This window comes from Zea mays, chromosome 8 (genome assembly GCF_902167145.1).
Source record: "Zea mays cultivar B73 chromosome 8, Zm-B73-REFERENCE-NAM-5.0, whole genome shotgun sequence".
Taxonomy (NCBI): domain Eukaryota; kingdom Viridiplantae; phylum Streptophyta; class Magnoliopsida; order Poales; family Poaceae; genus Zea; species Zea mays.
This window is the reverse complement of record NC_050103.1, coordinates 129,667,242-129,738,915: the sequence shown is the minus strand read 5'-3', so window position 1 is coordinate 129,738,915 and position 71,674 is coordinate 129,667,242. Positions and strand designations below refer to the sequence as shown.

The window sequence follows — 71,674 nt, the reverse complement described above, 5'->3', positions numbered from 1 at the left end:
CATTATGTCTCCTTCATGTTTGATGAAGGATGGTTATTCATTTGCGAGTGAAAACAATGGTTGTGTGATCTCTAAGAATGACATGTTTGTGGCTTTTGCATCCATTATGAATGGGTTATTCATTTTAAATCTTGATGATGCACCTATCTGTAATATTAGTGCTAAAAGGCCTCGGCCTAATGATTTAAGTCCTACCTACATGTGGCACTGTCGTTTGGGTCATATAAGTGAGAATCGCATGAAGAAGCTTCATTCTGATGGGCTTTTAACTTCGTTTGATTTTGAATCATACGAGACATGTGAAGCTTGCTTACTTGGTAAGATGACCAAGGCGCCCTTCACGGGTTTATCGGAGAGGACATTAGATTTATTGGAACTCATACATACTGATGTGTGCGGACCAATGAGTACGACAGCTAGGGGAGGATTCCAATACTTCATAACCTTCACTGATGATTTTAGTAGATATGGGTATGTCTACTTAATGAAACACAAGTCTGAATCCTTAGAAAAGTTCAAAGAGTTTCAGAATGAAGTAGAAAATCAGCGTGGCAAGAAAATTAAAGCACTGCGATCGGATCGTGGAGGTGAATATTTGAGTCATGAGTTTAGCAATCATCTAAGGAGTTGTGGAATTGTTCCACATCTTACGCCGCCTGGAACGCCTCAGAGGAATGGCGTGTCTGAGCGACGTAATCGGACTTTATTGGATATGGTTCGATCAATGATGAGCCAGTCGGACCTACCTTTGTCGTTTTGGGGATACGCTCTAGAAACAGCAACTTTCACACTAAATAGGGTACCATCTAAGTCCGTAGTTAAGACACCATATGAGATGTGGACTAGGAAGACTCCTAGTTTGTCTTTTCTGAAGATTTGGGGTTGTGAGGTTTACGTCAAGCGACTTCAGTCGGATAAACTCACTCCAAAATCGGACAAGTGCATGTTCGTGGGATATCCAAAGGAAACTTTAGGATATTACTTTTACCACCGGTCAGAGGGCAAAGTGTTTGTCGCCCGGAACGGTGTGTTCTTAGAGAAAGAGTTTCTCAAAAGAGAGAAAAGTAAACAAAAGGTGTATCTTGAAGAAGTTCAGGATGAGCCAGTGGGACAAGATTCAACAAGTGATGCTAATGTAGCAGAACAAGTTGAGACGTCTATGGCAAGAGAATCACCACACCACAACCACGAAGGTCAGCAAGGCTTCGCGAGGCACGAGGAGAAGTGCTATTGTTGGGCAATGGGGAAGTGTTGTTGTTAGACAACGACGAACCTGCAACATATGCAGAAGCGATGATGGACCCAGATTCCGAGAAATGGCAAGTCGCCATGAGATCCGAGATAGATTCCATGGGAGAAAATCAAGTTTGGAACTTGGTTGACCCGCCTGATGGTATTAGACCCATAGAATGCAAATGGATCTATAAGAAGAAGAAAGACATGGATGGAAATGTTCACATCTATAAGGCTCGACTTGTTGCAAAGGGTTTTCGACAAGTTCAAGGAGTTGACTATGACGAGACATTCTCGCCAGTAGCGATGCTTAAATCTATTCGGATCATTCTAGCTATTGCTACATATTTCGATTATGAGATTTGGCAGATGGATGTCAAAACAGCTTTCCTTAATGGAAACCTAGATGAGGACGTGTATATGATACAGCCCGAGGGTTTTGTCGATCCGATCAATGCTGGAAAGATATGCAAACTTCAGAAATCCATTTATGGGTTGAAGCAAGCATCTCGGAGTTAGAACATTCGTTTTGATGAAGTGGTCAAAGGGCTTGGTTTTCATCAGAATGAAGAAGAAGCTTGTGTTTACAAGAAGGACAGTGGGAGCGCTGTTGTATTTCTGATCTTGTATGTGGATGACATATTATTGATTGGGAATGACATTCCTATGCTGGAGTCCATCAAGGCTTCACTGAAAAAGAGTTTTTCTATGAAGGACTTAGGGGAAGCAGCATATATTTTGGGCATAAGGATCTATAGAGATAGGTCGAAGAGGCTTATAGGATTAAGTCAAGATACGTACATTGACAAGGTTTTGAAACGGTTCAACATGGAACAGTCCAAGAAAGGGTTCTTACCTATGTCACATGGTAAACACCTTAGCCAGATGCAATGTCATGCGACGGCTAATGAGCGGGAGCGCATGAGTAAGGTACTATATGCCTCAGCAATTGGATCAATCATGTATGCCATCATAAGTACACGCCCAGATGTTTCATACGCTATAAGTGCTACGAGTAGGTACCAGGCTGATCCAGGTGAGGATCACTGGACAACGGTAAAAGGAATTCTTAAGTACTTAAGAAGGACTAAAGATATGTTCCTGGTATATGGGGGTAAGGAGGAGCTCGTTGTAACTGGTTACACTGATGCTAGCTTCCAAACTGACCCAGACGAGTTAAAATCGCAATCAGGTTTTGTGTTCACAATAAATGGTGGTGCTGTTAGTTAGAAGAGTTCCAAACAGGAGACTGTGACTGATTCTACAACAGAAGCCGAGTACATTGCAGCTTCTGAATCTGCGAAGGAAGGTGTTTGGATAAGAAAGTTCCTCATCGAGCTTGGTGTGTTTCCTAATGCATCTAGTCCATTGAACCTCTACTGTGACAACAATGGGGCTATTGTGCAAGCTAAGGAGCCAAGGAACCACCAGAAAAACAAACACGTACTGCGGAAGTTTCACCTCATACGGGAATTCATTAGGCGGGGTGAGATAAAGATATGCAAAATACATACGGATTTGAATGTTGCTGATCCTTTGACAAAACCTCTTCCACAACCTAAGCATGAGGCACACATGAGATCTATGGGTATTAGATATCTTCTAGATTAACTCTAGTGCAAGTGGGAGACTGTTAGAAATATGCCCTAGAGATAATCATAGAGATGAGCATATTTCTTTGTATCCATGATATATATATTGCTTAATTGAATATCCATGGAAGGCACCTTGTATTGATTAGCAATTATGTGAATTGTTTGTGAGATTCTTTACTTATATGGTTATTCTAAATGATGTCCCTAGTCAGAGTCGATGACTAGCATATGTATTAGTTGATGACTACATTTCACAAGTCATGAACATGGAGATGTTAAACGAATAATGTGGGCGCATGTATGACATGAGGCTGGACCGACCCAACGTGAGATATTGTAATATAGTTCTCTTTTTGCAACATGAATACTGTATCCTTAGACCTGAGATTGTCGCATGTTCTCAAGATGTGAATTGACTTACTTAGGGACTATCAAACGCTATTCCGTAACTGGGTAGTTATAAAGGTAGTTTTGGGTTTGTCAGGAAGCATGATGTGAGGCATGGTCAGTCAAGATGGAATTTGTCCCTCTCTTTGTGAGAGAGATATCTCTGGGCCCCTCGAGTGATTGGATCAAGAAATGCATGGTCGTGCTAGGGTTAAGAGTTAACCATTGAAAGGATTCCAATTCACAGTATCGAGAAAGAGAGGTCAGCTTAGAGCCAGACCAAATATCGTGAGACAAAGGGAACAGCATGTACGTAATGTTGCAATGGTTCGTCTGATATGATCTTTACGTGCGCATAGGAGTTGACATGTCTTGCTAGAGGCTGCTGTCAATTATTGGGCCAAGTAAGAGTACTCGGGCTATGTCTATTTGTACGTGAACCTATAGGGTCACACACTTAAGGGGAAGGAAGCCTAACTCGGATTAGATCCAAAATTAGACTGGGCTTTAGGGTTACTGATGGGCCTCGGTGTCAGAAGCCCACCATAACGCCTATATAATGAGGAGCAGGGGCGCGGTTAGGCTAACCCTAATTCACCACCAGCAAACGAGTAGTCGCTCGCCTCTTGCCCTCGCCAAGCCGCCGTCGCGAACCTAGCAGTTCGGTACGTGACGCTTCCTCCCTGTACGTGTGGATACCTCGGAGGTGCTGCATCTGGAGCACTTGTACGAACCGTGCGAGGACGTGAAGGACGCCGACGACTGCACGGCACTGCTCGACGCGTTCGTCTACATCGAGACGTCTTCCGCTGCTCTACGCGTCTAGTGGTAATTCCATGACCTATAACTGCAGTAGTTCTTGGTTTTATGGGGTTGAAAATTTTGTTTTGCGCTAGCGTAGCCTCCCCATAATCCTACAGGATCAACTTGCTCAGGAGAGCAAGTTCCAACATTTGGCGCCCACCGTTCGTGCTACGGAAAAACCATCCGCGATGGCACCCAAGAGAGCTAGCTCGAAGGCTGACGAGGCTGCGAAGGCAGCACTGCTGGCCGAGAAAAAGGGCAAGGCCCTCGTCGACACCACCCACCAAGAGGCCACCGAAGACGACGCACTCAGCAAGAGACAACGCAACGAATAACCCACTCCCGAAGGCAGTCTCTGCACCTACAGCTCTGGAGGACAACCGCAACTTCCCCCAGGCTTCGCTCCACCGGAGGGCGCGGACGTCATCGAGGACGGCGAAGTCATCGGCGTTTTAGCGGAAGAGCAGCTACAGTTGCACGCCTTGCGCATCAAGAACCGCAACCTCCAGAAACAAAAAGAAATCCTTGAGGCCAAGCGCCAACGTGTGTCTGCACAAGCTAAGGTGCGACAGATGATACGCGACGAAGAGCAGAAGGCCCAGGAGCTCGAACAAGAGATTGCGCTCATGCAGCGCGAAGGCCACCTCGGCCTGCAACACGGCCCTCCCCTACAGCAGCGCGCACAAGTCGAAGACCTGTACTTCCCTCAGCACGGCCACGCCATCCCACACGCCGCGGCATTCCAAGGTGTTAACTACCTTGACGAGCGAAGTCCCCTGGCGCCACACCTGCAAGTGTCACCATGGCCCGCCAACTTCAGGGCAGGGACCTATCCCAAGTACAACGGCAGCACTGACCCAGCACAGTACATCATGAGTTATCAGGTCGCCGTTGCATCATCCGGAGGGGACGACGCCACCATGGCCAAGTCATTCATCATCGCCCTTGAAGGCCCAGCCCTCACCTGGTACACCAGGTTGCCCCCACTGTCCATCGACTCCTGGAGAAGTCTCCGGGACAAATTCTTGCTCAACTTCCAAGGGTACCGCCCAGACACCGACGCCTTGACTGAGCTTTCACTCTGCAAGCAGATGGAAAAAGAGACTCTGCGGGAGTACTACCGCAAGTTTCTGACCCTCAAGTCACAACTGCCTTCGGTCGATGACCAGATCGCCATCCACTACGCCATCAGCGGCCTTTGGGCCGGCGTCCTTTATAGCCACTGCATCAGGGATCCGCCCAAGAACCTCCAGGAGCTGTATCAGCTATTTGAAAAATACGCCAGATCCGAGGAGCTCCACCAGCGCAAAGTCGAGTCTCAGAGGAAACCCAAAGACACTCCACAGTCCAGCCGCACGTGGACGAGGCCCTCGCAGGCAGACTCCGGTCGGGACGGCCGCAATCAACAACAGGTGCACAACATCGCCAACCAGAACCCTGCTGGCGAGGCCCCTCGCCGCCAGGAGTATCCCCCCCAGGGCCGCGGAAACGGAACTCACGGTCGGGGCAGGGGACGCGCGCAGCAGCCGCGCAGATTTTACTGCATATTCCACGGCGAAGACTGCACCCACCCTACAAGAGACTGCCCAGAAACGAAGGCAACCAGAGACAGGATGGCACGAGCGCAACCAGCCGACAACCCTAGAGTTGTCACGCACACATACCAGCAACCCCTTCAGCCATACAACCACGGCCCTGCTCCGCACCCACCGCACCACGCATACCAACATCACCAGGAGGTACAAATCGTACCTCCCCCACCCCCACCCCCACCCCCGCACCAGCAACAGCAAAACATCCACCACCACAACCACCTCCATGCCCCAAAGCAAGAAGACTTCGTCGATCAACCGTATCGCGGAGTCATTCACATGATCACTGGGGGGTCTAGCGCATACTTCAACAGAAAGCGGCAGAAGAGGGACCATTACCGCAGCGTCAACCACGTCGCCGTCACCGGTCCAGTCGTGCAGACAAAGTGGTCCCATGTACCATTGACCTTCGACGCCCGCGACATCGACCTGCGCAGCGCACCACACATCGACGCCATGGTTATCAACTGCAGCGTGGCAGGATGGGATCTGCACAAAGTCTTAGTCGACAATGGCAGCCAGGCAGATATCATTTTCCTCCATGCCTTCGATCGCATGGGCATAAGCCACAGTCTGCTCAAGCCTTCAGACAACCCGCTGTACGGCTTCGGCGGCAAGGGCACCTTTCCTATCGGCAAAATAGAGTTACCTCTCTCCTTCGGTGTAGCACACAATGCCCGAAGTGAGCAAGTCACATTCGACATCGTCGACATGGTGTACCCGTACAATGCCATAATGGGCCGAGGCTCCATCAACAAGTTCGAGGCAGCCATTCACGAACTTTATCTGTGCATGAAGATCCCAGGTCCACAAGGCGCCATCACAGTCTACGGCAACCAGCAGGCTGCGCGTAACATAGAAAGAGACTTCGTTCCCGGGCAAAGAAACATACACTACCTCACGGCCCAGCGCGAGGTCCCCGAATCTGCCAGCCCAACCGCCAAAGAACATGACAAAGCACAGCTGCAAAGCAACGACGAGACCAAGACTGTCCCCCTCGACAAGGCGACACCCAAGCAGACTGTCACCATCAGCGAAGACCTCACTTCGCATGACGAGGAGAGACTCCTCTGCTGTCTGTCCAAGAATAAAGACGTCTTCGCCTGGTCCGCCCTCGACCTGGTTGGAGCCAGTCGCTCCATCATCGAGCACAGCTTGGGAATTGACCCTTCAGTAAGGCCGAAGAAACAGCGGCTGCGCAAGATGTCTGATGAGAAGACAGAGGCCGCCAAGGCTGAGGTACATCGCCTGCTTGAGGCCAAATTTATCGAGCCAATTGCCTACCCTACATGGCTCGCCAACGTAGTGATGGTGCACAAGAAGAGCGGCAAATGGCGAATGTGTATCGATTTCACCAGTCTTAACAAGGCCTGCCCCAAGGACAACTTCTCGCTGCCTCGGATCGACAAAATCGTCGATAGTGCGGCCGAGTGCGAAGTCATGTCACTCCTCGATTGCTTCTTCGGCTACCATCAAATATACATGAAGGAGGAGGACAAGGCGAGCACCAGCTTCATAACACCCTTCGGCACGTATTGCTTCATCAGAATGCCGGAGGGACTTAAGAACGCCGGGTCCACTTTCTCTCGGGTCACCAAAACGGTGCTCGAGGGCCAAGTCAGCAGAAATATATTCACGTATGTGGACGACATCGTCGTGGCCAGCAGAAGCAAGGAAGACCATCTGGCCAACCTCGCCGAAACGTTTGCGAACATGCGGGACGCACGACTTCGCCTGAACCCCGAAAAGTGCGTCTTCGGTGTTCGCCAGGGGAAAATCTTGGGCTACCTGGTGTCACACCGCGGGATTGAAGCCAATCCAACCAAAATCTAGGCTATCATCAATATGACGCCCCCGCAGTCAGCCAGAGACGTGCAACGACTGACAGGCAGGTTGGCTGCCCTCAACAGATTCATCTCCAAATCTGCAGAGCGAAGCCTCCCTTTCCTCAAAACACTCCGCGGCGCAAAAGACTTCGCATGGGGACCAGAGCAGGCAGCGGCCTTCGCTTCATTAAAGCAGTACCTGTCAGAATTGGCGATTCTTACAAGCCCCGACCCCTCGCTACCCCTGTTGCTCTACATCGCGGCTTCGCCGCATGCGGTCAGCGCAGCGCTGGTTCAAGAGCAAAGCAGAGAGGGCACAATCAGGCAATGTCCAGTTTATTATGTCTTCGAAGTACTTATGACATCCAAATGTAATATGACGGAACTGGAAAAAATAGCCTATGCAGTTGTTATGGCCTCGCACAAATTGTGCCATTATTTTGAAGCATTCAAGGTCCGGGTCACCTCAGATAGGGGACTCGGCGAATTATCAGAAACTCGGAGGCATCAGTCCAGATTGCCAAATGGGCAGCCGAACTCTCCGGCTACCACATCACATTTGAACCCAGGACAACCATCAAGTCACAAGTCCTAGCAGACTTCGTCGTCGACTGGACTGGGCCAATAACACAGCCGGACCCGTCTGTAGAGAAGGTGTGGACAATCCATTGCGACGGCACATGGTGCCATGCGGAGGCAGGCGCCGCTGCAGTCATTACTTCACCCACAGGGGTCAAGCACAGATACGCAGCACGCCTCAGCTTTGCTTTGGAGTCTGACAGATGCACTAACAATATAGCAGAATATGAAGCTGTCATCCTCGGCCTTCGCAAGCTAAGGGCCCTTGGCGTCACCACCTGCATCATCAGAACAGACTCCAAGGTAGTCGTCGGCCAAGTCGAGAAAGACTACGCAGCGAAGGACCCCGCACTTATGCAGTACCTCGCAGCTATCCGTAGTCTCGAGAGGCAATTCAAAGGTTTCACCTTGTAGCATGTGGACCGAGCCAAGAATGACGAGGCCGACGCATTGGCCAAGGCAGCCGCCAGAGGCGAGGCCCTGCCCTCCGACGTATTCTACCATGTCATCGGCACGCCAGCCGTCCGCAGCCCAGAGGGGCTCCAAATAACCAATGACAGCGAGGGCCACCGCATAGTCAACCTTATCATGACCGAAGACTGGCGGGCACCAATAACCCTGTTCCTGCAGGGGTACTATCATCCAACCGACATCAATGAGGCCAAGCGCCTCAAACATCGAAGCCGGGACTTCGCACTAATTGAAGGCCAGCTTTACAAGAAGGGGGTCAGTCAACCCATGCTTAAATGTGTCACCGAGACCGAAGGCGTCCAAATTCTGCGTGAAGTCCACAGCGGGACTTGCGGCTCTCACGCAGGGCCTAGGGCCCTAGCCACAAAGGTAATCCGTCAAGGTTTCTACTGGCCCGCCATGATCTGCGCCGCAAATCGGGTCACAAGGTCCTGTGAAGCCTGCCAGAAATTTTCTCCACGCTCGGGAAGCCCTTCGCAATTCACGAAGCTAATCGCCCACACATGGCCTCTTCAGCGTTGGGGCCTGGACATTGTCGGGCCCCTGCCCACGGCCCAGGGGAACCTCAAGTTCACCTTCGTCGCTGTCGAGTATTTTACCAAATGGATCGAGGCGAGGGCTGTATCCGCAATAACATCGAAGACTGCCCAGAAATTCTTCTGGCAAAACATTGTTTGCCGCTTCGGAGTCCCGTCCGAACTCACAGTTGACAATGGCAAGCAATTTGATAGCCAAGACTTCAAGGATTTCTGCTTCTCCATTGGCACCAAGCTTGCCTTCGCCTCAGTATACCACCCGCAATCCAACGGAGTTGTGGAACGCGCAAATGGCAAAATTTTCACAGCCATCAAGAAGATGCTCCTCGACGACAAAAAGGGCAAGTGGGCCGACCTGTTACCTGAAGCGGTCTGGGCACTAAACACGACTGAGTGCAGGGCGACTGGGTTCACCCCTTTCCGCCTTCTATATGGATCGAAGGCCATGACCCCGCAAGAAATAAAACATGGGTCACCACGGACAGTCCCGTCAGCCGTCCCCGACGTGGACGAGCCCACTTCGAAGGACCTCATCGACGGAGACCGTGTCTTCACCCTACAGGCTCTAAACAAATACCAAGATCAAACAAAAGCATGGCGCGACCACACGGTCATCCCGAGGGAATTCAGCGAAGGAGACCTCGTACTCGTCCGGACAGCTCGGACAGAGTCTCGGGGCAAGCTGGAGCCCAAGTGGGAGGGCCCTTTCATCGTCAAGACGAAGGCGTCCCCCAGCGCGTACAGGCTCACAACGCCATCCGGTGAGGACTTGGAGCATTCTTGGAACATTGATAATCTCCGCAAATTTTTTGTTTGGCTCCTCAGGGCCAGCTCGCCCTTGTAATTCGCAAAACAATTTTATTCTGGCCCGCACTATTTTCCTCCTGGGGGGTGAGGTTTTTAACGAGGCGGAGCCATGTAATACACACGCGAAAAATCCCCCGCAAAATTCTACGTCGAAAAAAGACCGCATCGACGGTCTTCGACATTCGACCAATACAAAGTCATCGCGAGGGGCAGCGCTGGCTACCCTCGCGTGCGACACTCTGCGCAAAAGTCGCCTAAGGGTGCAGCCGGACTAGCACAACAAGTGCGCAAAATCGAAGTCTTCCTCGAAAGACTATCCGTGCAAAAGTCGCCTAAGGGTGCAGCCGGACTAGCACAACAAGTGCGCAAAACCGAAGTCTTCCTCAAAAGACTATCCGTGCAAAAGTCGCCTAAGGGTGCAGCCGGACTAGCACAACAAGTGCGCAAAATCGAAGTCTTCTTCAAAAGACTATCCGTGCAAAAGTCGCCTAAGGGTGCAGCCGGACTAGCACAACAAGCGCGCAAAATCGAAGTCTTCTTCAAAAGACTATCCGCGCAAAAGTCGCCTAAGGGTGCAGCCGGACTAGCTCAACAAGCGCAAAATCGCAGGCGCATTACATCCGTGCAAAAGTCTACACCAAGAAACTGTCCGCGCAAAGACCGACTACAGGTGCAGCCGGACCGACATAATAAATGTGCTAGACCAAGTGTGCAACGCCCCTATGGACATAGCCGGATGCGCGAAGGCGCACAACCTCATCATACAAACTATAGTTACACACGTACAATGAGGGCATCACACCGTACATTGGTTCAACCTTCGGAATGATTCCCATCTCCCTATAGTTAAATAGCATTATCCTAAGCTCCTCACCCTCAAAAAGACTTCGCAGCTCCCCCTCACCTACACTCGCCCCAACCGGTGAGGATAACAATTCCCGCTTGCCAGCCCTGCCCACACGAAGCCGACCGCCATCCACTTCACTCACTCTACGCTTCGCCACCGCCCTTCGTCGCCTACGCCCAGCACTCGGACCAGGCAAAACTTCAGCATCCGTAACACGTGGAGAAGCCTCCGCCGCAGCCACATCCAAGGCCGCAAAGTAATCCAAGTCCTCATCCGAAGACTCTTCCGTCCACACAACCGAACTCCCAGAGTCATCAAACTCAGAAAACTTAGACACAGACTCATCCGATTCATTTCCAGCGACCAAGGTCGAAGCCGCCACAAAATTAGCAGTAGCGGTTGCGTGCGCAGGCACAAAATCCTGAACCTGCGCAGCAACCAAGGTTCAGTAACACAGACAAAATTCTCTAACTACCCCACACCCACTAGGCCACCTGCGAAGACCCAGCCGCCGCCATGGGATCCTCCGCTGCCAGCTCCGTCGCCGCCTTCGGGGGATCCTCCACCATCGGCACAATGGCTGGCGACGAGCCTCCACCGGACACAGTAGACGCAGGGGCAGCGAGGGAGCCTTCACCGGTTTTCGGGGGCGGTGTCGGGTCGACCTCAGCCTCGGCCACCACCGGGTTGGCCTCCGCTTCGGGCTGCGCGCTGTTCAGGGGTCCGAAGTCCTCCACGTCCTCGGCACGTGCCATCTACAACACAGCACACCGATTCAGCAAGCCCACGTATACCCACATTCAACGACACGAAACAAAAGGCAAACTTTACCTGATCCCTCGCCCGGTCAGACCGCTCCCTAAACACCTCCCGATCGTAGGGGCCCCACATCCGGTCGAAGAGGGCCCCCGCGGAGTCCTTCACCACAGGATCTTCGACCTTAAAAATCTCGCGCCCAAAGTCTTCATCAGATTAGTCGAAGCCCTCATAGTGACTGCACCCCTCGCGGGACAGCGCGTTCATAGCCCCTTCGCAAGTGACGAGGGAGGCAAAGGACATGAATCCCTCCATGATGGTCGAGAGCGCCAACAATTCCTCTTGTAGCCACTCGAGGAAGCGAAGGCCCGCCTCTCGGTCGGGCACCTCGAAGTCAGCAGTCCGCGCACCCAGCTCGCGGTACGAGTCCATGAGTTGTTTGCGCGTCCGCTCAACTTCCGAGTGCGTGGAGGCCTCGGCCCTCTCCATGCGGGCCTGCAGAGCGTTGAACCGCACCTCCCATTCCTCGGCGCGCTGGCTGGCGAGACTCCCCTCCACCCGTGCCAGTTTGGCCTCCGCCTGCGCCGCCTGCGCCTTGGCGATGGCCTGGTTGGCCTCCCTCCTCTCCTCCACCAGCTGGCGCCAGAGGTCCGTCCTCTCGCCCTCCAGGGCGGCCACCTTCTCCGCCATCTTGCGGCACTTGCTATCCGCAGCCGACTTCTCCCGGACGGTGTCAGCGTGCTGCGCCCGAAGTCTCTCGACTTCGGCAGACACATCTGCAGTAAGGGCACCCGACGCCATGCGGTCGGCGAAGTCAGCCGCCTAACAGACACACATGAGACCACAATCCCCATGAAAGCGGCAAACACCAAAGTCGGCGGGACACAGTGCCCGCTTCGTCCTTGACGGCAGTGACCGCCAAAATCTCGCCGCCAGCGCTGAAAGCGCTACCCTTCACCCCAAGCACCGCGGTAGACGTCGTGGTTGCCACCGCCGGCAGAACAACAACAAGTTGCCCCTCGTCCGATCCTGCAACATATCACCAATCAAAAAAATGCTTACCAACGAGATAGTCGTCCACGCTAATATTTGTGCCGAAGTCGGCAACGCGTTTCCCCGGCGAAGGCAGTTCCCGGACCTTCGCAGCTCCGTCCGGGGCTGACTTGGTTCCGCCGGCGCCGACCGCCTTCGCGCTCTCCGGCACCTTGCTGGACCCAGGGGTGGTCGGCTTTGCAGCCAGCGTCAGCTGGCTACCGACGGGGACGGTAGCCTTCGCAGTCCCCCGCGCCCTCTTCGGCCTAGCTTCGGGGAGCCTGATGACCGCCCGGTGCTTCTGCGCAGCATCCTGGCGATCCTTGTTCATCACTGCCGACACAACAGCAGCAATATTCTGTCCGTAAGGAAACACTCTCAAGTCACAAGCCATGCGAGACATAAAAAAGTCTTCGCCAGCCGCACGGGAGATAGGAACGTGCTTGGGCCATCGACCCCCGGTAACCTCCAGCATCCGCGCCGAAGACTCCCGGAGCTCGGGCGAAGACATCCTTCCCCCGGGGGCCGCGCATGTCCCCATCAACTCCATAGCGAAGCTATCGGAGACCCCCAATTCTCCCACCGCAGTACCTAGCATCCTCTTTTTAGTGGATGGGGCGGCCTCCGGCGCGGGGTCGTCCTCGGTCACAGCCGCTGGTTTTTTCCCGCGGCGGTCGACGACGTCCTCCCCGGGATAACCACCATACGGCAAACAATTCAACTCGAAGAACCTATTCAGGCGGTCGTTGGATCCACGTATATCCCAACTCCGCTGGGCCTCCGTCTTCGGCACATAGCGCCCAACAATTCTCACCACCCCATCCTCCGCCTCACGCACAACCGCGGCAGGATCCCGCCCTCGCACATCCAAATCAAAAGGCGGACTTCGCACCTTCCGTCCACCTAGAGAGGGCATCTCGCGAGGGCATACTTCGCCCAGCTCCCATCCATGCGCCAAGGGCCACACCCCATATCCTATGAATTCCTCAACCAGATCGCGCCCACTACTCGTGCGGGCAGCAATCCGAAGGGCCCTCTCATTTTCATCATCCTTCACCACTTCAAATGGCGGGTACGCCACATAATAATGAGAACACATAATGGCGGCAGGGAGCCCTTGGTGATCTTTGACTTCAGCCTCCGAAACATAAAACCAGTAGTCCCACCAGTTGCCCCACTTATTTCGGGCACAGGGGACCAGCTCCACAACTTCCATCGAAGTCTTTCCGGACTTCGGCGTGAAAGTGCACGATCTGAATTGCGCAATCTTATGTCCAATTTTTCTCTTCTGCCAGTGCAGACAGTATTGCTTGGCGAAGACCTCCACCGAAGGCTGACCACCATACGACGTTGTTGCCCAGACATACTTCGCCAATGCCACCACGGCGTTCGGTGTCAACTGATGAACCTGGACTTCGAACTTCTGCAGAACCTCCGACACAAAACGATGCGCAGGGAGGCGAAGGCCGACGATGAAAAATGCCTCAAAAACAACCAATTCGCCCTCGGGCTCGGGGACCTCCTCCGCCCCCGGGACCCGACCAACCCCGCCGCCAAAATACCCCAACCATTGCATATCTTGCATGCGGACCAACGACATCCGCGAAACACTGAATTCCACTGTATCGCCCGGTCGTAATTCCGCCGCCGCCACAGTGCCCGAGAGATCTTCAGAAGACGCCTCGGTCGTCGGCGTGGTCGCAGCAGACGAGGAGGAAGACGGCATGGCTACGTACCGTCGACGGTGGCGCGCGGTCTGCTTCACGTGGGCCAGTTCTCCGACGAACAGGAGCAAGGAGGGCAGACGAGCAAGCGAGCAGTTTGAAAGGCAGGCTAGGGTTTTCGCGGCGTGCAGAAATGTCCGCGCCGCCCCCGCCCCCGCCCCCTTTATATACACAGGGCGCGACGCTTCGGGAAGCCCGCAATCCAATAGTGCGGCGTCAATCAACGATCATGTCAAAAACCCCCCGCGGAACCACTTCGAGAGAGGGCAGCGTCTCCACCATCTAGCGACGCCTTCGGCACCAGATGACTTAGTCGAACTGGTCCCTCGGAGGGCAAATGTCGGGGCGAAGGCGAAGACGCCACCCTTCGCTCGATGCCTTCGCTAGCCTCGCTGCACCAACGAAGACAAGACGACTGGCAGACTTACCCTTCGTCCCACGCATCGCCGGACGAAGGCATGTGACGAGGTCGTCCCATCCCGCGGCCCCGTCCAACATGGAGGCCCACGTGTGATCCGGCCCATTGTAACAGGCCCTGCGTGGCCGCTGTGCATCACAGGCCTAATTTGTAAAGGTCTCCCTGTAATTACAGTCTGTAACCCTGCTTTATGGGAATATTCTGGGGATAACCTAGGCGCCTGAGGGCACATGCGTCCTTAACTCAGGATGCTGGGCACTCAGATACCTATAAATACCCCCGCATGGTGCCCTTGAGAGGCTAGATTAACGGAGCTATTGCCATCTCAAATTGAAACCTTGTTTACGTTGCTCTCACTCCCCCGTTGGATCAACTTGCTCGGGAGAGCAAGTTCCAACAATTAGCAATTAAAAAGTCTCTAAGGCATTCATACCATGCTCTTGGGGCTTGCTTAAGTCCATAGAGCGCCTTAGAGAGCTTACACACGTGGTCGGGGTACCGTTCATCCTCAAAGCCAGGGGGTTGCTCCACGTACACCTCCTCCTTGATTGGCCCGTTGAGGAAAGCGCTCTTCACATCCATTTGGAACAACCTGCGACTTGGGCATAACCTTTTGCCACAAGTCTAGCCTTGTTCCTTTGTCACCACTCCGTGCTCGTCTTGTTTGTTGCGGAATACCCACTTGGTTCCCACAACATTTTGCTTGGGACGTGGCACCAGTGTCCAAACTTCATTTCTCTTGAAATTGTTGAGCTCCTCCTGCATGGCCAACACCCAGTCCGGATCTAGCAAGGCCTCTTCTACCCTGAAAGGCTCAATAGAAGAGACAAAAGAGTAATGCTCACAAAAATTAACTAATCTAGAGCGAGTAGTTACTCCCTTGCTGATATCACCCAATATCTGGTCGACGGGATGATTCCTTTGAATCGTCGCTCGAACTTGAGTTGGAGGAGCTTGAGGTGCTTCTTCCTCCATAACATGATCATCTTGTGCTCCCCCTTGATCACACGCCTCTTCTTGATGAACTTGTTCATCATCTTGAGTTGGGGGTTGCACCATTGTTGAGGAAGAAGGTTGATCTTGCTCTGTTTGTTCCTGTGGTCGCACATCTCCAATTGCCATGGTGCGTATGGCGGCCGTTGGAACATCTTCTTCATCTATATCATCAAGATCAACAACTTGCTCTCTTGGAGAGCCATTAGTCTCATCAAATACAATCGCTAGAGACTTCAACCAAACCCGATGATTTGTTGAAGACCCTATATGCCTTTGTATTTGTGTCATAACCTAACAAAAACCCTTCTACAGCTTTGGGAGCAAACTTAGAATTTCTACCTTTCTTCACTAGAATATAACACTTGCTCCCAAAAACACGAAAGTATGACACATTGGGTTTGTTACCGGTTAGTAGCTCATATGAAGTCTTCTTGAGGAGGCGATGAAGGTAGACCCGGTTTATGGCGTGGCAAGCCGTGTTCACGGCTTCCGACCAAAACCGCTCGGGCGTCTTGAACTCTCCAAGCATCGTCCTCGCCATGTCTATGAGCGTCATGTTCTTCCTCTCTACCACACCGTTTTGCTATGGTGTGTATGGAGCGGAGAACTCATGCTTGATTCCTTCCTCCTCAAGATACTCCTCCACTTGAAGGTTCTTGAACTCGGACCCGTTGTTGCTCCTTATCTTCTTTACCTTGAGCTCAAACTCATTTTGAGCTCTCCTTAGGAAGCGCTTGAGGGTCTCTTGGGTTTTAGATTTATCCTGCAAAAAGAATACCCAAGTGAAGCGGGAAAAATCATCAACTATAACAAGACCATACTTACTTCCTCCTATGCTTAGGTAGGCGACGGGTCCGAAGAGGTCCATATGAAGTAACTCCAAAGGTCTTGACATGGTCATTGCATTTTTGATATGATGAGAGCTTCCCACCTGTTTACCTGCTTGACAAGCTGCACAAGGTCTATCTTTTTCGAAATTTACATTTGTTAGGCCTAACACATGTTCTCCCTTTAGAAGTTTGTGAAGGTTCTTCATCCCAACATGTGTTAAATGACGATGCCACAGCCAGCCCATGCTAGTCTTAGCTATTAAGCATGCATCTAGACCAGCCTCCTCCTTTGCAAAATCAACTAAATAAAGTTTGTTGTCTAGTACACCCTTAAATGCTAATGAACCATCACTTCTTCTAAAGACAGACACATCTACATTTGTGAATAAGCAATTATAACCCATATTACAAAGTTGACTAACAGATAACAGGTTATATCCGAGCGATTCTACTAAAAACACATTAGAAATGGAATGCTCGGATGAAATTGCTATTTTTCCTAGTCCTTTAACCTTGCCTTGGTTCCCATCACCGAATATGATTGAATCTTGGGAATCCTTGTTCTTGACGTAGGAGGTGAACATCTTCTTCTCCCCTGTCATGTGGTTTGTGCATCCGCTGTCGATAATCTAGCTTGAGCCCCCGGATGCATAAACCTACAAGGCAATTTAGGCTTGGGTTTTAGGTACCCAACTCTTGTTGGGTCCTACAAGGTTAGTAACAAAGGTCTTAGGAACCCAAATGCAAGTTTTATCTCCCTTGCATTTTGCCCCTAATTTCCTAGCAATCACCTTCTTATCCTTTCTACAAATTGCAAAGGAGGCATTGTAAGTATGATAAATTGTAGAAGGTTCATTAACTATTTTCCTAGGAACCTGAGCAACATTTCTCCTAGGCATATGATGAATGACATTTTTCCTAGACATATCTCTACCATGCACATAGGAAGAACTTGAAGCAAACATTGCATTTGAATCATAAGCATTACAACTCCTATCATGATGAACATTTCTAGAAAATTTCCTATCATAAATAAATGCATGATTCTTTTGAACACTATTAGCCATAGGGGCCTTCCCTTTCTCCTTGGTGGAGATGGGAGCCTTATGACTTGTTAGGTTCTTGGCTTCCCTCTTAAAGCCAAGCCCATCCTTAATTGAGGGGTGTCTACCAATCGTGTAGGCATCCCTTGCAAATTTTAATTTATCGAATTCATTTTTGCTAGTCTTAAGTTGAGCATTAAGACTAGTCACTTCATCATTTAATTTAGAAATGGCAACTAGGTGTTCACTACAAGTATCAACATTAAAATCCTTACACCTATTGCAAATCACAACATGTTCTTCACAAGAGGTTGATTTATTAGCTATTTCTAACTTAGCATTTAGGTTATCATTGATACTCTTTAAGCTAGAGATGGATTCATGGCATGTAGACAATTCACGAGAAAGCATTTCATTTCTTTTAACTTCTAAAGCAAGAGAATTTTGCGCACTTACAAATTTATCATGCTCTTCATATAAAAGATCTTCTTGCTTTTCTAAAAGTCTATTTTTCTCATTCAAAGCATCAATCAACTCATTGATCTTATCAATTTTAGTTCTATCTAATCCTTTGAATAAACATGCATAGTCTATTTCATCATCACTAGATTCATCATCACTTGAAGAAGCATATGTAGTATTGTTTCGAGTACTTACCTTCTTCTCCTTTGCCATTAGGCATGTGTGATGCTCGTTGGGGAAGAGGGACGATTTGTTGAAGGCTGAGGCGGCGAGTCCTTCGTCGTCGGAGTCGGATGATGAACAATCCGAGTTCCACTCCTTGCCAAGGTGTGCCTCGCCCTTAGCCTTCTTGTAGGTCTTCTTCTTTTCCCTCTTATTTTTTTGATCCTGGTCACTATCATTATCGAGACAATTAGCAATAAAGTGACCGACCTTACCACACTTGAAGCAGGAGCGCTTTCCCTTCGTCTTGTTCTTGTTGGGATGCTCCTTGCGACCTTTGAGCGCCGTCTTGAAACGCTTGATGATGAGGGCCATTTCTTCCTCGTTAAGCCCGACCGCCTCAACTTGCGCCACCTTGCTAGGTAGCGCCTCCCTGCTCCTCGTTGCTTTGAGAGCAACGGTTTGAGGCTCGTGGATTGGGCCATTCAACGCATCATCAACGTATCTTGCCTCCTTGATCATCATCCGCCCGCTTACAAACTTTCCAAGTATTTCCTCGGGCGTCATCTTGGTGTACCTAGGATTCTCACGAATAGAGTTAACAAGATGGGGATCAAGGACGGTGAAAGACCTTAGCATAAGTCGGACGACGTTGTGGTCCGTCCATCGCGTGCTTCCATAGCTCCTTATTTTGTTGACGAGGGTCTTTAGCCTGTTGTACGTTTGAGTTGGCTCCTCCCCCCTGATCATTGCGAATCTTCCTAGTTCGCCTTCCACCAACTCCATCTTGGTGAGCATGGTGACGTCGTCCCCCTCATGTGAGATCTTGAGGGTGTCCCAGATCTGCTTGGCATTGTCCAAGCCGCTCACCTTATTGTATTCTTCCCTGCACAAGGATGCTAGAAGAACATTAGTAGCTTGTGCATTCTTATGGATTTGTTCATTGATAAACATAGAATTATCCGAACTATCAAATTGCATTCTGTTTTCTACTATCTCCCATATACTTGGATGAAGAGAGAACAAATGACTACGCATTTTGTGACTCCAAAATCCGTAGTCCTCTCCATCAAAGTGAGGAGGTTTACCAAGTGGAATAGAAAGCAAACGAGCATTGGAATTATGCGGAATACGAGAGTAATCAAATGAAAAGTTCGAGTTAACCGTTTTCTTTTTCTCCTCGTATTCGTCGTCCTTTTGAGAAGAGGAAGATTCGTCGCTGTCGTAGTAGACAACCTTCCTGATGCACCTTTTCTTCTTTCCATCTTTCTTCTTTTGACTCGAGCCGGAGTCATTGACTTTGTCGTCCCTTGGCTCGTTGAAGATGGAGTCCTTCTCATTGTCGTTGACCACCATCCCCTTTCCCTTAGGATCCATCTCTTCGGGCGATTAGTCCCTTTCTTGAAGAGAACGACTCTGATACCAATTGAGAGCACCTAGAGGGGGGGTGAATAGGTGATCCTGTAAAAACTTAAAACTTAATGCCACAATCTTGATTAAGTGTTAGAGCAATAAAGCCAAGTGTCTAGAAAGGAGTTCTTGCAAAACACAATAACCACAAAGATATCAACACAGAGAGGCACAATGGTTTATCCCGTGGTTCGGCCAAGTTCACCACTTGCCTACTCCATGTTGTGGCGTCCCAACGGAAGAGGGTTGCAATCAACCCCTCTCAAGTGATCCAAAGATCCACTTGAATACCACTGTATTTCTTTTCCTTTCACTATATCCCGTTTGTGAGGAATCTCCACAACTTGGAGTCTCTCGCCCTTACAAAAGATGATAACAAATGAACATGGAAGTAAGGATGGGATGAGCAACACACACAAGTTCACAGCAATACGCACACACACACGGGCAAGACTTGAGCTCAAATGAATATCATAAAGTTCTCACTAGAACGGAGCTCAAATCACTAAGAATGTCAAACGAGTGCGCAAAGACGAAGTGTGAATGATCAAGAATGCTCAAAGTATGCTTGGTAGTCTCCTCCATGCGCCTAGGGGTTCCTTTTATAGCCCCAAGGCAGCTAGGAGCCGTTGAGAGCATTCCAGGAAGGCAATTCTTGCCTTCTGTCGACTGGTGCACCGGACAGTCCGGTGCACCACCGGACACTGTCCGGTGCGGATTTCTTTCCTGTTTTGGTGCAGCCGACCGTTGAAGGTTTGGAGCCGTTGGCGCACCGGACACTGTCCGGTGCACACCGGAGAGTCCGGTGCCCCCTTCAGACCGTTGGCCTGGCCACGCGTCACGCGCGGATTGCGCGGCCGACCGTTGGCTCACCGGACAGTCCGGTGCACACCGGACAGTCCAGTGAATTTTAGCGGTACGCCGCCGACGAAATCCCAAGAGCGGCTTTTTCACCAGAGCCAGCCTGGCGCACCGGACACTGTCTGGTGCACCCAGACTGAGCAAAGTCTTTGCTGCTCGAGCCACGTCTTTTCCAATTGTCTTTTCTCTGATTCTAGCACTTAGACAAATATGTTAGCACACTAAAACCAATGTACTAAGTCTAGAATCATACCTTTGTATTGATTTGCACTTTATCCACCCTTTGGCATATACTCATTCCCTTAATGTGTGTTGGGCACTTAATCACCAAAATCTTATAGAAATGGCCCAAGGGCACATTTCCCTTTCAACTAAGAACTCACTAGAAAATCTGAGGCCTCCTCAACCTCACCACGCAGCACCAGGTCAAGTGTTTTATGTCACGACATCAGAAGTCAGGGGCTGACAAGTGCACTGTGTCTACACCGTCGGGGAACGATGTCTCGATTGGGCAGTCACCCGAGCCCGAGAAAGACATGACATAGACCTCACCCTGTCGTAACCGGGAGTCAAGCGGAAGAGCACGAAGCGTGCCAGACCCAGGGAGTAGTGAGGAAATATGGAAGGGGTCGGACAACGACTATTGATACAGCCGGTGTCACGTGGGCCGATTCAACCCCGATGAGGACCGAAGCCTGAGCCCCTGTCGCTGGGACCTCGGGCTTTCAGCCATCACATCCTGCGGGCACCAGTACCTAGCGTTATAGGCCCCCTCTCTAACATCACGAAGTACTCTAGGGAATTGAACCTTGGTCTTTGGCTAGGAGACTACTGGCTAACGTGTTAGGCGGGAGGGGTGGATCGCGATGACTTCATAATCCGGAACCTCCCCCTGTATCTGGCGGATTCGACGTGAGCATGGCTCGAAAACCTTAGGCCTAGGAGCAACTACAACTGGGCTAACCTCGAGGAAGTTTTCATTGGAAACTTCCAAGGCACATACGCATGCCTAGGCTACCCGTGGCACCTTAAGAATTATTGACAAAAATCAGACGAGGCCTTGAGAGACTAAATCTAGCGCTTTTCACGATAATGTAAGCAGCTGACCAACCTTGATGATGTCGACGTTATCAGCGCTTTCATCTCGAGGACATCTGTGGACACAACGGCTCAACATGCATAAGAATGTGACATCGAATGTTGTGACTTGGTTAAGAGAGTCACCCTCTCTCAGGAGCTATCGTATGAACTCTAGGCCATCGACGAGTAGGTCCCTGATGCGAAGAGGATGGGTGTGGTCCTCATAGTGGCGGACAACGTGAAGGGAGAGCCACCAGACCCCGGGCAACCCAACAGACAAGTGGCGCACACGGGTCCATGCCCTTTAAGTGGGACGACCCACTCGTTGCCTCCCTCCCTTTACAAGGAAAAGAATACCTCGGCGCGGCGACCCTCTGACACGAGGGGCATCCCGAGGGAAGCCTACAAACACACTTTGAGGATCAGTCCCGGCTCCGAGGCCCATGAAACGGGTTACTACAATGTTTCTGTGAGCACGAGCGAAGCACAGTCGGACAAGAGACCGACAAATTCCTTGTGTTCGGCATCTACGCCGGCTAGGGTATACGACCAACTCAGTACTAGACTAGAGGGAAAATGGGGGATGAAGGACGTGTGTCGGTCATCCCGACCTCGATAAAGCATGCCCTGAGGACCTATTTCCCCTTTCGCATACTAGTCAGCAGGCTGACACCACCTCCGATTGCGAGGCACTGAGTTGGACAACAAGAAGGAAGGACACTAGCCGACGCTGGGAACATCGAGCGACGAAGACAACTCAACTCACGCTGAGGCTTTGTAACACCCTGAATTTGGGGTATAAAATTTCTTCTCTAATATCCACCAAATTCAGGTGTTACCCTCTTCTCCTCTCTCTCCCCATTTTTTTCTCTTTCCTATAGTAGAGGAGTGGTTATTTTATTTGGAAATGTAATTATACTCTAGTAGACAAAACTCGAAGGGAGTATGAAATGTTGCATCATACTGAACCCCAAACTTAATTTTTGTTTGATGCATATGCTTGAGGAGTTCTAATTTGAATTTGTGGCATATTTGAATTTGAATCCAAAAGATAAAATAAAAATAAAAGGAAAACAAAATTCAAAAGAAAAACAAAAAGGAAAAGGAGCCCGCTTTCCCCCCTTTCCCCGGCCTTTGGGCCCAAGCGGCCCATCCACGCGTACGACTGGCCGTTCGGTTCGGTTCCTCGGTTCTTGTAAAATTCGGTTCTTCAAAAACTAGAACCGAAATAGCAAGATAAAGAAACCAGAACCAACTAGTTCGGTTCTTCGGCTCGGTTCATCGGTTCTAACCGAACTGTAACAGCCACTCTAAAATTCTGAATAACGACAACTTTTGTGAGAAATTTCAGCAACATCTCCCCACAAACAACCACAAGTGCACAATGACCATAATTTCATAGATAATACATGGATGATTAGAGGTTCAACATAAGTCGATAAAACAACATCCGAAGTTACAAACACATGTAACAAATTGAATCTAATACTTTTGGTTTTTTCGGTTCTTTCGGTTCTTTGGAGTGCAGAATTGAAAATATCCCATTTATTTCGGTTCTCAAAAAACAAAAACCAAATTCATAACGGTTCCTTTGGTTCGGTTAGTTCGGTTCTCGGTTATTTCGGTTCGGTTCTTTTTGCCTAGGCCTATCCGCGCGCGCCAGCGCCCGCTCCCCCCTCTTTCTGCGCGGTGGGTCCCACCTATCGGTGCCACCCCACTCGCTCACGCGCTCGTTTCTCCCATCTCTCTCTCTACTAGCCTGTCCCGCTTGTCGGCACCATCGCACGCGCGAGCGTCCTCTCCCTATGATCCACGGGTCCCGCATATTAGCTTCGTCCCCTTCAATAGTCCGCCCGCAAGCTCCGCCCGCACGCCAGGGACTTCGCACCCATGTCGCGCACTAAGCCCGCAACCACCCCGCCCTCGGCCACTTGAAGCTCCCAGAGCCCCACTCACTCTTCCCCCTCCCTCATTCGCATGTCTGCAGAACCCCCGCCCTAGCCTACCGCCGTGCGCACGCCAAGGAAGAGCCGCCACCGTTCACTGCCGACCCGACCTCGTTTTGCTGCCGACGTTGAGGCTCCGCTGTGCTCTTTGCCACGATAATCTTTGCCTCGACATCCGTAGCTCGGAACGCACCCCAATTCATTCTCTCCCCCTCTGATTTCCCCTGCCCACGCTCACCCTCCCTCTTCCGCGCAGCCGCAGTGCTGCCGCCATCGACCCGAGCCGTCGTCATGCCCTTGCTGCCGTTCATAGGTCCCAGAGGTTCCCCTTGAGGTAACAAACCTCCCCTGCCCTCTCTTTTTCCCTTCGTTGCTCTTTGTTGCGCGCAATTCAACACCAGAGTTGAGTGGCACTGCCACTGAGCTGCCTCACTGTGGGTGCCACCATATGGTGCCCTGCCCCAATGTTATCCTCGCCTTCGTGTTCCTCGCACTTCCCCTAACCTCCCCAAGCCATCCCCATCGCCTTGGGACCCTCGGGTGCCCTTGCCCCTCATCTCTAACGAGCCCACACCGCGGACACAGGCGGTGCTGCCCTGGCGGTCAGGGAAAGCCGATCGGGACGAGCCATTCGATCCCTGGCGTCCATCTCTGATCGGATGGCCCCTTCTTAAATAAATTGTACCTAATCCTGATCATCCACCCTAGCCTTACCTGTCAGCCACGCGCATCCGCGCCCCGTGCGCTCACTCTGTCAGTTCTAATCTCGGTCATGGATCCGAGATCCGATGGCCGAGGGAGTCCGATACCCCTTCACGTGGCAATTTTGATAAAAAAGCCCCCAGGTTTAAAAGAATAGAACTCGTCGTCCTTTTATTTTTACCCGAGCCCTTGGAATCTTGCAGTTAGGCCCTCGGGTCTTTGATCAGAAAAAATGTGTTTAAAATAGGGTTTTGAATTCCAAAACTTCCAAAATTCATAACTTTGTCATATAAAGTCCAAATTAGGTGCTTCAAATTGCAAAATGTTCATCATGTTTTTTCTACCTATGAAAATAATGTTCATTTACTGTTTTCATATCTCAATTTATAGTTGATCCCTAGTTTAGAGGTGATGCTATAGGAACCCTAATATAAATAAAATAAATATATGAATCTCTAATAGATTTTCAAATACTTAACTTTATAGACCCAACACTATTTAATGAGTAATCCCATCCCTGAGGTAACTATATTTGAATAAGTGTTATAACAAGATAGACTTGGTTAGGGAGCAATAAATCTCCTGGCATAGTAACCTACCCCAACTTAGGAAGACCTCATTGTTTTTACCTTTCCATTGAACCTGTGTTTACTCTGCTGCACATGTTTGGTGTAATGTTCTTTTGTTATTCCCCAAGTGTGTTGAATGAATGATTGTTTTGCATAGACAACGAGCAGTTTGTGGTTCCCGAGGGCGTTACAGGAGATTTCCGTGAGCAGCAACTTGGTGAAGGCAAGTGTCCTCTGACCCATTATGCCCTACTTACTTTACAATTCATTGTCCCACATACCATGATCACCTAAGGATTGACTAGTTTTATGTTTATCCTATCCTTGATTACCCTTTTGGGATTTGACTATTATGGTTAATATCATGCTAGTGCTTTACTTTAATTAATGAACATGATTAGAATACTTTATGATATGATGATGTTATTTTGGTTATGATAATGAACTTGTGGCACTAAAGGGGACTCGGGCTACTTCTCGAGGACCTCTCCTTAAGGACCTATTCGTTGGATGACCACCCGGGAAAACAGTACAACCATGAGGGTGGTATGGGATGCCCTTAGCTGACTAATTAGAGGAACTTGAGGTATAGTTGGCTTCGCTGTTGTGCCATAAATGGGGTCTAGGCACAGTACTTGCTCTGCCGAGGTTCGTTCGCTTTGCTTTTGTTAGTCACCCCTTCTGCGGGGAGAGGTACTGTGTTTATCAAACTGGAGAAACCTAACAGACGGCTTGACCTCTAGGAAATCTTTGTAAAGGCTACGTAGTGATAGCACAAGATCACATCCTTGACTGGAACGATCGTCTGTGGCTAAAGTTAGAGCTTAAAGACGAAAAGAAACCTTGCTCAATGGCATAAGCATCCAGAGGATAAAACATGGTGAACTCAGAACACATGGTTTTATATTCTTTTGTTAGTTGTATGTGTTCCAGAGGGTAAACACATGCATGTTTTTGTACAACAAAATGGTCGTGCAGTCAATAGACAATCAACAAAATTCTAGTAGGAGGTCGTTGCAAGGTAAATGGGCCTTAATCCATTTATATATTTGTTTTGGAGCTCGATGACCATCACAACCATATGAACTAACTAGTTTGCTAAATTTATGATTCACATATTCATAAGATCAATATCACATGTTTTAAATCCAAAAATAACTCAATTCTAGCAAAAAAGAGGTAAATATTGGAGAAGATGAAATTTCAGTAGTTTAGCACTTTAGATAAGCTAAACACCTCCAGGAACCTATTTGATACACCTATAGAGGTTGGCAAGCTCAGATTCAACGTTTCACTCTTTTGGAGCTAGTTTGAGCTAAAACCAAAATATGAGTAGAGAATACAAAACAACCAAGTTTCGTGACTTAGACTAATTGAATAGTTTGTAGATATAATTGTCTAAGTCATGGGAACATCCTTAAGTGTAGCCAAACTCAATTGGAGAAGATTTGCTTAAGTTTGTCAAAAACTAGCTATGTAGAGGCGCACTAGACCGGTCCGGTGGTGCACCAGACCGAGTGCGCAGAGAGGATAGGAAACTAGTTTTGGTTGGCTGGCGCACCAGACCGGTCTGTTGGTTATTTGGACTAGTTTTCTAGAGAGATTGTTTTGGAGCAGCTGAAGACCTGGATATCCAAATCGGTCCGATGGTTCACCAGACCGTCTGAATTCAGTGGCTATTTTTAGAAGCCAACGGTCAAGCTAATGTGGCTGAGGTTCGGTGGTGCACCGGCCCGGTCTAGTGTGCCCTGATAGGACCTGCCTCCGTTAGAACGGTCACTAAATGAACATTCTAACAGGGGTTCGGTGTGCCATCGAACTGTCATTGTAGGATGTTTGGTGTACCACCGTAGAAAGTCAGCTTTCCCTACTTCATTCCGATGGCTATGTGGGCTTGTTGGGGCATAAATACCCCCAACCAGCATTAAAGGCACACAAGAGATACACAAAACATACATACATTTATTGCGACAACTCCAAGTCATCCAAAGCCTCCTAAGTGCCGCATTCGATTGATTTGAGCTAGTGAAATGATTAGTGTCTTGTGGAGAGTTTGCATTTGAGTTCGTTGCTCGGTTCTTGTGCTCTTGAGTTTATTTGTTACCCGCATTCTCGTTCTCATACTTGTAAATAGAGATGGCAACGGGGAATTCCCCGTCGGGGAACTGCTCCCCATCCTCGTCCCGGTGGGGAGAAAAATTCTCCGTCCCCGCGAACGCTCCTGGGGAGACTATTTCGCCCATTCCCGTCCCCGTCGAGGAATTTATCCCCGCGAGGAATTTGTCCCATTGGTAAATATAATATTTAGAGTCAAATTAAAGATGATTATATTAAACCAATATAAATTTAGCAAACAAAATTTAAAAATACAAGAAATGTCTACTTTAAAGTGTAGTATGCTATTTTATAATAGGCTATGCATTGAATTATCAGTATAATTTTAACATACAAATGGACTAATTTAGAAGAAGAAAATTTCGCAGGCGGGTATGCGAGGAACGGGGACGGGGATGGTTCCCCATCCCCGTCCCCGTGAGCCCGACGAGGACAAAGTTTTCCCTATTTCGATCCTTGTGGGGACTAAATTTCCCTCATCCCCGTCTCCTAATAGAGGAATTCCTCGCGGGAAACCGGGGATCGGGTCCTCATTGCCATCTCTACTTGTAAATCTAGCAAGAGACTCCAATGTTGTGTGGAGATCCTTGTGGAGACTCAGTGTCTCTTGATTTGAGAAGGAACACTCAAACAATTTAAGTGATTGTTTGAGGGAGGGAAATGGTTGAAAAAGGCCTATCCTAAGTGGACTCCTCAATAGGGATGTAGGTTCTATGGAGCTGAACCTCGGGAAACAAATCTCTCGTGTCTTTATGTTGTGTTTGATTGTGATTTGTTTCTTCCTATCCCTTGTGCTTGATAGTTCTCTTCCTTGCGCTTTGAAAGGGAATTAGGCTTACACCTAGTTCCTAAGTAATTTTGGTGGTTGAATTGCCCAACACAAATAATTGAACTAACTAGTTTGCTCTATTGTATAAGTTATACAGGTGTCAAAGGTTCACAACAAGCCAATCAAAAAGACCAATGTTGGGTTCAAAACAGAGGCTAAAGGCATCCCGAAAGGCTTCCTGATCTGGCGCACCGGACTGTCCGGTGGCGCACCGGACAGTGTCCGGTGCACCAGGGGACTTCGCGCAGAACTTCTCAGCCTCGGGAATTTTCCAGAGCCGGCGCGTTATAATTCACCGGACTGTTCGGTGTACACCGGATAGTGTCCGGTGCTCCAAGAGGACGCGGCTCTGGAACTTGGCAGCCTCGGGAATCTGTAGCGGCTGCTCCGCTATAATTCACCGGACATGTCCGGTGTACACCGGACTGTCCGGTGTAACTGCGGGGCAACGGCTACTTCGCGCCAACGGTCACCTGCAACGGCATTTAATGCGCGCCAGAGCGCGCAGAAGGCAGGCACGCGCGTAGTGGCGCACCGGACACTCTACAGTGCATGTCCGGTGCGCCACCAGACATCCAGGCGGGCCCAGAAGTCAGAACTCCAACGGTCGGAATCCAACGGCTTTGGTGACGTGGCTGGCGCACCGGACATGTCCGGTGTGCACCGGACTGTCCGGTGCACCATACGACAGACAGCCTCCACCAACGGTCATGTTTGGTGGTTGGGGCTATAAATACGCCAACCACCCCACCATTCATTGCATCCAAGTTTTCCAGCTTCCAACCACTATACAAGAGCTAGCATTCATTGCAAAGCACACCAAAAGATATCAAATCCTCTCCCAACTCCACACAAAGCTTTAGTGACTAGAGAGAGTGATTTGTAGTGTTCATTTGAGTTCTTGCGCTTGGATCGCTTCTTTTCTTTCGCATTCTTTCTTGTGATCAAACACTCACTTGTAATTGAGGCAAGAGACACCAATTGTGTGGTGGTCCTTGCGGGAAGTTTGATTCCCAAGTGATTTGAGAAGAGAAGCTCACTCGGTCCGAGGGACCGTTTGAGAGAGGGAAAGGGTTGAAAGAGACCCGGTCTTTGTGACCACCTCAACGGGGAGTAGGTTTGCGAGAACCGAACCTCGGTAAAACAAATCCTTGTGTCACACACCTTATTTGCTCGAGATTTGTTTTGCACCCTCTCTCGCGGACTCATTTTTATTTCTAACGCTAACCCGGCTTGTAGTTGTGTTTATATTTGTAAATTTCAGTTTCACCCTATTCACCCCCCCCCCTCTAGGCGAATATCAATTGGTATCAGAGCCCGGTTCTTCATTAGAGCCTAACCGCTCGAAGTGATGTCTGGAGATCACGCCAAGAAGGAGATGGAGACCGGCGAAAAGCCCACTACAAGCCACGGGAGCACTTCATCGGGAGAGTCCCACACCAAGAGGAAGGAGAAGAAAGACTCCTCAAAAGGGAAGGAGAAGAAGAAGGACTCCTCCAAAGGGAAGGAGAAGAAATCTTCTTCACACCAAGAGAAGAAGGAGAAATCCTCTTCCCACAAGCCGCAACGGAGTGGGGACAAGAAAAAGAGGATGAGGAAAGTGGTCTACTACGAGACCGATTATTCATCAACCTCCACCTCTGGCTCCGACGCGGCATCCGTCACTTCTAAGCGCCAAGAGCGCAAGAAGTATAGTAAGATTCCCCTACGCTACCCTCGCATGTCTAAACATACACCTTTACTTTCCGTCCCATTAGGCAAACCACCAACATTTGATGGTGAAGACTACGCTAGGTGGAGTGATTTAATGCGATTTCATCTAACCTCACTCCACAAAAGTATATGGGATGTTGTTGAGTTTGGTGCACAGGTACCATCCGTAGGGGATGAAGACTATGATGAGGATGAAGTGGCCCAAATCGAGCACTTCAACTCCCAAGCCACAACCATACTCCTTGCCTCTCTAAGTAGAGAGGAATATAACAAGGTGCAAGGGTTGAAGAGTGCGAAGGAGATTTGGGACTTACTCAAGACCGCACACGAAGGTGATGAACTCACCAAGATCACCAAGCGGGAAACGATCGAGGGGGAGCTCGGTCGCTTTCGTCTTCGCCAAGGGGAGGAGCCACAAGATATGTACAACCGGCTCAAAACCTTGGTGAATCAAGTGCGCAACCTCGGGAGCAAAAATGGGATGACCACGAGGTGGTTAAGGTTATTCTAAGATCACTCATCTTCCTTAACCCCACTCAATTTCAATTAATTCGTGGTAATCCTAGATACACACTAATGACTCCCGAGGAAGTTATCGGGAATTTTGTGAGCTTTGAATGTATGATCAAGGGCTCAAAGAAGGTCAACGAGCTTGATGATCCCTCCACGTCCGAAGCACAACCGGTGGCTTTCAAGGCGACGGAGGAGAAGAAGGAGGAGTCTACACCAAGTAGACAACCAATCGACGCTTCAAAGCTCGACAACGAGGAGATGGCTTTAATCATCAAAAGCTTTCGCCAAATCCTCAAGCAACGGAAGGGGAAGGATTACAAATCCCGTTCCAAGAAGGTTTGCTACAAGTGTGGTAAGCCCGGTCATTTTATTGCTAAATGTCCATTATCAAGTGACAGTGACAGGGATAACGACAAGAAGGGCAAGAGGAGAGAAAAAAAGAGGTACCACAAGAAGAGGGGCGGCGATGATCACGTGTGCCGCGAGTGGGACTCCGACGAGAACTCCACCGACTCCTCCGACGACGAGGACGCCGCCAACATCGCCGTCACCAAGGGACTCCTCTTCCCCAATGTCGGCCACAAGTGCCTCATGGCAAAAGACGGCAAAAAGAAGAAGGTTAAATCTAAATCCTCCACTAGATATGAGTCCTCTAGTGATGATAATGCTAGTGATGAGGAAGATAACTTGTGTACCCTTTTTGCCAACCTTAACATGGAACAAAAGGAAAAATTAAATGAATTAATTAGTGCTATTCATGAAAAGGATGACCTTTTGGATTCTCAAGAGGACTTCCTAATTAAGGAAAATAAGAAACATGTTAAGGTTAAAAATGCTTATGCTCTAGAAATTGAGAAATGTGAAAAATTATCTAGTGAGCTAAGCACTTGCCATGAGACAATAGACAACCTTAGAAATGAAAATGGTAATTTGTTAGCTAAGGTTGATTCTCATGTTTGTAATGTTTCAATTACCAATTCTAGAAATAATGATGATGATTTACTTGCTAGGATTGAAGAATTGAACATTTCTCTTGCTAGCCTTAGGATTGAAAATGAAAAATTGCTTGCTAAGGCTAAAGATTTTGATGTTTGCAATGCTACTATTTCCGACCTTAGAACTAAGAATGACATGTTACATGCTAAGGTTGTAGAATTAAAATCTTGCAAACCCTCTACATCTATCGTTGAGCATGTATCCATTTGTACTAGATGTAGAGATGTTGATATTAATGCTATTCATGATCACATGTCTTTAATTAAACAACAAAATGATCATATATCAAAATTAGATGCTAAAATTGCCGAGCATAACTTAGAAAATGAAAATTTTAAATTTGCTAGAAGTATGCTCTATAGTGGGAGACGCCCTGGCATCAAGGATGGCATTGGCTTCCAAAGGGGAGACAATGTCAAACTTAATGCCCCTCCTAAAAGATTGTCTAACTTTGTTAAGGGCAAGGCTCCCATGCCTCAGGATAACGAAGGTTACATTTTATACCCTGCCGGTTATCCCGAGGACAAAATTAGGAGAATTCACTCTAGGAAGTCTCACTCTGGCCCAAATCATGCTTTTATGTATAAGGGTGAGACATCTAGTTCTAGGCAACCAACCCGTGCTAAGTTGCCTAAGAAAAGAACTCCTAATGCATCAAATGATCATGACATTTCATTCAAAACTTTTGATGCATCATATGTTTTAACTAACAAATCCGGCAAGGTAGTTGCCAAGTTTGTTGGGGCCAAACACAAGGGCTCCAAGACTTATGTTTGGGTACCCAAAGTTCTTGTTTCTAATGCCAAAGGACCCAAAACCGTTTGGGTACCTAAAGTCAAGAACTAAAATTGTTTTGTAGGTTTATGCATCCGGGGGCTCAAGTTGGATACTCGACAGCGGGTGCACAAACCATACGACAGGGGAGAAGAAGATGTTCTCCTCCTACGAGAAAAACCAAGATCCCCAACGAGCTATCACATTCGAGGATGGAAATCAAGGTTTGGTCAAAGGTCTTGGTAAAATAGCTATATCTCCTGACCATTCTATTTAAAATGTTTTTCTTGTAGATTCATTAGATTACAATTTGCTTTCTGTATCTCAATTATGCAAAATGGGCTACAACTGTCTTTTCACTGATGTAGGTGTCACTGTCTTTAGAAGAAGTGATGATTCAATAGCATTTAAGGGAGTGTTAGAGGGTAAGCTATACTTGGTAGATTTTGATAGAGCTGAACTCGACACTTGCTTAATTGCTAAGACTAACATGGGCTGGCTCTGGCATCGCCGGCTAGCACATGTTGGGATGAAGAATCTTCACAAGCTTCTAAAGGGAGGACACATTTTAGGACTAACAAATGTTCATTTTGAGAAAGACAGGGTTTGTAGCGCATGCCAAGCAGGAAAGCAAGTTGGAGCTCATCATCCACACAAGAACATCATGACGACCAACAGGCCGCTTGAGCTACTCCACATGGATCTATTCGGCCCGATTGCTTACATAAGCATCGGCGGGAGTAAGTATTGTCTTGTAATAGTGGATGATTATTCTCGCTTCACTTGGGTGTTCTTTTTGCAGGAAAAATCTCAAACCTAAGAAACCTTAAAGGGATTCTTAAGACGAGCTCAAAACGAGTTCGGCTTAAGGATCAAGAAAATTAGAAGCGACAATGGTACGGAGTTCAAGAACTCTCAAATCGAAGGCTTCCTTGAGGAGGAGGGCATCAAGCATGAGTTCTCTTCTCCCTACACGCCACAACAAAATGGTGTAGTGGAGAGGAAGAATCGAACTCTATTGGACATGGCAAGGACCATGCTTGATGAGTACAAGACTTCAGATCGGTTTTGGGCCGAGGCGGTCAACACCGCTTGCTACGCCATCAACCGGTTATATCTACACCGAATCCTCAAGAAGACATCTTATGAGCTCCTAACCGGTAAAAAGCCCAACATTTCATATTTTAGAGTCTTTGGCAGCAAATGCTTTATTCTTGTTAAAAGAGGTAGAAAATCTAAATTTGCTCCTAGGACAGTAGAAGGCTTTTTACTAGGATATGATTCAAACACAAGGGCATATAGAGTCTTTAACAAGTCCACTGGACAAGTTGAAGTTTCTTGTGACGTTGTGTTTGATGAGACTAACGGCTCTCAAGTAGAGCAAGTTGATCTTGATGAGATAGGTGTTGAAGAGGCTCCATGCATCGCGCTAAGGAACATGTCCATTGGGGATGTGTGTCCTAAGGAATCCGAAGAGCCTACAAATGCACAAGATCAACCGTCCTCCTCCACGCAAGCATCTCCACCAACTCAAAATGAGGATGAAGCTCAAGTCGATGAAGAAGAAGATCAAGCAAAAGAGCCTCCTCAAGATGACGGCAATGATCAAGGGGGAGATGCAAGTGATCAAGACAAGGAGGATGAAGAACCAAGGCCGCCACACCCAAGAGTCCACCAAGCAATTCAACGAGATCACCCCGTCGACACCATCCTCGGCGACATTCATAAGGGGGTAACTACTAGATCTCGTGTTGCACATTTTTGTGAGCATTACTCTTTTGTTTCCTCTATTGAGCCACACAGGGTAGAGGAAGCACTCCAAGATTCGGATTGGGTGTTGGCAATGCAAGAGGAGCTCAACAACTTCACTAGGAATGAGGTATGGCATTTAGTTCCACGTCCTAATCAAAATGTTGTAGGAACCAAATGGGTCTTCCGCAACAAGCAAGATGAGCATGGTGTGGTGACTAGGAACAAAGCTCGACTTATGGCCAAGGGATACTCCCAAGTCGAAGGTTTGGATTTCGGTGAAACCTATGCACCCGTAGCTAGGCTTGAGTCAATTCGTATATTATTGGCCTATGTTACTTACCATGGCTTTAAGCTTTATCAAATGGACGTGAAAAGTGCCTTCCTCAATGGACCAATCAAGGAAGAGGTCTATGTTGAGCAACCTCCCGGCCTTGAAGATAGTGAGTACCCTAACCATGTTTATAAACTCTCTAAGGCGCTTTATGGGCTCAAGCAAGCCCCAAGAGCATGGTATGAATGCCTTAGAGATTTCCTTATCGCTAATGGCTTCAAAGTCGGAAAGGCCGATCCTACTCTATTCACTAAAACTCTTGAAAATGACTTATTTGTATGCCAAATTTATGTTGATGATATTATATTTGGGTCTACTAACGAGTCTACATGTGAAGAATTTAGTAGGATCATGACACAAAAATTCGAGATGTCTATGATGGGGGAGTTGAAGTATTTCTTGGGATTTCAAGTAAAGCAACTCCAAGAGGGCACCTTCATTAGCCAAACGAAGTATAATCAAGACATTCTAAACAAGTTTGGGATGAAGGATGCCAAGCCCATCAAGACACCCATGGGAACTAATGGGCATCTTGACCTCGACACGGGAGGTAAGTCCGTGGATCAAAAGGTATACCGGTCGATGATAGGTTCTTTACTCTATTTATGTGCATCTCGACCGGATATTATGCTTTCCGTATGCATGTGTGCAAGATTCCAAGCCGACCCTAAGGAAGCTCACCTTACGGCCGTGAAACGAATCTTGAGATATTTGGCTTATACTCCTAAGTTTGGGCTTTGGTATCCTAGGGGATCCACATTTGATTTGATTGGTTATTCGGATGTCGATTGGGCGGGGTGTAAAATCAATAGGAAGAGCACATCGGGGACTTGCCAGTTCTTGGGAAGATCCTTGGTGTCTTGGGCTTCAAAGAAGCAAAATTCGGTCGCTCTTTCCACCGCCGAAGCCGAGTACATTGCCACAGGCCATTGTTGCGCGCAATTGCTTTGGATGAGGCAAACCTTGCGGGACTACGGTTACAAATTAACCAAAGTCCCTTTGCTATGTGATAATGAGAGTGCAATCAAGATGGCGGATAATCCCGTCGAACATAGCCGCACAAAACACATAGCCATTCGGTATCATTTTCTTAGGGATCACCAACAAAAGGGAGATATCGAGATTTCTTACATCAACACTAAAGATCAATTAGCCGATATCTTTACCAAGCTTCTTGATGAACAAACTTTTAACAAACTTAGGCATGAGCTCAATATTCTTGATTCGCGCAATTTCTTTTGCTAAATTGCACACATAGCTCTTTTATATACCTTTGATTATGTCTCTTTCATGTGCTATGACTAATGTGTTTTCAAGTGAATTTCAAACCAAGTCATAGGAATATTGAAAGGGAATTGGAGTCTTCGGCGAAGACAAAGGCTTCCACTACGTAACTCATCCTTCGCCGTCGCTCCACGTCACTCTCCATCTTTGGGAGAGAAAGCAAAAGGACTTCATCTTTGGTATAATCTTTACTCTTTTATTTATGACCAAAGGAGGAGAGAGTAACTGTGAGGGCTCTAATGATTCCGTTTTGGCGATTCATGCCAAAGGGGGAGAAAGTATGAGCCCAAAGCAAAAGGACCGCACCACCACCTAATTTAAATTTGGAGATTTTCAATTGGTAAATTTCAAACTAGTATCTTATTGTGTTCAAAAGGGGGAGAAAGTAGTATTTCAAAAATGATATATCAAAACCCTCTTGAACACTAAGAGGAGGATCTCATTTAGGGGGAGTTTTGTTTAGTCAAAGGAGAAGCATTTGAAACAGGGGGAGAAAATTTCAAATCTTGAAAATGCTTTGCAAAATCCTAAGTCATTTACCTTTGACTATTTGCAAAAGAACTTTGAAAAGGATTTACAAAATAGTTTGCAAAAACAAAACATGTGGTGCAAGCGTGGTCCAAAATGTTAAAAACAATCCATGCATATCTTGTAAGTATTAATATTGGCTCAATTCCAAGCAACCTTTGCACTTACATTATGCAAACTAGTTCAATTATGCATTCTATGTTTGCTTTGGTTTGTGTTGGCATCAATCACCAAAAAGGGGGAGACTGAAAGGGAATTAGGCTTACACCTAGTTCCTAAGTAATTTTGGTGGTTGAATTGCCCAACACAAATAATTGAACTAACTAGTTTGCTCTAGTGTATAAGTTATACAGGTGTCAAAGGTTCACAACAAGCCAATCAAAAAGACCAATGTTGGGTTCAAAACAGAGGCTAAAGGCATCCCGAAAGGCTTCCTGATCTGGCGCACCGGACTGTCCGGTGGCGCACCGGACAGTGTCCGGTGCACCAGGGGACTTCGCGCAGAACTTCTCAGCCTCGGGAATTTTCCAGAGCCGACGCGCTATAATTCACCGGACTGTCCGGTGTACACCGGACAATGTCCGGTGCTCCAAGAGGACGCGGCTCTGGAACTTGGCAGCCTCGGGAATCTGTAGCGACTGCTCCGCTATAATTCACCGGACATGTCCGGTGTACACCGGACTGTCCGGTGTAACTGTGGGGCAACGGCTACTTCGCGCCAACGGTCACCTGCAACGGCATTTAATGCGCGCCAGAGCGCGCAGAAGGCAGGCACGCGCGTAGTGGCGCACCGGACACTCTACAGTGCATGTCCGGTGCGCCACCGGACATCCAGGCGGGCCCAGAAGTCAGAACTCCAACGGTCGGAATCCAATGACTTTGGTGACGTGGCTGGCGCACCGGACATGTCCGGTGCACCATACGACAGACAACCTCCACCAACGGTCATGTTTGGTGGTTGGGGCTATAAATACCCCAACCACCCCACCATTCATTGCATCCAAGTTTTCCAGCTTCCAACCACTATACAAGAGCTAGCATTCATTGCAAAGCACACCAAAAGAGATCAAATCCTCTCCCAACTCCACACAAAGCTTTAGTGACTAGAGAGAGTGATTTGTAGTGTTCATTTGAGCTCTTGCGCTTGGATCGCTTCTTTTCTTTCACATTCTTTCTTGTGATCAAACACTCACTTGTAATTGAGGCAAGAGACACCAATTGTGTGGTGGTTCTTGCGGGAAGTTTGATTCCCAAGTGATTTGAGAAGAGAAGCTCACTCGGTCCGAGGGACCGTTTGAGAGAGGGAAAGGGTTGAAAGAGACCCGGTCTTTGTGACCACCTCAACGGGGAGTAGGTTTGCGAGAACCGAACCTCGGTAAAACAAATCCTTGTGTCACACACCTTATTTGCTCGAGATTTGTTTTGCACCCTCTCTCGCGGACTCGTTTTTATTTCTAACGCTAACCCGGCTTGTAGTTGTGTTTATATTTGTAAATTTCAGTTTCGCCCTATTCACCCCCCCTCTAGGCGACTATCACGCTTGATACTAAATCAATTGTGTTGATCCCAAGTAAATTCCGCAATCACATAGAGCAACACTTGCAAGAAGAACTACTCTCTCTCACTTTGATTGAATTGTTTACCGTTCTAACGCCTATCCGGGTTTGAGTTTTTGTATTTAGCGATAAATTTTCCCCTCCTCTAGGCGACTTTCAATTGGTACCCAAGATCGACACTTCATCTAGAGTCGAACAACTTGAAGTGATGTCGGGAGAATTCACAGGCAAGAATGAGAAGATGCCCTCGGGAGAAAAGCCTAAAGGAAAGATGCCGTCAGGAGGAAAGCCCAAAGAAAAAGTGCCCTCGAGGGAGAAGCACAAGGGAAAGAAAGAAGAATCCCAAGGATCCTCCAGATCGCACAAGATGAAGGACGACAATAAGGAAAGGATGAGTAAGGTGGTCTACTATGAGACTGACACTTCTTCATCACCTTCTACATCCCGCGTTGAATCTACATCTTCAAAGCACCATGAGAGCAAACCGGTTAACCAAATTCCATTTTGTTATCCTTGCATTCCTAAACATACTCCTTTGTTTTTAGTTCTATTAGGAAAATCATCACAATTTGATGGCGAGGATTATTCATGGTGGAGTCTTAAAATAAAGAGTCACTTATACTCATTCCACTCAAGTATTTGGGATGTTGTTGATTTAGGAATGAATATATCAGAGATCGGTAATGAGGACTACGACCCAGATGAGGTGGCCCAAATCATCCACCGCAACCCAAGCCATAATGGTATTACATACCTCTTTGTGTATGGAAGAATACAACAAGGTGAATGGGTTGAGAACCGCCAAGGAGATTTAGGACACACTCAAGATAACAAATGAAGGTGACAAGATCACAAGGATGGAGCTCATTGAAGGATAATTTGGAAGGTTTGCCATCAACAACGGAGAAGGATCATAAGAGATGTACAACCGACTCAAGTCATTGGTGAACCAAATCCCTAACCCTGGGAGCACAAAGTGGACCGACCATGAAGTCATTAAACTCATGCTAAGGTCACTCATTTCATGTAATGATACACTTGTTACTTTATTGCGTAAAAATCCTAGGTATGAGGTGATGACCCCCGAGGAGGTGCTTGTCAAGTTCCTTAGCCATGAGATGATGGTTAAGGAGTCCAAACACGTCGAGGACTTCACTCAAGGAAATGTATCCGCCACCGAGCCACGAATTGTTGCCCTCAAGGCAACAAGTGAGACGAAGGAGGTAGGGGCACCAAGCAAGGAGCTTTCAAATGACCCCTCCAAGCTTGATGATGAGATGGCTCTCATCATCAAAACCTTCCGACTAATCTTAAAGAGCCACAAGGGAAAGGTGATACTAAACACTAACAAACAAAAGTGCCATCTTTCAGCCCACGTGTTTCAGACATAATTGTTGAACTAAATGTAGCAAACATAGGAGCATAAAGTGCATAGCAAACTAAACCAATAAACAGAGCATAACCAACAAACATCTATGGTTGTGGAATCTTGAAACGTCAAGCTAACATCTCCTGTTTCAGTAACTTGAAATATTGTTTGGCCTCATCATCCATTGTAATATTGTTTGGCCTCATCATCCATTGTACTCGTGTCAGTTTCCACCACCTTTTTTGTCATGCTGATCTCTTTCAAGGTCTAGCTTTTGCTTCTCCAGCTCTCTTCCTTTGTCTAGCTTTTGCTTCTGTAGCTCAAAGAACATGCCATCACGTGCCTTTTGATTGTTGTATGGCTACACTCTGGATTCTCTATATTTTCATTTCTTCAATGAATGGATAACAATCGTTGTCTTCCCTTTTTCTGGCTCGCAAATTTTCCTTCTCAGCCTTCCTTCTAGGAGGTCTAGGAAGATTAACGATGTCACCATCAGTACCACTTTCACCATCCAAATTTGTGACCATAATGGGACCTTTTATTGATGACTACTTTGGCTCATGCCTAAGAATATTCCACGCATGGAACCATGTAAAGGCCTTTTTTATTAACTGATGGAACACATCTTTTTCTTTAGCAATCTAAAAAATAACATGACAAACACATGAGATGTTTGTATGGCAATCAAGATCAATAAACATAAACAATTTACCTTATCATTGATTGTTTTTCCACTTTCATTCTTTCTCTCTATGGCTTCGTAGTAACTTTGAAAAAGACTAACTTCTTGTTGGATTATCCCCCACCTATGCCGCAACGATGCATAATTATGATGTGGTTGAACATATAAGTTGTCATAATATTATTTGTGAATTCATTCCCAAAATCGACCATCTTTTTTATCCCATCCAACAATAGGATCTTTGCTAACATTTAGATAAGCCGACACAAGCAACATGTCCTCGTCTTCGTTAAAACTTTTTGATCGGTCCTTTGAATTTGTCTGAAAATTCATGTCAGCCGCAAGCGGTGACTTTGAGAATTCAGAATCATATTCAACATTGTCCCTTGAGCCTAAAGCTTGTACTTCATCTTGGTTAAGCAAATTTATGAAGTAGTTATCTTTGGAGGACATTGTACTACAAAACAAAACAAGTAATATATAGACATGCCAACAACCTGTGTAATCAACTAATGGGGAACAACAATTCAAACAAAATTATCACATGAAGTATTGAACAGAGACAAGCACAATCACTAAGCACAAATAATCATGAACATTAAAGCAGTGTGTTCAGGTGCTGCATACACAATCATCCTCATTGAATAGAGATAACCATTAGGGGCGACATACCTATAATCATGTATCATTCAGTCATGATCAACGATGTCGGGGGTCAAGCGATGTGTAGATGCAGGCGCTGCAACAGGTTTAGCCTTAGGCTGTGACATGGCACTGCCATCTATGGTGCTCCCACCAGATGTTTGGCGAAAACCAGTTCGGCCTCCTAGAATTGCACCAATTGTAGCCTGGAGCGATGACTTGCGTCGAGCATTGATTGCAACCTCTTGGACACGTTGCTCGTGGTCCATTAATGGGTAATGGGGACAAGAGATCGTGGGGCAGGGGGAAGTGCACGTGGGGGGCGACGGTTGTGCACGCAAGTGCGATTGCTGCTAGTGGGGTAGGGGGAAGTGCCCACAAGGGCGTCAATGTAGGGGGTGATTGTCTAAGAAGAGAAGGATGACGCTATGTAATAGGAGATGGGGACGCCGACTTAGGGATAGATGGTTGGCGGCGATGCCTCCATGGGGCGACCAAGCAGCTGCTCCTAGGGGTAGCACAACAAGGGGATCAGGTAAACAGAAGGGCGCGAGGAAGAAGGCAAGGAGGCGGTAGGTGCGGTTTGGGTAGAAGGAAGAAAACGATGGGATCTGGAGGACGCAAGGAAGGAGATGTCAACGGTGAATGTTCCGATTAGTTCGATCCAGGGATAGGGCAACTGTATACATGTTGTATATTTGGGATATAAGATGAGGTGTCCTATTCAGTTTTATTTTTTTTATGAAATAGGGAAATTGTTGGAGCTATATTTTTAGAAAAATGTCCTATAATTCAAGATACAATACCTGTATATGGCATTGTTGGAGATGATCTAGAGAGACTAAGATTTAGTCCAGAATCAAAACTTATTATACTTAGCGGGATCCCGAATTTAATAGCCCAACATTACTTGTACAGCCCAACAGCCCAATGCCCCCATGCATGGTGGAACCCTAGAGCTTCACCCCTTTTTAGCACCAGCATTCCGCCGCACGACCTCACTCACCACAGGTGCGGCGGCGCACACTGCTGCACACTGCACTCCCTCCGTCCCGCGTCCCCGTTCGGCGCTCTCGGCACGACCGCCGGTAGCCCGGGACGCACGTCGCACGGCCCCATCCCTCCTAGCGGCCGGTGACGGCACCGGCGGCCCTTTGCTCGGCTGTGCCCAAGCTGCGAGGGCGAGATCTACCCCCGCGTCCGTGCATCTTCGTCAGGCCCTTCTCCGGACGAGCACTCACAGGGTATACCGACCCCTTCTTTTCCGTCCCTGCTATACGAAACCGGCATCCCAAACCATGAACGTGATCTATTCAGCTATCTCCTATCTGTCCCGGAACCCGGTTCTTATCTAGTAATTACGACTGCAGTGTACATGCGTTATACCTGCTAACTTTAATTTTTTGGGAGCCCTTTTACTGGTCTGCCCCTGGCAAAGCCAGTTTTTTTTTTGAGTCGTTGAATACCTGCGATTAGAATTTATTATGGGTAGCAAAACAACGATGAACATGCTGCGAATAGTCTTCATTAGTCTTTAGGTCGCTGGTGATCAATGGTCGGTAGGGCAGTGCATGCCTTAATTTCTGGCTTGGATTGGAGTATTGGACCGTGAAGTGAGGTAGTTGTTGGTGATGGATTGATCGTGTATAGCCATGAACGGGTCACTTTTTCTTGTTCTGCACTTGACAATGCTAGTTTAATTTGAGTTGTTGAATAGCTCAGATTAGAATCGGTTGGGGGAAGCAAAACACCGATGCACAAGCTGTGAATAGTCTTTATTCCTCTACTATAGGTCGCATTGTAGCTGCTGCTGTTTTCCCAGTAATTTCAGCTCTAATTCCAGGTGTCAACATTCAAGGTATCAAGGAACGCAAACCTCCAGATTTTGTTACCTCAAGGAGAAGATACATGAATAGAAGCATTTGCCACCACCTCCTTGCCCACTGCAAAAAGCTAAGAGAGCTCCAGAGAATCCACGCTCTGGCTGTTACCCATGGTCTCCACCCCAACCATCAGTCTGTTTCCTGCAAAATCTTCCGCTGCTACGCTGATTTTGGCCATGTAGCTGATGCTCGCAAGCTGTTCGATGAGATCCCACACCCTGACCTTATCTTCTTTACTAGCCTCATGTCCCTCCATCTCAAGTTAGATCACCAACGCGAAGCTATATCCTTGTTTGCTCGTGTTGTTGCCGCTGGCCACCACCTTGATGGCTTTGCGGTTGTTGGTGCCCTGTCTGCCTCTAGTGGTGCTGGTGATCTAGTGGTTGGTAGGGCAGTCCATGGCCTTATTTTTCGGCTTGGATTGGATCACGAGGTCGTCGTTGGCAATGCATTAATAGATATGTATAGCCAGTGTGGGGAGTTTGAGTCTGCGGTAAAGGTGTTTGATAGGATGTTTCTGAAAGATGAGGTCACATGGGGTAGCATGCTGCATGGTCATATCAAATGTGCTGGTCTGGATTCTGCACTGTCGTTCTTTGATCTGGTTCCTGTGAGGAGTGCAGTTGCTTGGACAACACTGATAACTGGTCATGTGCAAGGCAGGCAGCCTGTACGGGCTCTAGAGCTTTTTGGTAGGATGGTACTGGAGGGCCATCGCCCTACCCATGTTACAATCGTAGGTGTACTCTCAGCTTGTGCTGACATTGGTGCTCTGGATCTAGGGAGTGTCATTCATGGGTATGGAAGCAAATGCAATGCCAGCTCGAATATAATTGTTAGCAATGCTCTGATGGATATGTATGCAAAGAGTGGGCGCATTGAGATGTCATTTTCTGTGTTCCAAGAAATCCAGTCAAAGGATTTTTTTACATGGACGACTATGATCTCATGCTGTACAGTCCAGGGAGATGGGAGGAAAGCTCTTGAGCTCTTTCAGGACATGCTTAGAGCTGGAATAGTTCCAAACAGTGTAACCTTTGTTTCTGTTTTGTCAGCATGCAGCCATGCTGGCTTGATAGAAGAAGGTAGAGAATTGTTCAACAGAATGCGTCAAGTATACAAAATTGATCCCCGACTTGAGCACTATGGTTGCATGATTGATCTGTTAGGACGGGGAGGATTACTAGAGGAAGCAGAAGATCTAATAGCTGATATGAATCTGGTGCCTGATATTGTTATATGGAGGTCACTTCTTAGTGCATGTCTGGTTCATGGCAATAATAGGCTGGCTGAGATTGCTGGAAAGGAAATTATAAAGATAGAGCCTGGAGATGATGGAGTTTATGTGCTACTTTGGAACATGTATGCATCATCAAATAAATGGAGAGAAGCTCAAGAGTTGAGGCAGCAAATGTTGACTCTTGAAATCTTCAAAAAACCAGGGTGTAGTTGGATAGAACTTGATGGTGTTGTCCATGAATTCTTGGTAGAGGACAAGACACATGATGATCGAAGGGAAATTTATGAAACCTTGGAATACATGACAAGGCAGCTCAAGACACATATCAGATTATCCTCATGGGAGCAACATGGTTCATCCATTTCTGTTGATGAAGAAATCATAGAATCATATACTGCTCATTTGTTGCATGATTGATTCACATGAGTCTTCCCATTAAATAGCCTTTTTTGTGCCGAAATCAAATTCGATGATCTCATTGTAATTTATTTATTATTAGTCTTATCTTGCAGCGTCTCTAGATCAAGATTATAGTGTAGAAATCCACTGCTGTAAGTTGGTGGCAAGAAATTATTAGATATATGTTGAGGTTGGTTTTACTTTTACCAGTCACTTAATAAAGGTTTTAGTTGCAATGCTGGACTACAGAGAAGTTTCTTCTAAATGGCAAGATTATTTTATCATACATTATCTATTTTATTGCATTGTATTCTACTTTCTAAATCTGGAAGTTCTTATTATGTGCGTTACTTTTTTTAACTGTGATTCACTCATTGTCAGATGTGTTCTGAAGTTCATGTTGAGGGAGATGCAAGTGTCGGACAGAAGGGTTGCAAGGATATAAGGCGTTACAAATGTGAATTTTGCACAGTTGTCAGGTCAAAGAAATGCCTAATTCAAGCTCACATGGTTGCACATCATAAGGTATAAACATTTTGTGATATATTGACACATTAGTCGATATATATCCTGTTTGATTGCATAGCTATGCACCATCTATATTATGACACATTATTTACCTTTTGATGTCTGCCTTCATATTATTGTTGTTTTGGAGCAATACATAGCATCTCTAATGTTTTCTGAAAATTATCTGCAGGATGAACTTGATAAATCAGAAATATACAACTCAGATGGGGAAAAGATTGTTCATGAGCAGGAACATAGGTGCCAAGAGTGTGGCCGTTGTTTCCAGAAACCAGCTCATCTGAAGCAGCACATGCAAAGTCACTCACATGAGGTTGGTATTCATCTCCTCAAATTAAGCATGAGCTTGCTCTTTTTATTTTGTTGGCACTGGTTGCCCCCAATTTCACTTTTGAAGTATACAGACATACAGACATGATGATTTGCATTCATGACTTATGAGGCTGGTTGTAATAGTGATTTTCCCACTATGATTTGCTAAATGCAGTTGTTTTGCAGGGCATAGATAGTTAACAGCGTGAAGCATTGGATCCCATTTAAAGAACTCCAAAATGCGACGAGGTATTTTTTATTCTTGCCTGAACTAGTAACAGGTTGGGATGACCTCCTGTGAAGCTTCAACAAGATTGCCTCAGTCACGCTCACTGAGTAGGTTTGTTCTTGTACAAAATTAGTTTTTTATCATGATGCTCATAGTCTAAATTCTGCATTTCATGTCATACATGATTGTTTTCAGTGTTAGTATGTATTGTGCCTTCTCATATGGGCCAATTCAGTGAATTATGGAGTTTTTTTTATTTCTTTGTTCTTCTGACTTGGGGGCCTTTAGTTGTGTCAATCTGGTGATCAAACATCAAAATATTTCAGAAAGCTTGGTCTTCACTTTATAAGTTCCTTTATTACCTCTAATTTTCTTTAGTGCTGTTAGGATTAGATGGGGTATGGATCCTGGAGATAAGGCTGAAAAATATCCTCCCATCATTCTGCCATGTCTCCATGGGCTTCCTTATGGGAGCTCTGATGTAATGCTTGAGGATCCAATATCAAAATGTCATCTCAGAAAGCTAGGCCCATTCTTCATTGGCTCTCAGCTCGCTATGGTGACAATAGTCCTAAAACCGTGTTATTTTGCAATTAAAAAATGATGAAGTGAACTTGCTATAATCCTGTAAGGATTATATGGGTTATGGATCTTTTGGAGATAAGGGTGGAAATATCCTCCCTTCATTCTGCCATGTCATAAAGGGCTTCCTAATGGGAGCTTCCAGAAGATGCTTTAGGATCCAATATCAAAATGTCGTCTCAGAAAGCTGTGGCCATTCTGCATTGGTTCTCAGCTCGCTATGGTGACAATAGTCCTGTATCGTCTCATTATGCAAGAACAGATGTACTGAATGGAAGTGCTGAACTTGTTATAGTTTGTTGAGAAGGCTTTAGCATTTAGTTTTTCTTTATTATAGATTCATAGTTCAAAAGTAGATGCATTTACCTTATAATTTTAGCAGGTTTTTTTCCCATTATATGCGTCATAACATTTCTCCTAAAACACACGTTTAACAAGTTGGCACATTTGTTTAGTTATTAGGTAAAAATTGTGTCACTTTTGTAGGTCCTTATCATGATCCAGTACAGTTTATAATTCTGAGTTCTGATAATCGTTTGGTTAATTATTTGAAGCATTTAGCACAATGTTAAACAAAGAGCATTATAAATATTTCGGTCGTAACACATATCCTTGTTTGACTGTAGAGACTCTTTATTTGCCCACTGGAAGACTGCCCCTTCAGCTATAAAAGAAAAGATCACTTGAACCGACACATGCTTAAGCATGAGGGCAAATTGTTTAGTTGCACCCTGGATGGTTGTGATATGAGGTTCAGTATGAAGGCAGATATGCAACGGCATGTTAAGGAAATCCATGATAGTAAGAACCCCCATCAATTTGTTTGTAAGGAGGACGGCTGTAACAAGGTTTTCAGGTATTCATCAAAGCTGAAGAAACATGAGGAATCTCATGGTAGGTCAGCATTAACCTGATAATTAGGAAATTAATAAATGCAGAGTGTTCATATTACTCACATCATGTTCATGTACTAGTACAAGTTTTTCATTTGTCCAGCATATTGGTTCTCCAAATTTGAGTTTGTTTCCTTGCAGTTAAATTGGACTATGTGGAGGTAGTGTGCTGTGAGCCAGGTTGCATGAAGATGTTCAGAAATGTTGAATATCTGAGGGCTCATAACCAATCTTGCCATCAGTATGTTCAGTGTGAGATATGTGGAGAAAAGCACCTGAAGAAGAACATCAAGCGGCATCTGCAATCACATGACAAGGTGCCCTCTGATGGAAGGATGAAATGCACTTTTGATGGTTGTGAACACTTCTTTTCCAACGTAAGCAAGATTGGTAGATTTCTGAATGCGCCTATTCAGTTTTTCCAATGATTTCTTAAACCAAGCGTATTCCTATTTTCTATTGCAGAAATCAAATCTGACCAAGCATGTCAAGGCATGCCATGACCAGCTGAAACCTTTCAAGTGCGGAATCGTTGGGTGTGGCAAGGCGTTCACCTACAAGCATGTCAGGGATAACCATGAGACATCTGGTGCTCATGTATACATGGAAGTGAGTTGTGCTACCTGATCTATGTTAATTCCGAGTTTGTGTTTTTTGGCCTATTAGGTCAAACTATCAGCTCCTGATTTTCGTACGTATCTCTAATTTAAACGTATGTTCACATCTGCTTTGTGATCAAACCGTGTGAACCTGTGGATAACAAAAATCTGCTTCATGCAGGGAGACTTTGAAGAGTTGGATGAGCAGTTGCGTGCCCGGCCAAGAGGTGGTCGGAAGAGGAAAGCATTGACGGTGGAAACACTGACACGCAAGAGGGTGACCATCTCCGGCGAGGCTTCATCCTTGGATGATGGAGTGGAGTATCTTCGCTGGTTGCTATCTGGTGGGGATGATTCAATTGATTGTCAGTAGCCGGCGTCTTTTTGCTATCACCGCTGCTTTGTACATGGGTTAGATTATGTAATGTAAGTTGTTTGGTAGACTACGATGGTGTTCATGACGCGTTTGATATATTGTCAGCAGTATGGTAGTGCAGGGCTCTCATAGTAAAGCTTGCCATTTTTGTTGTATCTTTAACCCACGTGGGTCCAGATGATGTGTTTATTCCTATGTATTTACTTATCTACATGTATCCACATGTGCGACTTTGGCGTTTGTTTGAGATTATAATCTGTTAAAATATGTTGGATTATATAATTTGGGCAGATTATAATTCCAAACAAACACTGACTAATGCTCTATTTGTTTACCCTCTAGTTTATATAATCTAGCTTAAATAAGTTAAAAGAAACAAATAACAGATTATTAGGTCGATTATGTAATGTGAATACCTAGATTATGATAATATATATGTAGTTTATTGGGTGCTTATCTCTACTACTTATTAAGGCAGTAAGGAGTAGACTGTCATTCCCATTCTCTGTTTTGCCTTTCCGACGGTCCCTTCTCACGTACATCCCACGTCTAGCTAAAATTAAAATAAAAGGCCCCAAGGGGATTCGAACCCACAACACCCCTCAAGCCCCTTAAGCAAATATACTCGTAGTTACCACTACACCACATGTATGTTTATGTTTACATCTATTATAGTAAAAATATATATTACATCTTTCCTGAACCCCACCTGCTACCCTTCACAATGTGTAGTAGTAGATAAGTATCACCGAGATTATTAAATTATATTTTTGGATTGAGAGAGTAGTATTTAAAGACGAGTCTTGCATGCAATTTCTTTTGTTTGAATAATGTTTTCAACTTAAATTTCTTTTTTTGCATGTGTAACATTTATTCTCCGTAATATTTTTCTATGGATCTGACTTATAAGTCATTTTCATAAATCAATGTCAAAGATGAATCCATGTTTCTTACTTGCAAACCCCGAACAAACACCACTAGCACGAGGCGATCGCGTTGGTGTTGCTCATCGACGACAAGAAGAAGCTTGGCGACTGCCAGTTCGACCTCTGGAAGCAGTCCTACGTGGCCCATGCGTCGCTGTGTACGGCAAGCTCCGGCGCAGCTGCCGCTTGGACGCGGTCCAGAGCGGCCGCACCCGCTGTCCATCGTCAAACAGGGGGACCTCATGGTCGTCGCCAATGCCGACGACTTTCAGATTGTTCTGGGCACCGCAACCGACGACAGTGCCATCACGCCGTCCAGCTCATCATCCACCTGAAGCCCAACCTGCCACGTAAGTCGCTACTGACCGGCCATGAATTCTTGTGCGCTGGGATGACGACCATTGTTGCTGTTGTGTGAGTGTCCTCGAACAAGATGTATGTAGAGGAGTAGCACATCCGGTGGTGCAACGATCATGTGTACTACCTCGCTGATGAGCCCGGGGTGCACTTCATTTGGCAGCCCAGCCAAGAGTCATCGGTACTCATCATGTCGCGCGCGTTCGATGACTACTATATCAAGAATTGTGGCGTCATCTCGGCGCCGGAGGTGAGCAGAGGAGGACTGACACCAATGATCACTCGCCATCGTCGGGGTAGCTTTTGTGCTGGCCTGCCTTTAATTCTCTTCGCAAACACACACTTGCCTTTTTGTTTAAGCAAGCGTGTATGGTGGTGCGTGCCTGTCGGCGTTTCGAGACCGGGGGGTCCCTAAGCCGACGAGTGAATGTCGCCGCATGCCCCAGCCCAGATGGGTCGACGCGAGGCCGAGCGCGAAGGGGGGAAATGAGGTGGCCGGAGATGGGCGTGAGAGAGGTGGAAATCCCGCGGCCTTCGTGTTCGTCCCGCGCCCAGGTCGGGTGCGCTTGCAGTAGGGGGTTACAAGCGTCCACGCGGGAGAGGGAGCGAGCGGCCTCACGCGAGCGCCTGTCTCGTCCTCGTCCCCGCGCGGCCAACCTTCTCTAAGAGGGCCCTGGTCCTTCCTTTTATAGGCGTAAGGAGAGGATCCAGGTGTACAATGGGGGGTGTAGCAGAGTGCTACGTGTCTAGCGGGGGAGAGCTAGCGCCCTAAGTACATGCCGTTGTGGCAGCCGGAGAGATTTTGGCACCCAGCTGGTGTGATGTCGTGGCCGTCGGAGGAGCGCTGGAGCCTGGCGGAGGGACAACTGTCGGAGCTGTTGAGTCCTTGCTGACGTCCTCTTGCTTCCGTAAGGGGGCTGAGAGCCGCCGTCGTCACAGAGCATGCGGGGCGCCATCATTGCCTATCTGGTGGAGCGAGCCAGACGGGACGTCGGTCTTGTTCCCCGTGGCCCGAGTCAGCTTGGGGTAGGGCGATGATGGCGCCTCCTGTTGACGTGGCTGGTCCGCGCCCTAGGTTGGGCGATGTGGAAGCTCCTCCGAAGCCGAGGTCGAGTCTGTCTTTAGTGGCCGAGGTCGAGTCCGAGCCCCTGGGTCGGGCGAGGCGGAGACCGTCGGCTGAGGCCAGGGCGGAGTCCGAGCCCTGGGGTCGGGCGAAGCGGAGTTCGTCGTCTTTTGGGGCTGAGCCCAAGTCCGAGTCCTGGGTCGGGCGGAGCGGAGTTCGTCGTCTTCTGGGGCTAAGCCCAAGTCCGAGCCCTGGGTCGGGCGGAGCGGAGTTCGTCGTCTTCTTGGACTTAGCCCGAGTCCGAGCCCTGGGTCAGGCGGAGCGGAGTTCGTCGTCTTCTGGGACTTAGCCCGAGTCCGAGCCCTGGGTCGGGCGGAGCGGAGTTCGCCGTCTTCCGGGACTTAGCCCGAGTCCGAGCCCTGGGTCGGGCGGAGCGGAGTTTCCTATGGTGCCTGCGGCCGGGCCTGACTGCCTGTCAGCCTCACTCTGTCAAGTGGCACCGCAGTCGGAGCGGCGCAGGCGGCGCTGTCTTTCTGTCAGGTCGGTCAGTGGAGCGGCGAAGTGACGGCGGTCACTTCGGCTCTGTCGGCTGAGGGGCGCGCGTCGGGATAAAGGTGTCAGGCCACCTTTGCATTAAATGCTCCTGCGATTTGGTCGGTCGGTGCGGCGATTTGGTCAGGGTTGCTTTTTGGCGAAGACAGGGCCTCGGGCGAGCCGGAAATATGTTTGCCGCTGGAGGGGGGCCTCGGGCGAGACGGAGATCCTCCGGGGTCGGCTGCCCTTGTCCGAGGCTAGGCTCGGGCGAGGCGTGATCGAGTCCCTCGAATGGACTGATCCCTGACTTATTCGCACCCATCAGGCCTTTGCAGCTTTATGCTGATGGGGGTTACCAGCTGATAATTAGGAGCCTTGAGGGTACCCCTAATTATGGTCCCCGACAGTAGCCCCTGAGCCTTGAAGGGAGTGTTAGCACTCGCTTGGAGGCTTTCGTCGCACTTTTTTGCAAGGGGACCAGCCTTTCTCGGTTGCGTTTTGTTCCGGTGGGTGCGCGCGAGTGCACCCGTCGGGTGTAGCCCCCGAGGCCTCGGAGGAGTGGTTTGACTCCTCCGAGGTCTTAATGCCTCGCGCAATGCTTCGGCTGGTCTGGTCGTTCCCTCATGCGAGCTGGTCGTAGCCCGGGTGTACGGTCGGGTCCCAAGTTCTCGGGCTGGTATGTTGACGCTGTCAACGGTTTGGCCGGAGCCGGGTTTGCGAGAGCAGCCCCCGAGCCTCTGCACGGGGCGAGAGGGCAATCAGGGACAGACTCGACTTTTTTACATACGCCCCTGCGTCGCCTTTCCGCAAGGAGGAGGGGGGGAGAGCGCCATGTTGCCCTCGGTGGGCGCCGAACATGGTGTCTCCGGTGAGCTACAGGCGGGTGATCCGAGTGGACGTCCGTGCCCTGTTCGTTAGGGGTCGGCTAGAGGCCCAGAGGCGCGCCCAAAAGTACCTGCGGGTGATCTGCCGGACCCGGTCCCCTGGCGACGGGGTCCGAGGGCTCGATGCCTCCCTCTGATGGGATTCCGTTACAAGATCGTTCCCACTGGTCTCGGAAATGTCCTAGGGTACCTCGGGAGCGCAGCCCGAGCCTTGGTTATGTATCGAACATACCCATGGTCATCCCTCGCTCTGTGTCTGAGGCGGCTGTGAACCCTTCGGGGGCCAGCCTTCGAACCCCTGATCAGTAGTGGGCGCGGAGCCCGAGTAGCCTGAGGCGGCCGTTGAACCCTTCCGAGGGGCCGGCCTTCGAACCTCTGACCAGTAGTGGGTGTGGAGCCCACGCGCTCTGAGGCGACTATCGAACCCTTCCGAGGGGCCAGCCTTCGAACCTCTGATCAGTAGGGAGGCTCGGAGCCTGGTTCCTTCACGGGGAAGGATCCTTTTCGGGGTATCCCCCTTTCCCGGTCCCTGTTGCAAGAGAGAGAAAGAGGAAAAAAAGGAAAAGGATACAAAATCGAACGACGCGGCGTACCTTTTTTGACGCGGTCATTATGGCGAAGGTGAAGCGTCGCTCGCTTCTCCTGCCAGAGGCGCCGCCTGTCCCGCCGCGGAGTTAATGCGACGGGGCGAGTGGTTCGCGGGGCGGCCGTTGCGCGCGCGCGAGCCGTTCGAGGAACGGAACACGGGCGCGTTGTCTTCACGCCGTGAGAGAGGGTTCTCTCGTCGCCCCTGGATGGGACGTAGGCTTGGCTGGCGACGTGACCGCTGCTCCTGCCCGCCTGCCACCGCCATTACTATCGGCCCATTTTCGGCCGCATCGACCGTCGCGCCAGGCTGGCGCCGCTGGGTCGTGCTCTGGGTCGCCTCGAGTCGCGGTATCGGTTCCGCAGTCGAGGAGGCGCGGTGGTGGCGCAAGTGGCGGTGCAGTTGCATGCACGAAGCATTCGGCGCGCCGGTTGCATGACGCGTGGGCCTGGGCCTCCATGCTGGGCGTGTTGGGAGTCGGAGAAGTGCGCCCACTTGGCGCGGTTGCATGCCGCCTGCATGGCTGCCCGCCCTTTCGCCCGCTTGTCTGGGCAAAAGTGGAGAGCCGCTTGTAACCGCTGGTCGGTTGCACGCACCGCGCACGGCGGTTTGGCTTCTTCTGCTCTGAGCCGGCTTGCATGACATGTGGGACCTAGCCCCCGCGCCGTAGGGGAGGACCTTGGAGCGTGTTGGAGAAGACTCAGCCCACGATGGCTGGGGACGCAAGTAGGGAGAGTCGCCTTTAAAAGGAGGGTGACCCCCTTGGAAGGCGACCATGTCTTCGCGCTCCCTTATGCATCGTGCCTTTCCACCTTCCAAGCCCCCGGATGGGGGATGCTCGCAGTCTTTCCGCCTTGTCGTTGGAGGAACGCAACTCCGTGGGAGTTGGTACCTTTCAGCCATCGTTCGGCTTCAAGGATTTTCATCATACAGCCCGGTTGCACCCCTCCGCCGGTGGTCACCCAAAACGGTGACCTCCAGCCCCTGGATGGGGAGAGGCAAGCCAGGCTGTGATCTCGGTCCCGCCCTCAGCCTCAAGGATGTTCGTCATCCTTGCTGGGGCGGGGAGCGAGGCGAGCCGAGGCTCTACCTCCCGCGCGGGCCGGCTGGCCACCTCTTCTTCCAGCTTCTGGTGGTGGCAACCATCCTCCAGCTCTGCGGAGGAGACATCCTCCAGCCATGCCGGGGAAGGCGAACTGTTGCTGCCCAGCTAGGATGCAACATTCCGCCCTCTTCCTCGCTTTCGTGGCGAGGACGAGAGCGAGGACCTGCCGGTGCGCTTTGGAGCGGCCCGCTCTTTGGCTTTAATAGCTGGTTCGCGTCCCTTGAGCGGGAACGCGAACGAGAGCCCTTCGGCGGCCACGTCCGTCTGGGACCATAGCTGCTGCTGCAGAGGTCGCTGGCGGGTCCCCCGGTGCTCGTCGCCCCGCAGGCTCCCCGGTGTGGAGGCTGTTCATACCTGCGGGGACGGAACCAGAGTTCCGTCTGTGATGGCACTTCGAATGCCAGTGTTTTTGTTCATTGTGGCTGTCGAGGCCTGAACATGTATGTAATTTCGGCACGGAGCCGTGTTTTTTCCTCATTTTCGAGCACTAAGACTCGCCTGTTGGTTGTCTGAACCGTTTCACCAAGCGTGAGTCGCCCCGTGTAAAGGTGACGAGTGAGGTATCCGTATCCCGGAGGCGTAGGAGTCCCTCGGCTCGGTCAGCCTTGTTGTCCGAGGCTTCCCTTGCTTAGTTAGAGGAACCCCTCGGCCGCTCTTCGATGAGCCGAGGCCAGGGGTAGCGGTGCCAGCGCGAACAGAGGCAGAGTTGGCTCGAAAAGAAGACCTGGTCGGCCGGAGCCGGGCCGGGTCGTCCGTTAGCAGGATCGACGCCGGAATTGACCTGCCGAGGCCTCGGGTCGCGCTGATGTCCTCGGAGGACAGCTGGCTGAGGCCTCGGGGTGATCGTCCGAGCCGCCTGCTCGGGCCGGATTCTCAGGGAAGACCCTGGCGGCGATGGCCCGGGCTTGGTGATGACGTTGTCCTTCAGAGCGGAGACCCTTGGACCGTGTCGCCGTCCGAGGCCAGGTCGGACCTCGCCGAAGGTGTTGTCGACACCGAGGGTGCTGCTGCTCCCTTCAAGCGTCAAGATCCGAGCCTGCAGGATCGGATCATCTTGTAGCGTGTGTTTTCTGCGGCCGCCGAGGCCAACACACACCCTTGCCGTGTTTGTAAAGCTGCGTCTCTTTTCCTCTTGTTTCGAGTATCTGGACTTTTTTGTCGTTAACGGAATTGCTTGTGCGAGCGAGAGTTGCTTCTCACGGAAGGTGATGAGTGAGGTATCCGTATCCCGGAGGCGTAGGAGTCCCTCGGCTCGGTCGGCCTTGCCGCTTACGCGCACTCTTACCCGTCCATGGGGTTCTGTCACCGACGCAGTCGAGAAGGCTCGAAGAATCGCTTCGGCAGAAGAGCTTCCGAACGTGAAGACTTGTTCGGTCCGCGGAATCACTTATTCGAACGTGAGTTACTTATCGCAGAAGGTGATGAGTGAGGTATCCATATCCCGGAGGCGTAGGAGTCCCTCGGCTCGGTCAGCCTTGGCTGCTTACGTGTACTCCGTCGTTCTCAGGATCCACTTTCGAAGTAGTCGAAAAGCACAAAAGGCATTCTGGCAGAAAAGATCTTTTTTCGAGGAAAAATTTCGACGCAGAGGGGGTTCTCCCCTTTTAGCCCCCGAGGGAGGGTCGGGCTTTGCCGAGGCAAGGCTGACCCTTCCTTGATGACTAAACTTTGCGTAGGAGCGAGGTATATGAACAACTTGAAAACATCTTAAGGGTAGAAGCGACGTAGCTGTTGGATGTTCCAAGCGTTGCTGTAGACCTCGCCTTGACTGTTGGCCAGCTTGTACGTTCTAGGCTTCAGAACTTTGGCAATGACGAACGGCCCCTCCCAGGGGGGCGTGAGCTTGTGCCGCCCTCGGGCGTCTTGTCGCAGCCGAAGCACTAGGTCGCCCACCTGGAGGTCTCGGGACCGGACCCCTCGGGCGTGGTAGCGTCGCATGGACTGCTGGTACCGCGCCGAGTGTAGTAAGGCCCTGTCCCGAGCCTCTACCAGCTGGTCCAGCGAGTCTTCTCGACTAGCTTGGTTGCTTTGGTCGGCATAGGCCCTTGTCCTCGGGGAACCGTATTCCAGGTCTGTGGGCAAGATGGCCTCGGCCCCATAGACTAGAAAGAACGGCGTGAAGCCCGTGGCTCGGCACGGTGTTGTCCTCAGGCTCCAGACCATCGAGGGGAGTTCCTTCATCCATCTCTTGCCGAACTTGTTGAGGTCGTTGTAGATCCGAGGCTTGAGCCCTTGTAGAATCATGCCGTTGGCACGCTCTACTTGCCCATTTGACATGGGGTGAGCTACGGCGGCCCAGTCCACCCGGATGTGGTGATCCTCGCAGAAGTCCAGGAACTTTTTACCGGTGAACTGGGTGCCGTTGTCGGTGATGATGGAGTTCGGGACCCCGAAACGATGGATGATGTTGGTGAAGAACGCCACCGCCTGCTCGGACCTGATGCTGTTTAGGGGTCGGACCTCGATCCACTTGGAGAATTTGTCGATGGCGACCAACAGGTGCGTGTAGCCCCCGGGTGCCTTCTACAAGGGGCCGACGAGGTCCAGACCCCACACAACAAAAGGTCAGGTGATGGGTATCGTCTGCAGAGCCTAAGCGGGCAGGTGGGTCTGCCTTGCGTAGAACTGACACCCTTCGCAGGTGCGGACAATTCTAGTGGCGTCGGCCACCGCCGTCGGCCAGTAGAAACCTTGTCGGAAGGCATTTCCGACAAGGGCTCGAGGTGCTGCGTGATGGCCGCAAGCCCCCGAGTGTATCTCTCGGAGGAGTTCCTGACCTTCGGTGATGGAGATGCATCGCTGGAGGATGCCAGAGGGGCTGCGGTGGTAGAGCTCCTTCTCATCTCCCATCAAGACGAACGACTTGGCGCGCCACGCCACCCGCCGAGCTTCGGCTCGGTCGGAGGGTAGCTCTCCTCGGTGGAGATATTGCAGGTACGGGGTCTGCCAGTTTTGATCAGGCGTGACCCCGCTTTGCTCCCCCTCGACGCGCAGCGTCTCGCCCTCGGGGGCCGAGGGTACCTCAGGCCGAACCGAGGGTGCCTCGGACCGAGCCGAGGGTGCCTCGGACTGTGCCGAGGGTACCTCGGGCTGGGCCGAGGGTGCCTCAGGCTCGGGCGTGCGTCGATCTTGACGGAGGGTTGATGCAGGTCTCGGGAGAAGGCGTCCAGGGGAACTGCTGTTCGCCCCGAGGCTATTTTAGCCAGCTCGTCCACAGTCTCGTTGTAGCCGAGCGATGTGGTTGAGCTCGAGCCCGTAGAACTTGTCTTCTAGGCGCCGAACCTCATCGCAGTAGGCCTCCATCTTCGGGTCGCGGCAGTGGGAGTTCTTCATGACTTGGTCGATGACGAGCTGCGAGTCACCGCGAGCGTCGAGGCGTCGGACCCCTAGCTCGATGGCGATCCGCAGTCCGTTGACCAGAGCCTCGTACTCAGCCACATTTTTGGATGCCGGGAAATGGAGGCGTAGCACGTAGCGTAGGTGCTTCCCGAGGGGCGAGATGAAGAGTAGGCCTGCGCCGGCTCCTGTCTTCATCAACGACCCGTCGAAGAACATGGTCCAGAGCTCCGGTTGGATCGGAGCCGTTGGTAGCTGGGTGTCGACCCATTCGGCCACGAAGTCTGCCAGGACCTGGGACTTGATGGCCTTCCGAGGGGCGAACGAGATTGCTTCGCCCATGATTTCCACCGCCCACTTTGCGATTCTACCCGAGGCCTCTCGGCACTGGATGATCTCCCCCAGGGGGAAGGACGACATCACTGTTACCGGATGAGACTCGAAGTAGTGTCGCAGCTTCCGCCGCGTTAGGATCACCGCGTACAGCAGCTTCTGAACTTGTGGGTAGCGGATCTTGGTTTCGGACAGTACCTCGCTGACGAAGTAGACTGGCCTCTGAACGGGCAATGCATGCCCCTCTTCTTGCCTCTCGATCACAATCGCGGCGCTAACCACCTGAGTGGTTGCGGCGACGTAGACCAAGAGGGCTTCTCCGGCAGCTGGGGGCACCAAGATAGGCGCCTTCGTGAGGAGCGCCTTCAGGTTCCCGAGGGCTTCCTCGGTCTCAGGGGTCCAAGTGAAGCACTCGGCCTTCCTTAAGAGGCGGTACAGAGGTAGACCTCTTTCACCGAGGCGTGAGATGAAGCGGCTCAGAGCCGCGAGACATCCCATGACCCTCTGTACGCCTTTCCAGTCCTTGATGGGCCCCATGCTGGTGATGGCTGCGATCTTCTCCGGGTTGGCTTCGATGCCCCGCTCGGAGACGATGAACCCCAAGAGCATGCCTCGGGGCACCCCGAAGACACACTTTTCGGGATTGAGCCTGACACCTTTCTGAGAGCACCTAGAGGGGGGGGTGAATAGGTGATCCTGTAAAAGTTCAAAACTTAAGCCACAAAAACTTGTTAAGGGTTAGCACAAGTATGGCCAAGTGGCTAGAGAGAGCTCAAAACACGATAACCACAAGAAAGCAATCACAGAGTTGACACGGTGGTTATCCCGTGGTTCGGCCAAGTACAAAACTTGCCTACTCCACGTTGTGGCGTCCCAACGGACGAGAGTTGCACTCAACTCCTCTCAAGTGATCCAATGATCAACTTGAATACCACGGTGTTTTTCTTTCCTTTGATCTTTTCCCGTTTGCGAGGAATCTCCACAACTTGGAGTCTCTCGCCCTTACAATTGAGTTCACAAAGAATACGGAGTAAGGTGGGAATGAGCAACGCACACAAGACTCGAAAATCAGAGCAACAACACGCACACAAGTCGCAACAAGAGCTCGCAACGCAACACAAAGAGTTCACAACTCCACAAGAGCTCTATATGCTATCACAATGAAACGAATGCGTGAGATTGATGTCTTGGTGCTTAGAAGAGTTGTAGGAATGCTTGGTGTACTCCTCCATGCGCCAAGGGGTCCCTTTTATAGCCCCAAGGCAGCTAGGAGCCGTTGGGAACAAATCTGGAAGGCCATCTTTGCCTTCTGTCTCGTGGCGCACCGGACAGTCCGGTGCACACCGGACACTGTCCGGTGCCCGATTTGTTTCCATAAAAAGCGAAGCCGACCGTTGCCGACCGTTGCAGATCTGGCGCACCGGACAGTCCGGTGCACACCGGACAGTCCGGTGCTTCCTTCCGACCGTTGGCTCGGCCACGTGTCGCGCGCCAATCGCGCGGCCGACCGTTGGCCCGGCCGACCGTTGGCTCACCGGACAGTCCGGTGCACACCGGACAGTCCGGTGAATTTTAGCCGAAGTCGCCGGAGAAAAACCCGAGAGCGGCTGGTTTGCGCTGCGCTGATCTGGCGCACCGGACACTGTCCGGTGCACACCGGACAGTCCGGTGCCCCAGCCCGAAGCAGCCTTTGGCTGTACACAGCCACTCTCCACTTCTTTTCTTTTCTTCTTTCTCCTGTTTCTAACACTTAGACAAGATGTTAGTACACAAAACTAATGTACTAAGGCTTAGAAACATACCTTTACTTGTGATTTACACTTTGTTCATCCATGAGCATATTTTCACATTTAGGCCCTTGTGTTTGCACTTAATCACCAAAATACTTAGAAATGGCCCAAGGGCACATTTCCCTTTCAATCTCCCCCTTTTTGGTGATTTATGCCAACACAATATAAAGCAACTAGAACAAGTGCAAAATCACTTTAAATAAAAAACTCAAATTGGTTTTATTCAATTTTGGCATATATGGATCATCCTTTGCCACCACTTGGTTTGTTTTTGCAAATCAAACTCAAATCTCTATCTCTAAGTCAAACACACATGTTGAAGTATAAAGAGAGTCATTCCAAAAGAGATTGATCAAAGATTTCAAAAACTCCCCCTTTTTCCCATAATCAACACTTCTCCCCACAAGAAGCCAACTTTTGAAAATAGAGACAATAAGAGACAATAAAAACTTTTGACAAAACAAAAACTCTATTCTACTATTTTCAAAATCTCTCAAGTGGTAGCTGATCCATTTATCACTTTGGCCTTTATTTTCTCCCCCTTTGGCATTAAGCACCAAAACGGGATCAATCTTGGCCCGTTAACCCCATTGCCTCACCAAAGTCTTCAATTAAGAGCAAATGGCAATAAGATTTCATGAGATGAACTTGGAATTAGTTACCCTCTCATCGGAGTGCAGTGGAAGTCTTTCATGGTCCAAGTCCACCTTTTCCCTTTCAATCCTCCTTCGAGACTAAATTATCAAACTCAAGCACATGGTTAGTCTCAAAGGGTCAAGTTGTAACACATCTCCCCCTACACATGTGCATCACTTTGCAACGGACTTGTGAGGTCCAGGGAGTGTTTGTACAACTTGAGCACCATAATAAGCAACATAATGCAAAAAGGAACATGATCAAAAGCATAACTACATGTATGCTACAATTCAATCCAGGTTCCGCGAATCTAAGACATTTAGCTCACTACGCAACCTGCAAAAGGTCTTCTCATCTAGAGGCTTAGTGAAGATATCGGCTAGCTGGTTCTCGGTGCTAACATGAAACACTTCGATATCTCCCTTTTGCTGGTGGTCTCTCAAAAAGTGATGCCGGATGTCTATGTGCTTTGTGCGGCTGTGTTCAACAGGATTTTCCGCCATGCGGATAGCACTCTCATTATCACATAGGAGTGGGACTTTGCTCAGATTGTAGCCAAAGTCCCTGAGGGTTTGCCTCATCCAAAGTAGTTGCGCGCAACACTGTCCTGCGGCAACATACTCGGCCTCAGCGGTGGATAGGGCAACGGAAGTTTGTTTCTTAGAGTTCCATGACACCAGGGACCTTCCTAAGAATTGGCACGTCCCCGATGTACTCTTCCTATCGACCTTACATCCAGCATAGTCGGAGTCTGAGTATCCAACTAAGTCAAAGGTAGACCCCTTTGGATACCAGAGCCCGAAGCAAGGCGTAGCAACCAAATATCTAAGAATTCGCTTCACCGCCACTAAGTGACACTCCTTAGGATCGGATTGAAATCTAGCACACATGCATACGCTAAGCATAATATCCGGTCTACTAGCACATAAGTAAAGCAAAGAACCTATCATTGACCGGTATGCTTTTTGATCAACGGACTTACCTCCTTTGTTGAGGTCGGTGTGTCCGTCGGTCCCCATCGGAGTCTTTGCGGGCTTGGCGTCCTTCATCCCAAACCGCTTTAGCAGATCTTGCGTGTACTTCGTTTGGGAGATGAAGGTGCCGTCCTTGAGTTGCTTCACTTGGAACCCAAGGAAGTAGTTCAACTCGCCCATCATCGACATCTCGAATTTCTGCGTCATCACCCTGCTAAACTCTTCACAAGACTTTTGGTTAGTAGAACCAAATATTATGTCATCGACATAAATTTGGCACACAAACAAATCACCATTACAAGTCTTAGTAAAAAGAGTTGGATCGGCTTTCCCAACCTTGAAAGCATTAGCAATTAAGAAATCTCTAAGGCATTCATACCATGCTCTTGGGGCTTGCTTAAGTCCATAGAGCGCCTTAGAGAGCTTACACACATGGTCTGGGTACCGTTCATCCTCGAAGCCAGGGGGTTGCTCCACGTACACCTCCTCCTTGATTGGCCCGTTGAGGAAGGCGCTCTTCACATCCATTTGAAACAACCTGAAAGAATGGTGAGCGGCATATGCTAGCAAGATACGAATTGATTCTAGCCTAGCCACAGGAGCAAAAGTCTCCTCGAAATCCAAACCTGCGACTTGGGCATAACCTTTTGCCACAAGTCGAGCCTTGTTCCTCGTCACCACCCCGTGCTCGTCCTGTTTGTTGCGGAACACCCACTTGGTTCCCACAACATTTTGCTTCGGACGAGGCACCAGTGTCCAAACTTCATTGCGCTTGAAGTTGTTTAACTCCTCTTGCATGGCCAACACCCAGTCCGGATCTAGCAAGGCCTCTTCTACCCTGAAAGGCTCAATAGAAGAGACAAAGGAGTAATGCTCACAAAAATTAACTAATCGAGATCGAGTAGTTACTCCCTTGCTAATGTCACCCAGAATTTGGTCGACGGGATGATCCCTTTGAATCATCGCTCGAACTTGAGTTGGAGGTGCCGGTTGCGCTTCTTCCTCTATCACTTGATCATCTTGTGCTCCCCCTTGATCAAGCGCCTCCACTTGAGGTACCTGTTCGTCATCTTCGGTTGGGGGTTGCACCATAGTTGAGGAAGAAGGTTGATCTCGTTCATCTTGTTCCTGTGGCCGTACTTCTCCCATCGCCATGGTCCGTATAGCGGCCGTCGGAACATCTTCTTCATCTACATCATCACAATCAACAACTTGCTCTCTTGGAGAGCCATTAGTCTCATCAAATACAACGTCGCTAGAGACTTCAACCAAACCCGATGATTTGTTGAAGACTCTATACGCCTTTGTATTTGAGTCATAACCTAATAAAAACCCTTCTACAGCTTTGGGAGCAAACTTAGAATTTCTACCCTTCTTTACTAGAATGTAGCATTTACTCCCAAATACACGAAAGTACGATACATTGGGTTTGTTACCGGTTAGTAGCTCATACGACGTCTTCTTGAGGAGGCGATGAAGGTAGACCCTGTTGATGGCGTGGCACGCCGTGTTCACGGCTTCCGTCCAAAAGCACTCGGGGGTCTTGAACTCTCCTAGCATCGTCCTCGCCATGTCGATGAGCGTCCTGTTCTTCCTCTCTACCACACCATTTTGCTGTGGTGTGTAGGGAGCGGAGAACTCGTGCTTGATCCCTTCTTCTTCAAGGAACTCCTCCACTTGAAGGTTCTTGAACTCGGACCCGTTGTCGCTCCTTATCTTCTTCACCTTGAGCTCAAACTCATTTTGAGCTCTCCTGAGGAAGCGCTTGAGGGTCCCTTGGGTTTCAGACTTATCCTGCAAAAAGAACACCCAAGTGAAGCGGGAAAAATCATCAACAATAACTAAACCATACTTACTTCCCCCTATGCTTAGATAGGCGACGGGTCCGAAGAGGTCCATATGCAGCAGCTCCAGGGGTCTTGAAGTGGTCATCACATTCTTGCTGTGATGCGCTCCTCCCACCTGTTTCCCTGCTTGACAAGCTGCACAAGGTCTATCTTTTTCGAATTGAACATTGGTTAGACCTATCACGTGTTCTCCCTTTAGAAGCTTGTGAAGGTTCTTCATCCCCACATGTGCTAAGCGGCGATGCCACAGCCAGCCCATGCAAGTCTTAGCCATTAAGCATGCATCTAGACCGGCCTCTTCTTTTGCAAAATCAACTAAATAAAGTTTGCCGTCTAATACACCCTTAAAAGCTAGTGAACCATCACTTCTTCTAAAGACAGACACATCTATATTTGTAAACAGACAGTTATATCCCATATTGCACAATTGACTAACAGATAGTAAATTATATCCTAGTGACTCTACTAAAAACACATTAGAGATAGAGTGCTCATTAGAAATTGCAATTTTACCTAACCCTTTTACCTTGCCTTGATTCCCATCACCGAATACAATTGAATCTTGGGAATCCTTATTTTTGACGTAGGAGGTGAACATCTTCTTTTCCCCCGTCATATGGTTTGTGCATCCGCTGTCGATAATCCAGCTTGAACCCCCGGATGCATAAACCTGCAAGGCAAATTTAGGCTTGGGACTTAGGTACCCAACTCTTGTTGGGTCCTACAAGGTTAGTCACAATTTCCTTAGGGACCCAAATGCAAGTTTTATCACCTTTGCATTTTGCCCCTAACTTCCTAGCAATTACTTTTCTATCCTTTCTACAAATTTCAAATGAAGCATTCAAAGCACAATAAATTGTAGAAGGTTCATTTGCTATTTTCCTAGGAGCATGAATAACATTCCTTCTAGGCACATGATGAATAGCATTTCTTTTAGGAACAACATTTCTCCTAGTAACATTTCTATCATACACATAAGAGGAACTAGGAGCAAACATGGTATGAGAATCATAAACATATGAATCATAAGCATCATGACTTACATTTCTAGTTTGTCTTCTATCATGATACAAAAATGCATGGTTCCTTTTAGCACTAGTAGCCATAGGGGCCTTCCCTTTCTCCTTGGCGGGAATGGGAGCCTTATGGCTTGTTAAGTTCTTAGCTTCTCTCTTGAAGCCAAGTCCATCCTTAATTGAGGGGTGTCTACCAATTGTGTAGGCATCCCTTGCAAATTTTAGCTTATCGAAATCATTCTTGCTAGTCTTAAGTTGAGCATTAAGACTAGCCAGTTCATCATTAAGCTTGGAAATTGAAACTAGGTGTTCACTACAAGCATTAATGTCAAAGTCTTTACACCTAGTACAAATTTCAACATGTTCTACACAAGAATTGGATTTGTTTGCTACTTCTAATTTAGCATTTAAATCATTGTTGACACCTTTCAAAGTAGAAATGGTTTCATGACAAGTAGATAGTTCAAAAGAAAGCATTTCATTTCTCTTAACTTCTAAAGCATAGGATTTTTGTGCCTCAACAAATTTATCATGCTCTTCATACAACAAATCCTCTTGCTTTTCTAAAAGTATATTCTTTTCATTCAAGGCATCAATTAATTCATTAATTTTGTCTATCTTAGATCTATCTAAGCCCTTGAACAAACATGAATAATCTACTTCATCCTCATCACTAGATTCGTCCTCACTTGAAGAAGCATAGGTAGAGTTGCGAGTACATACCTTCTTCTCTCTTGCCATAAGGCATGTGTGACGCTCGTTGGGGAAGAGGGTTGATTTGTTGAAGGCGGTGGCGGCGAGTCCTTCATTGTCGGAGTCGGACGAGGAGCAATCCGAGTCCCACTCCTTGCCTAGATGCGCCTCGCCCTTTGCCTTCTTGTAATGCTTCTTCTTTTCCCTCTTGTTCCCCTTTTCCTGGTCACTATCATTATCAGGACAGTTAGCAATAAAATGACCAAGCTTACCGCATTTGAAGCATGATCGCTTCCCCTTGGTCTTAGTCTTGCTCGGCTGTCCATTGCGACCCTTTAGCACCGTCTTGAATCTCTTGATAATGAGGGCCATTTCTTCTTCATTAAGACCGGCCGCCTCAATTTGCGCCACCTTGCTGGGTAGCGCCTCCTTGTTCCCTGTGGCTTTGAGAGCAAAAGGTTGCGGCTCGTTGATCGGTCCATTCAAGGCGTCGTCCACATACCTTGCCTCCTTGATCATCATTCGCCCGCTGACGAATTTTCCTAGTACTTCTTCGGGCGACATTTTGGTGTACCTGGGATTCTCACGAATATTATTCACCAAATGAGGATCAAGAACGGTAAAGGACCTGAGCATTAGTCGGACGACGTCGTGGTCCGTCCATCGCGTGCTTCCGTAGCTCCTTATTTTGTTGACAAGGGTCTTGAGCCGGTTGTATGTTTGAGTTGGCTCCTCGCCCCTTATCATCGCGAACCGTCCAAGCTCGCCCTCCACCAACTCCATTTTGGTGAGCAAGGTAGCGTCATTTCCCTCATGAGAGATCTTGAGGGTATCCCAGATTTGCTTGGCGTTATCCAAGCCACTCACTTTATTATATTCATCCCTGCACAATGAGGCTAGAAGAACAGTAGTAGCTTGTGCATTCTTATGGATTTGCTCATTAATGAATATAGGACTATCCGAACTATTAAAGTGCATTCCACTATCTACAATCTCCCATATGCTAGGATGGAGAGAGAATAGGTGACTACGCATTTTGTGGCTCCAAAATCCGTAGTCCTCCCCATCAAAGTGTGGGGGCTTGCCGAGTGGAATGGAAAGCAAATGTGAATTTGAACTATGCGGAATACGAGAGTAGTCAAAAGAAAAGTTAGAATTAACCGGTTTCCTTTGTTTGTCGTAGTCGTCGTCCTTTTGGGAAGAAGAGGACTCATCGCTGTCGTAGTAGACGATCTCCTTGATGCGTCTTGTCTTCTTCTTCTTCCCATCTCTTCGCTTGTGGCCCGAGCCCGAGTCATTGGACTTGTCATCCCTTGGCTCGTTGACGAAGGACTCCTTCTCCTTGTCGTTGATCACAATTCCCTTCCCCTTAGGATCCATCTCTTCGGGCGGTTAGTCCCTTTCTTGAAGAGAACGGCTCCGATACCAATTGAGAGCACCTAGAGGGGGGGTGAATAGGTGATCCTGTAAAAGTTCAAAACTTAAGCCACAAAAACTTGTTAAGGGTTAGCACAAGTATGGCCAAGTGGCTAGAGAGAGCTCAAAACACGATAACCACAAGAAAGCAATCACAGAGTTGACACGGTGGTTATCCCGTGGTTCGGCCAAGTACAAAACTTGCCTACTCCACGTTGTGGCGTCCCAACGGACGAGAGTTGCACTCAACTCCTCTCAAGTGATCCAATGATCAACTTGAATACCACGGTGTTTTTCTTTCCTTTGATCTTTTCCCGTTTGCGAGGAATCTCCACAACTTGGAGTCTCTCGCCCTTACAATTGAGTTCACAAAGAATACGGAGTAAGGTGGGAATGAGCAACGCACACAAGACTCGAAAATCAGAGCAACAACACGCACACAAGTCGCAACAAGAGCTCGCAACGCAACACAAAGAGTTCACAACTCCACAAGAGCTCTATATGCTATCACAATGAAACGAATGCGTGAGATTGATGTCTTGGTGCTTAGAAGAGTTGTAGGAATGCTTGGTGTACTCCTCCATGCGCCAAGGGGTCCCTTTTATAGCCCCAAGGCAGCTAGGAGCCGTTGGGAACAAATCTGGAAGGCCATCTTTGCCTTCTGTCTCGTGGCGCACCGGACAGTCCGGTGCACACCGGACACTGTCCGGTGCCCGATTTGTTTCCATAAAAAGCGAAGCCGACCGTTGCCGACCGTTGCAGATCTGGCGCACCGGACAGTCCGGTGCACACCGGACAGTCCGGTGCTTCCTTCCGACCGTTGGCTCGGCCACGTGTCGCGCGCCAATCGCGCGGCCGACCGTTGGCCCGGCCGACCGTTGGCTCACCGGACAGTCCGGTGCACACCGGACAGTCCGGTGAATTTTAGCCGAAGTCGCCGGAGAAAAACCCGAGAGCGGCTGGTTTGCGCTGCGCTGATCTGGCGCACCGGACACTGTCCGGTGCACACCGGACAGTCCGGTGCCCCAGCCCAAAGCAGCCTTTGGCTGTACACAGCCACTCTCCACTTCTTTTCTTTTCTTCTTTCTCCTGTTTCTAACACTTAGACAAGATGTTAGTACACAAAACTAATGTACTAAGGCTTAGAAACATACCTTTACTTGTGATTTACACTTTGTTCATCCATGAGCATATTTTCACATTTAGGCCCTTGTGTTTGCACTTAATCACCAAAATACTTAGAAATGGCCCAAGGGCACATTTCCCTTTCACTTTCGCCTTGAGACATCGGAATGTTACTTCAAGGTCGGAAAGGAGGTTGGAGGCTTTCCTCGTCTTGACTACGATGTCATCGACATAGGCCTCGACCGTGCGGCCAATGTGTTCGCCGAACACATGGTTCATGCACCGCTGGTACGTCGCGCCCGCATTCCTCAAGCCAAACGGCATGGTGACATAGCAGTACATGCCGAAGGGTGTGATGAAAGAAGTTGCGAGCTGGTCGGACTCTTTCATCCTGATTTGGTGATACCCTGAGTAGGCATCGAGGAAAGACAGGGTTTCGCACCCAGCAGTGGAATCCACGATTTGATCGATGCGAGGCAGGGGGTAGGGAACCTTCGGACATGCTTTGTTCAGACCAGTGTAGTCTACACACATCCGCCATTTCCCCCTTTCTTTCTCACAAGCACAGGGTTGGCAAGCCATTTGGGATGGAATACCTCTTTGATGAACCCTGCCGCCATTAGCTTGTGGATCTCCTCGCCTATGGCTCTGCGCTTCTCCTCGTCGAATCGGCGCAGAGGCTGCTTGACGGGTCGGGCTCCGGCTCGGATGTCCAGCGAGTGCTTGGCGACATCCCTCGGTATGCCGGGCATGTCCGAGGGACTCCACGCGAAGACGTCGACGTTCGCGCGGAGAAAGTCGACGAGCACTGCTTCCTATTTGGGATCGAGCCCGGTGCTGATCCGGATCTGCTTGGAGGCGTCGCTGCTGGGGTCGAGGGGGACGACCTTAACCGTCTCCGCTGGCTCAAAGTTGCCGGCATGACGCTTCACGTCTGGCACCTCCTTAGAGAGGCTCTCCAGGTCGGCGATGAGGGCCTCAGACTCAGCGAGGGCGTCGGCGTACTCCACGCACTCCACGTCGCATTCGAACGCGTGTTTGTACGTGGGGCCGATGGTGATGACCCCGTTGGGGCCCGACATCTTGAGCTTCAGGTAGGTGTAGTTGGGGACGGCCATGAACTTTGCGTAGCATGGCCTTCCCAGTACCGCGTGGTAGGTTCCTCGGAACCCGACCACCTCGAATGTCAGGGTCTCCCTTCGGAAGTTGGAGGGTGTTCCGAAGCAGACGGGAAGGTCGAGTTGTCCGAGGGGCTGGACGCGCTTCCCGGGGATGATCCCATGGAAAGGCGCAGCGCCTGCCCGGACCGAGGACAGATCGACACGCAGAAGCCCGAGGGTCTCGGCGTAGATGATGTTGAGGCTGCTGCCTCCGTCCAAGAGGACCTTGGTGAGTCTGACGTCGCCGATGATGGGGTCAACGACGAGCGGGTATTTCTCCGGGCTCGGCACATGGTCGGGGTGGTCTGCTTGGTCGAAGGTGATGGGCTTGTCGGACCAGTCTAGGTAGACTGGCGCCGCCACCTTCACCGAACAGACCTCCCGGCGCTCTTGCTTGCGGTGCCGAGCCGAGGCGTTTGCCGCTTGCCCACCGTAGATCATGAAGCAGTCGCGGACCTCGGGGAACTCTCCTGCCTGGTGATCTTCCTTCTTGTCGTCGTCGAGGGCCCTGCCACCCTCCGCGGGTGGCCCGACCCTGTGGAAGTGGCGCCGAAGCATGACACACTCCTCAAGGGTGTGCTTGACGGGCCCCTGGTGATAGGGGCACGGCTCCTTGAGCATCTTGTCGAAGAGGTTGGCACCTCCGGGGGGTTTCCGAGGGTTCTTGTACTCGGCGGCGGCGACAAGGTCCGCGTCGGCGGCGTCGCGTTTCGCTTGCGACTTCTTCTTGCCCTTCTTCTTGGCGCCGCGCTGAGTTGACGCCTCGGGGGCATCTTCCGATGGGCGGCCCTGGGGCTGCTTGTCCTTCCGGAAGATAGCCTCGACCGCCTCTTGGCCGGAGGCGAACTTGGTGGCGATGTCCATCAGCTCGCTCGCCCTGGTGGGGGTCTTGCGACCCAGCTTGCTCACCAGGTCGCGGCAGGTGGTGCCAGCGAGGAACGCGCCGATGACATCCGAGTCGGTGATGTTGGGCAGCTCGGTGCGCTGCTTCGAGAATCGCCGAATGTAGTCCCGGAGAGACTCTCCCGGCTGCTGTCGGCAGCTTCGGAGGTCCCAGGAATTCCCGGGGCGCACGTACGTGCCCTGGAAATTGCCGACGAAAGATTGGACTAGGTCGTCCCAGTTGGAGATCTGCCCCGGAGGCAGGTGCTCCAACTAGGGGTGGGCATTTTAAAACCGAAAACCGAACCCGAACCCGAACCGAACCCGAATAGACCGAATTGTCAGTCTATTCGGGTTTTCGGGTTCGGGTTCGGTTCCTAACCTTTAAAACCCGAATAGACCTAATAACCCGAAATATAAAACAACTCTTAATATGTGATGGTATTATTATATGATTCATAAACTTATTAGCTAGAAATAATGATATCATCTTAACGATAGTATATATATCTTTCTATGCTAATTTTTATAGTCACTTGTTGTAGTAATAGTACTTTCAATTAATTATTCATTGTATATATTTTAACAAAATATACTAGTCTCTCTACAATTCGGGTCTATTCGGTGGACCGAATAGACCGAACCGAAATTGTGAGTCTATTCGAGTTCGGTTCCTAAAATATTTTTAAAAATTTCGGTTCTCATTTTTCAGAACCCGAAATATCACAAACCCGAATAGACCGAACCGAATTACCCTAATAGACCGAATGCCCAGCCCTAGCTCCAACCAGGCGCGGGCGGTGTCGGAGAGAAACAGGGGGAGGTTGCGGATGATGAGGTTGTCATCGTCCGTTCCACCCAGTTGGCAGGCCAGACGGTAGTCCGCGAGCCACAGTTCCGGTCTCGTCTCCCCCGAGTACTTTGTGATAGTAGTCGAGGGTCGGAACCGGGTCGGGAACGGCGCCCTTTGTATGGCCCGGATGAAGGCCTACGGACCGGGTGGCTCGGGCGAGGGACTCCGATCCTCCCCGCTGTCGTAGCGTCCTCCACGCCTGGGGTGGTAGCCTCGGCGCACCCTCTCGTCGAGGTGGGCCCGACGGTCGCGGTGATGGTGCTCGTTGCCGAGGCGACCCGGGGCCGCAGGCGCTGTGTTGCGCGTGCACCCGGTGTAGACCGAGGCTTCCCGCATGAATCGGGAAGTCGCGACATGAGGTTCCTAGGGGTACCCCTGCCTTTGGGTGGCGGAGCTCTCGGCCCGTCGGACCGCGGCGCCTTCCAGGAGATTCTTGAGCTCTCCCTGGATTCGCCGCCCCTCGGTGGTTGATGGCTCCGGCATCGCACAGAGGAGCATTGCTGCTGTAGCCAGGTTCTGGCCGACCCCACTAGACGCGGGTGGTGGCCTGACCCTGACGTCGTCGGCGATGCAGTGTTGGAAGCCCTGGGGTAGATGACGTATTTCTCCGGCCGGAGGTTGGCCCGCCCATGCCTGCCCGACGTCCCGGCGGATCGGCTCAAGCGCTCCTGCTCCCTCGTCGAGCCTGGCCTGCACCCCTCGGATTTGCTCGAGCTGTGGGTCATGGCCCCCCGCCTGAACGGGGACCACAGCTAGCTCCCGTGGGATGTCAACGCGAGGCACCGGCCTAGGGAGATCACCGTCCTCCGGCATGCCGAGATGGTTGCCTTCGGAGGGACCCCCTAGATCGACGTGGAAACATTCACGGCTTGGGCCGCAGTCCTCGTCGCCGAGGCTACGGCTACCGTCGGAACAGTCGGAAAGGCAGTAGTCGCATGCGGTCATGAAGTCCCGCATGGCACTGGGGTTGCCAAGTCCAGAGAAATCCCAACAGAAGCTGGGCTCGTCGTCTTCCTCGGACCCAGAGGGCCCGTAGGTCGAGACGTCCGTCAGCCGGTCCCAAGGTTACCGCATACGAAACCCCAGAGGGTTTGGACTCGCCTCTACGAGAGCGCCCGCCAAAGCGAAGCCGCTAGGCGGGTCGAGGCTGAATCCGAAAGACGTGGGATGGGAATCGGTCGGTACCTCTTGGTCGACGGGCGGTGATGAAGTCACGTCGGGGACTGACTGCACCGTCGTCTCAGGTACGAGGGTGACGTCCAACAAGCCTTTCGCGAGCGCGCTGGCGTCGTCCGTTTGCCCGGAATCGGCGCGTTGCGGGGAGACGGCGCTCGTCTTCGTCTTAAGCGCGAGGTCGATGCCCGGTGCGCCCCCCGTTGGGTTGCTGGCGCTATCGACTCGCTCGACAGCCGACGAGGCGTTGCCTCCTGCTTGGCCTTGGTTGCCCCGCCTTCCCCTCCGTCGACGGGGAAGAGGGCGGGGCGAGCTCGAAGGTTGTTCTTCCACCCCGCGGGGAAGACGTCGTCGATTCCGTCGCCGGCGGGCGGGCTGTCGGCCGCCATTGTCGCTGTCGCCCGACGGTGGAAAGAGTATCATGTCGTAGCTGCCGTCGAGGGACATGAACTCAAGACTCCCGAAATGGAGCACCGTCCCGGGCCGGAGAGGTTGCTGGAGACTGCCCATCTGGAGCTTGACGGGAAGCTGTTCGTCAACACGCAGCAGGCCCCTACCTGGCGCGCCAACTGTCGGCGTTTCGAGACCAGGGGGTCCCTAAGCCGACGAGTGAATGTCGCCGCGTGCCCCAGCCCAGATGGGTCGACGCGAGGCCGAGCGCGAAGGGGGGAAGTGAGGTGGCCGGAGATGGGCGTGAGAGAGGTGGAAATCCCGCGGCCTTCGTGTTAGTCCCGCGCCCAGGTCGGGTGCGCTTGCAGTAGGGGGTTACAAGCGTCCACGCGGGAGAGGGAGCGAGCGGCCTCACGCGAGCGCCTGTCTCGTCCTCGTCCCTGCGCGGCCAACCTTCTCTAAAAGGGCCCTGGTCCTTCCTTTTATAGGCGTAAGGAGAGGATCCAGGTGTACAATGGGGGGTGTAGCAGAGTGCTACGTGTCTAGCGGGGGAGAGCTAGCGCCCTAAGTACATGCCGTTGTGGCAGCCGGAGAGATTTTGGCACCCAGCTGGTGTGATGTCGTGGCCGTCGGAGGAGCGCTGGAGCCTGGCGGAGGGACAGCTGTCGGAGCTGTTGAGTCCTTGCTGACGTCCTCTTGCTTCCGTAAGGGGGCTGAGAGCCGCCGTCGTCACAGAGCATGCGGGGCGCCATCATTGCCTATCTGGTGGAGCGAGCCAGACGGGACGCCGGTCTTGTTCCCCGTGGTCCGAGTCAGCTTGGGGTAGGGCGATGATGGCGCCTCCTGTTGACGTGGCTGGTCCACGCCCTAGGTTGGGCGATGTGGAAGCTCCTCCGAAGCCGAGGTCGAGTCTGTCTTCAGTGGCCGAGGTCGAGTCCGAGCCCCTGGGTCGGGCGAGGCGGAGACCGTCGGCTGAGGCCAGGGCGGAGTCCGAGCCCTGGGGTCGGGCGAAGCGGAGTTCGTCGTCTTTTGGGGCTGAGCCCAAGTCCGAGCCCTGGGTCGGGCGGAGCGGAGTTTGTCGTCTTCTGGGACTTAGCCCGAGTCCGAGCCCTGGGTCGGGCAGAGCGGAGTTCATCGTCTTCTGGGACTTAGCCCGAGTCCGAGCCCTGGGTCGGGCGGAGCGGAGTTCGCCGTCTTCCGGGACTTAGCCCGAGTCCGAGCCCTGGGTAGGGCGGAGCGGAGTTTCCTATGGTGCCTGCGGCCGAGCCTGACTGCCTGTCAGCCTCACTCTGTCAAGTGGCACCGCAGTCGGAGCGGCGCAGGCGGCGCTGTCTTTCTGTCAGGTCGGTCAGTGGAGCGGCGAAGTGACGGTGGTCACTTCGGCTCTATCGGCTGAGGGGCGCGCGTCGGGATAAAGGTGTCAGGCCACCTTTGCATTAAATGCTCCTGCGATTTGGTCGGTCGGTGCGGCGATTTGGTCAGGGTTGCTTTTTGGCGGAGACAGGGCCTCGGGCGAGCCGGAAATATGTTCGCCGCTGGAGGGGGGCCTCGGGCGAGACGGAGATCCTCCGGGGTCGGCTGCCCTTGTCCGAGGCTAGGCTCGGGCGAGGCGTGATCGAGTCCCTCGAATGGACTGATCCCGGACTTAATCGCACCCATCAGGCCTTTGCAGCTTTATGCTGATGGGGGTTACCAGCTGAGAATTAGGAGCCTTGAGGGTACCCCTAATTATGGTCCCCGACAGTGCCTGATGACTAACGATGTACAACGGAACTTCTACCGGCAGGTGTGGCACGTGC

General features: G+C 49.8%; 2 protein-coding genes across 2 annotated transcripts; both read left to right on the top strand.

Moving 5' to 3' along the window:
• The first annotated feature begins 40,733 nt into the window (after nt 1–40,733).
• Nucleotides 40,734–47,072, top strand: LOC100216772 (uncharacterized). Its single transcript, NM_001359497.1, has 7 exons — nt 40,734–40,999; nt 43,659–43,802; nt 43,978–44,118; nt 45,555–45,822; nt 45,963–46,198; nt 46,287–46,430; nt 46,602–47,072. The coding sequence occupies exons 2-7, from the start codon at nt 43,659–43,661 to the stop codon at nt 46,791–46,793; spliced, it is 1,125 nt and encodes a 374-aa protein (NP_001346426.1). The 5' UTR covers nt 40,734–40,999; the 3' UTR covers nt 46,794–47,072.
• On the top strand, nt 40,756–43,510 carry LOC111674469 (uncharacterized). The gene is made up of 2 exons (NM_001359498.1): nt 40,756–40,999; nt 41,599–43,510. Exon 2 carries the CDS (start codon nt 41,664–41,666, stop codon nt 43,293–43,295), a length of 1,632 nt encoding a protein of 543 aa, NP_001346427.1. The 5' UTR covers nt 40,756–40,999; nt 41,599–41,663; the 3' UTR covers nt 43,296–43,510.
• Nucleotides 47,073–71,674: the final 24,602 nt, after the last annotated feature.

What these genes read in the sequence shown, in the direction of transcription:
- LOC111674469 (NM_001359498.1), top strand. Translation starts at nt 41,664, where the DNA reads ATGAATAGAAGCATTTGCCACCACCTCCTTGCCCACTGCAAAAAGCTA.
- LOC100216772 (NM_001359497.1), top strand. Translation starts at nt 43,659, where the DNA reads ATGTGTTCTGAAGTTCATGTTGAGGGAGATGCAAGTGTCGGACAGAAG. An exon ending in TGCAAAGTCACTCACATGAG is followed by an intron (nt 44,119 to 45,554) that starts GTTGGTATTCAT and finishes GTTTGACTGTAG; the next exon opens with AGACTCTTTATTTGCCCACT. An exon ending in GTGCTCATGTATACATGGAA is followed by an intron (nt 46,431 to 46,601) that starts GTGAGTTGTGCT and finishes TGCTTCATGCAG; the next exon opens with GGAGACTTTGAAGAGTTGGA.